We start from the raw sequence: 72,089 nt of genomic DNA, 5'->3' as shown, positions 1-72,089 counted from the left end.
CACACGAGGGACGAGTTCCAAAGTAGGCAAGCTCACATCCTAAAAAAGAATTTCCTCCAGCTATGTTGACACCGGCGCCTGGGCTTGAAATACCTCGTTCGCAATCGGCCGTGTGCGGCGGTGTATCATACGCGTGCAATTTCCCTCCGACGGCGGCTCACCCTCGCGTCTCGGGAAACATATGAAGGTATTAGACTGGCTCTGCTGGACGGGATCTGTTTCATTTCCAATCCTGCCAGTGTGCCAACACGCATTTGTGCTCATCCGATCGGCCAGCGAGCAAACAGCCATGAGAGGGTGTTGCTGAAGGCTGACAAAAAAAAATTGTGACAATATAGGGGGATGCTCCCGCAGCATACCTGTGATGCAGCAATTTCTTAAATGCTGCCATGGCAACAGCAATTCCCCGCCCCTCCCTTCCCACACCCCTCTCTAAACATAAAGAGCAAGTTGAAAAGCAAATGGTCCATTTCACAGCTCACAAACTCAAGTGGCACTCAAGCGGCGCCTTACCTGAGAAGCCGGACGCCGACTTACAGACGGCCAGCAGCGAGGACGCCATGCACCTGGCAGACGCTAGGAAGCCGGTGGCTGGTGGAAGTGGTGGAGGAGAGGAGAAGGGGAGGGGAAGGTTGAGGAGGTGGGCAGCAAATGCTGAATTATAGATGTGAGATGGTGAGAGAGCGCGCGACCTCTTTCCTGATTTTACTCACAACAATGAGAATCACTTTCTGCTTGGATCAAACGCTGCAGAATCGAGGAAAGCCCGCTGCAGCGCCGACCAGACGGGAGGCATCACATCCCCGAGTGAGCGCACGTGCTCAGGTCTCATCATAGGAGCCCCTTTGGAGCGGCCGTCACATCTGTCGCCTGCTCCTGGGAGCGATTGGTTGGGCTTTTAGTGGCCAGACAAATTAGTCGCAGGTGTTTATAGGCTCCCAAGAACCAAACAAACGAGATGTAAACACGATACGGAGCCGGCGAGGCGAATTTGGACCTCGTAAATCGCCCAAAACACACCTGTTGCCTGCCCACTGCGGCCCGAAAGCCAGCAGCGACACCAACGTGAGCTGCATACCAACACGGCTGTTGCTTCCCGTGAACATAGGATGCTGGCAAAATGGAGTCCCGCAGGGAATTTCCTCCAAAAGAGTGTCACCAACATCGTAGCAATCGCTTGACGTGTCTCTGACACGTTCAGGGTGTCTCCTGCGCTCACAAATTTAGTACCGGATCATCCTGGCTCGTTTAGCCGCAATGGGAAATGATACGCCCTTCGGCTGCAAAAGTCCAATAATGAGCCATTCGCCTCCCCGGCAGGAATTGATCCTCAGCAGCTCGGAATCCGCGCAAAGTTCGGTGCAACGAAGCGCAGACCAAGAGCCTTCCTTTAACACGGCCGGATCGATACGTGAGGTTCTCAGTATGCTTCGCCAACAATTTGAGAATGCTCAGTCAGTCCTTCCGTATTGGACGTGGCAAGCCATCCGCACTCGGGGTGTGTTTGGCACCCAATTCCATCCCCGTCTAATTATTAGAATCCGGGGTTCGTTACATTTACGGGGCATCGCGCCGCAAGTATGTTACGGAGCTGGGAAAGGTTAAAGAAGCACAACCTGCGGAAGAACCGACAAGGCGCAAATGGAAAATTGCCAACGTGTGGATGGAACTGGAATGAACACATTTTTTTTTTTTAGTTAAGAACTTTTGTAAACTATAGAGACATTGTATTTTCCAGCACACACTACCCCCTTTTGAAAGCATCCATGTGCGCCACAGAAACAGAAGCAGCAACAAGCAGCATGAGGTTAGACATCAGAGGAACAAGCTCACTTTGGCAAAAACAAGTGCACCAAAAAAAGAGGAGCCCACGGTGTGGTCGGCCCAAGCAAACAAGTCTTGTTGCGACAATTGCCTTTGAGACGGCGGGCAGCGCAAAATAGCCCCCAGACGCCTCGAGAGCGAGTGAGACGTTTTAACACTCGCCTTTGCTGCCGTCCTCAATCGGCGTCTGTTTACCCGACGCCGTCTCCATCCAAAAGGCATTACGGCCTCGTCTTTTTTGCTTGCTGGCCACAACAACGCCATTACTTTCCGCTTCCAAAGCGCAATACATTTGTCCTCGTCGAGATGACAAGGTCTTCTAGGTTTGTCCCGCTCAAAAAATGAAACAGAGTATAACCTGGATGAATCTGGAGTCTCTTCACATTTTTGTAGCGTTCATTCATTTTTTATTTTTCTTTAAAGGAAATTCCGCAAAGATGGCGGCCATTCGTCACGTTGATATGGTCGCATATCAATTGAAGTGTGTCACGCAGAAAACATCCCGGGCGGGAATGCGGGATGCTAACGAGCGACTAAATAACGAGCGTCTCTTGTTTAAATAAAACAACTCTGGCTGATCCCTGTAAGCTGTTGCTATGGAAACAGCGCTAATGGGACAAGGGGGAAGACGCAGCCAATTAGGATTCATGGCGGGAAAACATGATCATTTCAGGCGAGGCTCGGTCTCGACAAAGCGTTGAATAATTACCAACGCAAACAGCATGGAAGTTGAAATTCTTTCAGCACGTCATGACTCTTAAATCACATATATTGCACGGCTAACGCGTGCGCGGATAGATCGCTTGCATTTTTGACCTCATCGATGGCGGAACAACAGCAGCCAGAGAGAGAAAGCGCGCCGGCTCGGTTTTGACATTAACCCTCGTGCGAGTCCACTTGAAATGCAGACATCGTCTGAGTCTGTCTCCACATTCGTATTGATTGATGATGTACATATTTACCGTATCTTGTGAATATGCCGCTAGCGCGTGTTAATGATTCACGAGCGCAGCACAAAAAAAACCACACACAATCTCATCCGCAGAAATGAGCAAACTTTGCCAACTTTGGACATGAAGAGAATTTAAATAAATTACAATTCTCACAAAAGTCTAAAATGTTACAAATGAGTGCATAAGATTATTATTGATGTCGACAACTGAACGAATGGGTCGCGGATGAGTTCTCTTCTAATATGAAAAAGATTGTGATTCCGAAAACATGCAAGAAGATAAACCGAATAAATAGATAAATATTAAGCTCCAGAATATTAGTCTTTCTTCAGAGGATAAAGAATATATGCCTGAGAGCATTGTGGATTGGCAGTCTATTTGTGTTGCTTCAGCGTTGGTGTTCAAATATCCAAATTCCTTCAATCTGAAACATCAGACATGCGTTCTGTGTTGAGATAGATGACTATTTAGTGCCGTTGTGCAATGCTGGGTTTTCCATTTTACGCTCACAAGTCAAAGCAAAGAAAAATTTGCCAGACCACACCTCGTATCTGGAAAAACTTGGGTCACCATATATGGCTTTATTTCTTACTTGACGTTGCTACTGCTTTATTGCACGGCAGGATCTTCCGACATCATCCTGAGAAAGGACCCCGAATATCCATTGATACGAAATTATTGTAGTTTTATTGTCTGACAGGTAACCGATCAGGCCCCGTTTGGGAAATCATGTTCTCGGTTGAAACTCTCACATCTTCATTTTTTTTCTCATTTAAATTGCACCTGAGTAGCTGACAATGCGCTTTTATGGTTTTTCATTTGGATCCCCCCCATCTCCGCTTATTTTGTAGACGGCAAAAGAAGCGAAACAGACGTTTGTTTGCGACTCGTTGCCATCGGGGACCGCCTTTTTGTTTCCCGCCCAAACCGAAAGAGCACATTTGGAACGCCGTGCTCAATGTTTGCGTCTCAATCCCATTTGGAGTTTGCGAGTTTCCGAGCCGCCATCTGTGTCGCGAGGCGACGTCCAAATTGATGCGATATGGCGGAGGATGGCGAGCGCGACAGTTGGCCGACGCTTTCCGACGGCCGCCCTGCGCATGATAGCGAGTCGTAACGGCGGCTTCCAGCTCTCGCTTGGCCGCCGCCGGCTAAATGTGAGTGACAAGCAAAGCAAAGAGTTTCCCGACTGAATGCGGCGCCGACGGTGAAATGGCCAGGTAGTGTTTTGCCCGTGCGGGGGAAACGGCGAAGTGAAGCCAAGAAAATTGATGGATGGCTTCAAGCCGTGCAGCGGGCGCGGCAATTCATAATAAAGAGCACGCAAGCAAAGATGTCACAGCAGAACACTGCATTTGGGGTGGGGGGGTTGAAAAGAAAAAAAATCTAAGCCTCAATGGGTTTTGATTTGCAGCCAGAGCATAGTGCAATCCTGTTTGGAATTCATTTATTCATCCGTAATATACTCAGAAGCGGCTGGAGAGCGAGCCTCGAACGATAGTTTGCGTTGGAAACATAATTGTGAGTAGAGCAACAAAAGAGAAAGAAGAAAGGGGCTGGGTGAGATCACATCTGATCTCGTCCTCCTTGAGCAAGGTGCTCCCATGCATCCAAAGTTCACCACAAGGCCTTCCTTGTGCTTATTCAGCCCAAAATGTTAAAGGCAAGATATTGGCTGGGCTTCCTCTCCACGTTCCCCCCTTATTTGCGGCTTCAATCCGTTTCCTGGCTATGTTATAAAAGAATTTCTCATTGCCACTTCGTCCATCACATATCAAAATATGTCTTTTTTTTTTCTTTTACTGTTTTAATGTGTGAATATAATTGTATGCTTATGTACATTATTTAATGAGGTTCTGTTTTTGTAGCTAGGCGGTAATTTTTGGAACCCATTTTCTTCTTTACTCGCGGCGTGACACTAAGCTGGGGGTCAGAGGTGGCTCGCCTCGCCGCGGATCTCCTTCTCAATAACCTTGGCCTCGTGCTTTAACAAGCCACCCTCCCGGAGCTATGCTAGCAGCCCTTTCCCCGCCGTCCGGCAGAAAAACGCTGAGTCAGCGCCCTCCGAATTCTCCCTTGTATCCGATTTGCATTTCGTGGCCTTCCGCCTGTCTAATCGAATCGCTTGATTTATGAAGCGTGTTTGAGAAGCAGCGACGGGCGCCGGCTTATGTGATGTGAAACGGAAGAGGGGGCAATCACTCGTCTCGCAGATAAAACAAAGAGCAAGACATTTGTTGCATCTCCAAAAACAGTAGTTGTGAAACTCTTCTTTTGTGCCAGGATGAAAATGAAGAAATCACCATGCCTCCGCCTCCCACATAACTTCAGTCCGTGCTGCGATGAATCCTTTTATTTGCAATTATTACTTTTTGACAAATAACAGCACTCCCAATCTAAACTTAAAAAAAGGATGCATGAATCATATTTTTTTCCAGTGTGGGGGGGGGCATATTCCAAATGCTCTGGCTTGTGGACCCTCAATAAAGTGCCTTTAATAAAGGCCGGCTCATTGGCGCAAGTTGCCGTGGTGACATTACGATGAATGGCCTTTATTAGCTCACAACTACAGCCCGAGCCGAGAACACCTTTTTTATTCTTTTTATCGTGCGCAATCATTGATAGTCTGCAGCTGCAGACCCCGGTGTGAAAAAAAAAATATGAAGGAAAAAAGCTCAACCCAATAATAATGCGCTCACTTTGTGCAGCCGTGCACTTTATCGGGCAGCCGGCGGAGCCATGCATCATCTCGTCGGACGAATGCAGAAATAGCTGCGAGGTATTAATCAAGGTCAGATGGCCAAACGAAGACAAAAAAAGGAATGCGGTCGTTCACCAAATGAATTCATCAAAAAGCTTTTCTTGACTTGTTACAAAGAGCTTTTGTTTGCTTTGGCTTTTGTTGCCAAACTGACAAAAACACGGGAATGGTACAATTAAGTTACGATTATTATTTTGGGTTTTTTTGTCCGTATTTAGGAAATGATTAAAAGAGGCTTGCAATCTCTGCACCATGACAAGTGCTCCACACTAAGGACAGTTTGGCCTTGACGGAGGCCTGCCCTGCACTATTGCGCTCGCGTCTCCTCAGCAACGCCATCTCATTCCTCGGCGCAGAAGGGATGTCACGCTCTTGACTTTCTTCCCGGAGGATCGGAAAAGATGGGCGCTCCTCGACAAAATACTCGGCCGTGCGGCGAGGTGAGCGCAAGATGTCAATTTGACACTCGGCTTGAAACAGAACAAACTCGACGCGGCGCTAGCTAGCTCGTCGGAACGCGGTCGGCTTTGACGGCGGCAAGGCGCGCGTGAAGTCGGAGCGGAAAGGACGAAGCGTACAGGACACTACATTAGGTACACTTACCCAATGGCCTACAATAATAATAAACTAAAATTAATATTGCGCCGATTTTTGGGTGGAACTTTTAATAGCTACAAAGCTCACATATTTGCTGTTTTTCTTGGCCGCAGATGATTGCTTTGGTGCCATGGCCTTGTCTAATAGATAAATGTGCTCTACTGCCACCTTGGGGCATCTAGGTGCAACTACAACCTTTTTCTTTTGGCAACCAAAACGCTCGAAGTGAGAGGAAAAGGAAACAAAAATGTGCAAATAGGCAAGTATTTAAACCACAGGTGTCAAACTCAAGGCCCGGGGGCCAAATTCATTAGAATTGCAAATTGTCTTCACTTTTAATATCTTTTTTTTTTAAAATATTTGACCAGTTTTTACTCGTCTGATTTGAAAACAAGTTATTTGTCAGTTTGTTTTGTAGCTTTTATTGTATATAATATGAGGTGCTCATCCATTTATTTGGGTTGACAGTCATAATGGCCCTCCGAAAAAAGCCATGACTACAATGCGGCCCGCGAAAAAAAAGTTTGACACCCCTGATTTAAACTATTCGAACTTCCAACTTGTGGCACTTCTACAAAAGAAAGGTATTTGTAAATGCTTTCTGTTTTTTTGTGGCCATTTGAGCAATTTTACCGGTGGAATAATCACATTTCATCTACTTTGATGTCAACTTTGACCCACTTTGTACAAGAGAATAATCACACAGGATCATCGCGGGAATCCAATTGGGCCCGATGAGGTGTGCACTCCGCTTTAGTGGAAATAATTCCGCCGCCACTCGGAATCCAATTAGGACTCATCCTCCATCCTAGCCAACAAGCGCACATCTAAGAGGTTTATCAGAAATGGTGAGAGAAGTCGACTACTTTTAATCTTTATTTCTTTTATTTGGCGCCAAGGTGCGAGTCATTTGTCGTGTTTAGCCGGCACGCTGCCGGCAGGCCCGAGACATGAATCATTATGAGGAATGTATCGAGCGTGGCTCTCCTCCAATTACCTGCCAGGATGTTTCATGAGTCATAATATGCAAACAGCTGAGGGCTTCATGCGCCTGCTACACACTCGACAAACAGCATAGGTACGTGCGCGCTTTGGAAGCGAGCGCCGCGGAGCAAAATAGTCCATCAGGTGGTCAATTAGATTCTTATGAGGGCCGGCATGTTTTGGCTGGCGGATGCTCTCACGTGTCGGTGTGATTGCACGTGAGCAGGGTGCATCACGTGGGATTGTCGCTTTTTCTGTCAGTCAGTATCAAATATTTTTTACGTGCGACTTCGGCCCGCCATTTTTGTTTCCTTGCCATTGCAATCCCCCCCCCCCCCTGGTCACCCCAACCCTTGACTTAGCGCCGCCACAGGTTTGCTTTTCCTAAAAATGCGAGTTCCAACCAAAAGGTGAAAAAGAAAAAAAAGTTCATACTTGCCACCCGACTATCAAATTAAAGACGAATGATGATACGTAGCAGCCCGCTCTTGTAAATTTCCATTACACCTTGAAATTGAACCCGCCATGGTCATGAGATGGAAATAGGGAGCGATCGCAAACGCCGTTCTCCCTGCAGGACAAATTGAAGTCCGCTGTGATGGACAAAGATCACGTTGAATTTCACTGAGCACATTTTGTCTTGAGAAGAAGGAACACCTTCTGGCCTTTTTTGTCAGGAAGCAGAAAGAACAAGAGGGAAAAAAATCTCATCTTGCATCGATGTCAAGTAGCTTGCATTGTGACATTCTGTCCCCTTGAAGCATTTTTTTATTTTTTAGACCGCTCTGACTCTCCACTGCAGATTTTTCTTGTTCTCGTTCCAGTTTAGAAGATGTTGCCTGGCCTTCTCTTTGGTAATAAAGTGCGTGGCGGGACACAGCCGCCGCGGGGGTTAAGAGCATCCTTGGCAAGCGTCTGTGCCGAGGGATATTTTCATTAGCCGCTAAAGGAGAGCGGCGGCGGGCGCAGATCGAAACCCAATTACCGGACATCTCGCGCCGTCCGCGGTGCCTTGGTTCTCCCCTTGCCCAATTTGATTACAAAACATGTTGGTCCTTCAACAAGTTCTCTTAATGGAACACAAATATGATGGTGGTAATAATTCAGAGGTGCTATATGGAGTGGAGTAAAGACTTTAAAGCGAGTTTATGTGGTCTATACTGTGGACTTCGCAAATTCACAGTATTTTATTTGTTGTTGTAACCAATACCTTTAGATAAAACTACATGAATACAAAATGGAACTTTTCTGTTTGATCATTGACTCCCTCCACAAGATCATGAAGAAAAGAACCGGGGAAATTACAGAACGGAGCATCATTTAAACAAAAGTAGTGCTTTGTCGCCGTCCCGTGGCATTTCGGTGTCGAGGAGGTCCTTGAAGTGAGTCGAAGAGCTTATTTTCGACAAAAGGTAGTGATTTGCCGTTATGCTGTGGCATTTTGGTACTAAAGTGAGCTGAGTAGCTTCATCTCGACAAAAAGTAGTGCTTTGCTGTCATCTTTTGGTTGAGGTGAGTTCAGGAGCTCCATTTACCCACCCGAGTGGTTATAGTACCGTATTTTCCGCACTATAAGGCGCACCGGATTATAAGACGACCTTCAATGAATGGCCCATTTTAAAACTTTGTCCATATACAAGATATTTGGTCCGGGGGCCGGACTTTGGACACACCTGCTGTCGTGGCTCAACATTGGTCCATATATAAGGCGCACCTGAGTATAAGCCGCACTGTCGGCTTTTGAGAAAATTGGAGGTTTTTAGGTGCGCCTTATAGTGCGGAAAATACAGTACTTTCCTTGCCTAGCCACGCTGAGCATCTTTGCAAGCGTCTTGACACTTTCAAGACATTCCCTCCTTGGGGAATTCGGTGAATATTGCGACGCCCTCCTCGGGGTGCTCCGTGGGGGATTACAAAAAGTAAATTGCAGGTTTACGAGGGCACCAGGGGTCACCCCCAACCTTTTCTCGCGCCTTAATTCTCTCCCAACGCTCCCGTCGGCTCGCTTCATCGCTCCTGCGTACAAATGCTTCCTGCCACTGACGCTCTCACCTGGGACCGCCGTGACCTTGCGTGTGGCGTCCAAGGGCTGCACCTGAAGCAACGGCGCCGCATCTGTCCTACATGGCGGGAGAGCCCACGCCGCATGTCCGATTTCAGGCAAGCCAGAAAAAACAAAAAGATTTGCTAGTTTCCACACGACTGGACCATTCGCAATATGTTGTCTCGGGGTGTTTTTGATGCTCGACGAAACAAACAAAAAGATGTGAAATGCAATATTTACCAAATTAAAAGTACATGTGGAAATTATTCACGTGGCCTATCACTCTCCCGTGTCGTTAGCAACTTCATTGAAGTAAAAAAATCCTTTTTTTTTATTTGATCAATGCTGCCTTTCAGCTCAAAGCTTTCTGGCTGCCTTATTTTTAATTATTTGTTGCAGTATAGAAAACAACAAACTATTTTTTTCTCTTTAAAAAATGAGGGCATCGCAAAGGAAAGAAATCACATTGCAGACTCAAAAAAAAAATCCCCTTTAATAGAAGCACCATCGCGGGCGATTTAGGTCAGTGGATTCTTTAGAGAGAAAAGAGAGAAAAAATAAACGAGCTGCTGCATCATTGTGGCACAAGCTTGAAGTGTTGGCGGCTGCACCCGAGAGGAGGAGGGGGGGGGGGGTTGCTGCCGCCCGGGCGTTGAAATGAAACCAACAGCAACGCAAACAAATGCCGGCAAAGTCCCAGCATGCAATGCAACCGCAACAACCAGACAGAATGTCTAAATAAGACGCCGCCGACGTCTCACGCGTATTTGCCGTGATGTCACAGTCAGGTAAAGGTTCAGCCCGAGGCCATTCTGACTCAATAGCAAAGGCGGGAAAACTTTAAAGCATTTGATTTGAATGGCTTTTCACCATATACCGCAAGTACGAATTTCAAAATTTCTTGGTTTTGGTGTAGTACCACCTTGTGCCACAACAAGCTGGGCAGCACTGCGCTCTACTGGAAGAGGTGCAGCAAGAAGAAGAGTGAGGGATGGTCTACATGTGCATGTTGCTGATCCTCGCTAATTTAGGTTAGCCACTCTACAGCGTTTCACTTTATATGTTAGCATTACGCTAGCAGATTTCCGTAAAAATACGATATAAAGCAATAACATATCAAATGTTAAAAATGTTTTGGTGCCATCTGGCGGCATTTTGGGACTAAGCACCTCACGACAAGTCAGTTGTTTGGTTACGCCGTAGCTCGTCTAAAAAAAGAGCTTTGTCGCCATCCATAGACAAATTCAAACCAGTTTGTGTGACTGTCAATTAGTATCAACTAGCAGGCCTGGTTCAAAGCTACAGCAAAAGTGTCAATGATAAAAACGAGGAGGAAGAGGACAGCGTAGCGTGATGTCGCAGTCAATCTGGAGCGCTGGCGTCGAGTAATTTACACGTCTCGCTGATGACGATCTAACACTTTGATCTTCACTAATTACCTCTGCCAAGAAAGTTTGCTTGAGAACAAAGTCTAGTCACGTGTTCTGACTTTGAGCTCAACCTATACTGTGAGGAAGCTAACAATAAAGTCTCGATATGCAATCACTGGGCGGCCATTTTCCTTTCATTTCTCTGCTGATTCAGCTGCTTCAAAGTCAGCTTTTATTGAGTTCATTAAAAGCAGCCTGAAAATCTGCAAATGCTAATATTCATAATATTCCACACACTTGAGTTATTTCCATATGGCTGAGAAAGCGCCAGAGCAACATCCTCCCGCCCGGCGCGTGAAGCTCCATTTAGCAAAAACTTGAATGCGATCCTTAATCATTTGACGCAATTATGGCCTCCCTTCCTTTTGAAGACGATCGTTAAATATTACATACATATGAGCTGTCTCTTCACTCTCTCTTCAAGTGCTCGCTCGTCCAACTTGGCGAGTAATCATCCAGTCCTCGCCTGAGTTTCAAATTGGTTTTGGGAGCTACCGCTAATCATTACGCTACGAGCTAATCGTCTGTTTGTGAGACGCGTACTTTGGAGTTAATGTGTCACTACAGCATGAGTTGGAGCAACAGTATGCAAGTGTCACTAATGAGTGGGACATTGATCCATAGATACACAAGTATTCAGATGGAATGTAAAACATCTAAACAGCAGGAATGGGCAAGTAACCATAGCCGGTATCGGTACTGCAGTATCGGAACTCACGACTGCCGCCTTTACAATCATGTCTTGTCTCGCTATCGGTAACTCAAGAATGAAATCCTCGAATTGAATACTCGGTATTGGCAACATCAAACCACAAATCGGTACCAGAGGAAATAGCAAGCGAGCACGATGGGCTAAGATAGACGCCTTTCCCAGTCAGCGCACTTTGTCAAGTGGTTATTTTGTTGCACGTCTTCTGACTGACTCACCTTAACATGCATCAATCGGAGGACACCCGCTGTACTCGATTTCGATTGGTGGTACTCGGGTAAATAATTAAAAGTCTCCCATTTGCTGGCTTCACCTTTCATTGTTTGCTCTTCGGCTGCGTCAAGCTGTGACACCCAATTAGCTCCTGGTGACAAATGAAATGCTACACTGCTAAATTGCTTTTGTGCAGCGTCACCACCCGCGCCCCCCTTCCCCCCCCCCTTTGTTGCCCAGCGTTGCTTAGTTGGTTTTCATCGATTCACTTAACTTTATTCATTTTTTAAACCGTTTTTTTTTTGTAGTTCAAGTCAATACTGCGTTGAGAATTTTCAGCACATGAAATTTTACGGCCCACAAATATGATATCAAGTACTTTTGTCTGATATCAGTCTACGCTGAGAAGCTTTTTTTCACTCAATGTAATTTTCTTCACAGCTCCTCTGAGGCTAAGTGCAAGGTGACAAGCAAAGAAATAAGACATCAATAAGTTTGAACAATAATTTAAAGAAAGGTTCTAAAGAGAACATTTGCGGAGATGAATGTGAAGTTTGGGGGCATTGGACCACTTTTCTCCCTTTAGATGAATGTGCCATTGACAGACATCATAGATTTGCTTTTGAAGAAATAAAAGACGAATAATTAGGCTGATGGCGTGCCGAGCGCACTCGGGCGGTACGGCGTTGATGCATGGCCAAACGTGACGGATGTGGCAGGCTTTCATCAAAGCTGAATTATTCACCCGCATAAACGGCGCCTCATGAAAAATGGACGTGGCTGGGCGACCACGTGAAACTTGATCGCCTTCTTTGACGGCGACGCTTCCTACATTATTGAAGGTGCTTGAAAGCAACACAACCACGCGGCGGGTTAGCTCGACAAAAAGATTGACACACTGCAAAATAAATGCAATATGGGAAAAAATGATGCCATATGAACCTGCCTGGGTTCCTTTGAAGGAGATCAGTCTGTACAAGGACAAGGCTGCAGGCGAGGACATTAGCATGCTCCGCCGTGGAGACACTTGAGCCCCAAACTACACGGGCTCCTATCCTGCATGCGGCCGGCCGCTCAAGCGTGCTCGCATTTTTTTGGGGAAGATCATTTCTCCATTTTGAAAGACTGAGGTGGCATTTTGCATGCGCATCTTTCATGAAGATAGAAGTAGAGGTCAGCTTTGCTGCCTCAGCCCCTTGCAATTATTCCAGCGGAAAACAAAGTGAATGGAATATTGACGTTTGCTCAGCAAAAGGCCGTCGGCGCTATTTCAATGCCATGAGATGACTTCCACACCGTCATGAGGACACTGAGCAGCCTGGGAGAACGTTTTCCACTTTTAGCTAATTTAGTCATCTGTTGTTTTTTTTTTTTACTACCGTATTTTCCGCACTATAAGGTGCAGCGGATTATAAAGCGCACCTTCAATGAATGGCCAATTTTAAAATTGTATTCATATATAAGGCGCACCGGATTATAAGGCGCACCTTCAATGAACGGAAAATACGGTACATGTGGTACTTTAGCATGTTAGCGAGCATTGTCATGCGGTCCGGCGCAATTTTTTCCATTCCATGCTGCGGACTGAAAGGCATCTGAGCCGTCACTTTCACTTTTCAGAGCATCTCCGCAGCGGTTCGCGGCTTCTGAGAGGCAGCTCCTTTGCTCGTCCTGTCACTTAAGTGGGGCATCAGCCGGCTGAGCCGCTTTGAAGGCGCCGACACAATTCCACGAGACTCCTTAAGGGACACCAAATAGCAGAGCCAATCTCGCCGGGATGTCAGAATGAAGGCGGGAAGTTGACAAACAACAACGTCGGGAAAAACGCTGTGAACGTCGGGTCCGTTAAGAGCGCACGGGCAGAACTTGAGTCGCGGCAAAGCACAGACGATAACGTTCCACATTTGTTGTCGAGGTGACTTGAAATCAGGAAGTGGAATAAAGAAGAGTGAAAGGATGTGCGCACGTATGGCGGTACCTTGAAGGTCAGCGTGTGTTGTTGACATATTCATCAAACAGTTTTGTGTCGGCGAAGAAGATAAGTCCCCCTGCCAGGTGCTGACCTTTCTGTTCAAATCCTGCGAGGGGAGAAAAGAAATGACGCTCTGTGTTCGCGATGAAATCTTATCACCGGTTGTTGCCCAAGCCTGATGAACGTTGGGAGAACCGGATCAATGTTCAATTCTCATCACTGCACTGTGACGCGTTCCTTCCAGCGGTTATTATTTTCAAAGCAAACCAAGAGAAGAGATGATGTCAACCCAAGATGGAGACCTGAACCAGTCATATCGTACTGAAATACAGAAGAGACTTTTCATAGCGCTTCATCTCTTTGCACTTTTGTCCACGCCTTCATTTTTCCATGCAGTCATTCGTGGGAAATAAGTCGAGGGCAGCTTTTGGAATCCCCGGCAGTGATTTCTTTTTTTTTTCCCCGCTACTCCAATCAGAATGTGTGCAGAGGCATTCCGGAACGAAGCGCGCCAAGTCTGGCAGCCGGCGGTGTACGAGCACGCTGATCTTCCTATCTGGTCGCCGCAGACTCTTCCTGCGGGGTCACCTTGTCGCTCGGGCTAATCTGAAGCTTCCGCAGAATTCCGCGCGCGTTTCGGTTTCCGACCCGCGGCCGGCCGATGCTAAGCCCGCCGTGTGCCGACATTGGACAACCCCCAATATTGAGCATTCAAGCGAGCATTTGCGAATGAATTTTTGGAACAAAGTGCCAAAACTACAATCCCAAAACTTCTCAGTAGGGTCACGGGTGAGCCTATTGGTGTTGAAACTGCTAATGTACGAACCAAACCATGTCACATGCAAAAATGAGCCCAAAATTCGGAAAATCACATCTTTCCTCGGGCGCTAACGGTCACGTCGAGAAACCAACTGTCGACAGCGGTTTATCTATTCACTTGCCAATGGCGATCCAAAGCTTTCCCTGAGTTAGCTTGAGAATGTTCCTGCTTGCTCCTCCATCAACTAAAATCCTCCATCGCTTTGCCAAAGCGCCTGGCGATCATTACTAAAGCCTGTCAGTTGGATTAAAAAAGAAAGAAAAAAAAAAGCTCGTAGGCGGCGGTTCGCCGCATAGGTCGGCGTTATTTTCACTTAAGCGCTTGGAGCTTTTTAGTATAATTGTGGACAAGACCTCATTCTGCTTCTCAATCTCGCATTTGATTGCCACGTGAACGCTGAGCCACTTGGGGCGTTTTCCAAGCGCTCCAGATGGTCCAAGCTCCTCAAAACGGACGGCGTGTTGATGGCTAATTATCCTCAACGGACCCCAAGGAACTCTTAGGCATAAACAACGCTGATGAGCTTTCTGATAGGAAGGAATCGCGCACGATTGATAGGCTCTCGGAGGTGCGAGACGATTGTTGGCTGGCATGCGTAACGGCGCGCGTTGGCTGCTTAATGACATTTGCGGGTGAGCGAGCAAAATCGCGTCGGAGGGGGAAATGTCGTCCGCTTGATGACGAGCTACCGTGTGCGGGATTTGATCGACGTCGGCGGCCCAACCGAACCAACCGAGTTCCCCGGGAAGTGTCAAGCGCCGACTTGTTTTTGTAATATCCCCCTGAAGTCAAAATGAAAGTTAGTCCAAAACTTGCGGGAGAGTTTGACAGCCACTCGCTCCAGGGAAGACATTCGTCACATTTTTGAATCCAATTAACAACATCGATCGGGTGTTAAAACGTGCTGCTCTGAAACAATGGAGACTCCAAAGTGTGCATTGCTCTCGTCTGACTTGTCTCCAAAGTGCTTCCTTCCATCATTTTTTTTCTTTTGGCCAGATAAAATGAGACATGTTCAACCTCAACTCTAATCTGGTAGGCCCATTGGAATTGTGAATGAACATTTGGAGGGTTTAGTTTTCAATGATGGAATTAGGAAGTCATTCCTAGGATTAGCAGAACCATGAACGACTATCAGTTCAGCCCAAATCAGCCTTGAAGTTTTTTTGTAACTCAACCGTAAACATCCGTGGCGGAGTTTAACAACAAAGTCAAAGGACTAATATAAAGTGTTTCTTTTGTGCCTTGATGGCTAAGCACGCAGGGCTTCCTGTCTGAAAGCAATGAGCTGCGCTCGCTCCATTTGCCGGCGTTCTAATGACAAAAGTGGCAAAGCGGAAACGTCTGCAGCTTAGCTTAGCGCTGAATAAAGTGGCCAATTTAAGGCCGACTCCATTCCGTCTTTGCGCGGAGCCCCGCGGGCGCATGTTGAGTTGGAGGAGAGCGCGCCTCATCAGTGAACAAAAGTGACAGCGTAATGACTTTGCTCATTTTCTAGTTCTGCTTTTGGCAAAGTCGTTATTAGGTGTCAACCTGTGAATTTAGACAAGTCTGCCAGAGCGCTCGAGCAGTCCGATTGGAGGGTGTAAACAGCCACAAATTGCACATTCAGACTATTTGCCAAATTTGATTTATATAATTATATATATATATATATATATATATATATATATAAAATTACAGGCATCTCTCATCTTGTAAGTGGGAGAACTTGCACAATTACCGTACTTTCCGGACTATAAGGCGCACCGGACTATAAGGCGCACCTTCAATGAATGGCCCATTTTAAAACTTTGTCCTTATATAAGGCGCACTGGACTATAAGGCGCACCCTTAATGCATCATGTCCGATTTTTAATCCAAATGAAATCATTCTCCATTTTATCTTTTTTATTTCAACTTCAGACACAACAAATTACTTTATAATCACAAAATAATGATCCATAGTCTTTTTGATTCATGATTCATAGTCTTCAGCGGGCCACTTATGATTGATTTCATGACACAATGCTTCGGGCCAGTTTAAATTTAGGAATTTGGTCCATATATAAGGCACACTGGACTATAAGGCGCACTGTCGCCTTTTTAGGTGTGCCTTATAGCTAACACACGAAAACGGACTTCTAAAGGAATGTAAACGAACATTTGGAGCATTCCTACATTGTCCTAATGTTTCCTCAATTTAGAAGTTTCATTTTGACTTTTAAATGTTTTTTATAATTCAGAAAAAATATCTGCGATGTAGTGAAGCCGCGATAAACGCAAAGTAGCGGGGGATCACTGTATGTAAAAAAATATATACACTAACTTTACCACTCTGATCGGAAGTAAATGAGCAGGAGTTCCGGCCTCCAGTCGGGAGTGTTAATCGGTAATCGCTTCAATTTCACACATGTGCGCTCACATCAGGACTTTTGGCGGCTCCGTCGGCGGCACGCAGCGCCGCGGTAGGGATGTGCCATTCAATCCAATTTTGCCGAATGTGTGGCTGTTAGCGGGTTCAAATTGGATGCCAAAACATGCCAGGTGGATCAAGGTCCATAAAACAAAATGACACGCATGGCTACTGGCTCATTGTTTTGGCTTTGTTGGTAGCGACAAGCTAATGTTTGTTTGCTGATTCCGACCTACAAGTTTAAACAGCACAAAAGTTGTAAAAAACACATTTAGCAGCATTCCAGCCTGAATGACCTACCTCATGCTCTTGCTTTTCTTGGTTGTTTGCTAGTGGGCGGAGCCTCCTGCGGTACACCTGTTGGCCACCACAATCAGCAAGGTGTAGAGCACGTGTCAAACCCGAGGCCCGGGGGCCAGATACGGCCCGCCACATCATTTCATGTGGCCCGCGAAGACAAATTGTGCATCAAATTCACATGTCAATATTTAAATTACTAATTGTTTTCACTTTTAAAAATAGATCTATTGCTAGCAATTTTTATTACCATTCATATTTTTAAAATATGTTGACAGTTTTTCTTAGTCTCTCTTTGGAAAACTAGTTATTCATCTACTCTTTCACTAGTTTGTTGATAATTTGAGACATTCAGACATTTATTTGGGTTGGCAATTTCAATAGCCCTTCGAAGGAAACCATGACTATGATGCGGCCCACAAATAAAAATATGTTTGACACCCCTGGTGTAGAGGGAAGCTGCTGGTTTTTTTTTTTTGGTTGTTTTTTTTTGCAACACATTGCTTTTTCTCACAGTTGTTCACATTTCCTGTTGTCAAGCCACTTTGTGTTTTCCATGCACGTGACCCCAATTTGATTGTTCGTTAACTTAAGAGAGCAATTTGATGAGTGTGCGCTTACATCAAAAATTAAATTAGCACTGTTCTTTCTATAGTTCCACAGCAACCCTTACGCTAATGTTTACTTTGTTAGCACGACAGCAAAGGGTAGTGACAGTGAATACGTCGCCACATTCCGACTTACAAATTCGGTAATCCTTGATGAGTGTCAACAATGCCACAATAGCTGTGAATAAAGCTTATATTTTGTTGCAAAAGATTGAGACCTGGATTGAATGATGACGAGAAATGGAATATGTGCCAGCATATTCAGAATGGCAGCACAGTCTCGGCGCAAGCTTTACAATCCCTCCCGCTACGAGGCGTAAATATGAACGTAATTAGGTTGCGAGAAGCGTCGGGAAAGGAAGACCGCGAGCAGAAGGCGACCCTGACCAATATTATCCGTCTTATTCGCCGTAATCGCATGCACGTTCTGTTCCTGCAAGGCAGCTCAACGCTTTTTTATTGGATTTAAAAATAGAACCAAGGCTCCCTTGGGCCTGTTCTCCCAGTGTGTGTGTGTGTGTGTGTGTGTGTGCGTGTGTGTGTGTGCGCGTGTGTGTGTGTGTGTGTGTGGTGGTTTCTGTGAATCCAGCGAGCAGCCAACGGGATGACTCCTTAATTCGTACGACGTTTGTAAGCCAGTGTGAATGGCGCACAATGAACTCTGCCTTGGCTGCTTAGCTAACGTGCTAACAAAAATGCACTTTGTGTTGGGATGCTAATTTTGTGATGTTGCAACATTCTTTGAAGTGGTGTTGACAATAAGAAAAGTTTCTTTGAGGCTTAGTTTTGGCATTCATGCACTCCAAAGTCAAATTAATGGATGGATATGTTTTGTTCGCTGATGGATGTTTTCAAGCCCACGTAAATACGGCTGCCAACGTGTGCTTCGACGCGGGCGCGCAATAGGCGTCGCTAATCCTCTACCGGTCTCGCTACAAATGGACTCCGATAACAGAAGTGTACAATGCAAAGCCAACACAAATGTGAACTTGACAGTACGGTGGAGCTGTGACATTTCCAAATGTGTGAAAATTCAATCTTCACTTAGGGGACTTTGTGCGCTGGATCTTTTCTTTGGAGCCGTGGGGACGGCGAGCATTTGAACGGAGCGGCACAAACACACACTTGTTCCCTTTTTTAAGTCTTACTTGGCTCAGCCGAGTGTGTTGACTGGTGTCAGTCCAAACAGCGAGCGAGACGACGAGCATGTCCGTCAAGTCGTCTCATGCGACAACTCCAATTGAACGCTGTCAATACTTTTGTTCGTATCCAAACAATCGGCTGCTTCAGATTTTTTGATGTTTCTGACAATGCCTCCATATTCTCCCGGTCGATGACTAACGCTAATTGTGGCTGTTGACTCGGCGGATAGACTCCCCGAGTAAGAATGAGGCCGGGCGATGGCGTTCAGCAGACGTTTGAAGCGGGTCCAGTATAAACAACATGGCCGCCGCCGGTTTTTAGCAGCCCACGGTGAGGCGTTCCTTCTCACTTGGATGCGTTTTTCTTTTTGAAGACTGTTGTATTTGACAAGGGGCAAATGTTTCACATATTAACTCTTATCTCGGGATCGTAGCGAACTTTTGTGTTTTGGATTCGACACCCCTGCGAAATTGCTCCTGGACCAAATCAAGCTACCGTATTTTCCGGATTATAAGGCGCACCTTCAATGAATGGCCCATTTTAAAACTTTGTCCTTATATAAGGCGCACCATTAATGTATCAGCATCATATCAGATTTTTAATCCAACTCAAATCATTGTCCATTTTATCTTTTTTATTTCAACTTCAGATGGAACAAATTACTTTATAATCACAAAATAATGATCCATAGTCTTTTTGATTCATGATTCATAGTCTTCAGCGGGCTACTTATGATTGATTTCATGACACAATGCTTTGGGCCAGTTTAAATTTAGGAATTTGGTCCATATATAAGGCGTACCGGACTATAAGGCGCACTGTCGGCTTTGGAGAAAATTTTAGGTTTTTAGGTGCGCTTTATAGTCCGGAAAATACGGTAATCACTCTGCCGCTTAGGCGGAAGGCGAACTTTGATGAGCGACACAAACAAGAAGCGATTCATTGCGTTGGCTTCCCGCCAAAGCTTCCATTTTGTAACGAGGATGCTTGTACAACATGGCAGACATGCATTTCTTTCCATCACCGACAATCTCTGTGGGCTAATTGTTGAGTCGACAATAGGGGGGGGGGGGGGGGGGGGGTTGGTTGGGGGGTAAAGCGACTCAGCAGAGGATTTATTTCCCAAGTGAGATACGGCTAAACGTCTTCTTGCGGGATTAGCCTCAAAATGTAACATTGTGTTTATCTGATAGATGACAAGGAGGGTACGAGAGGTGTTAAGAAGGTTAATCGCTTGTTGAAAAAGGTTACAAGTTAAGTTTGAAGAAACTTTTACCTGGCGCCAAAGTTTGTTCAAGTGTGTTTTATTTAAGAAAAATGTGTTTAGAACATGACAGAGGTGCCCATTTTAGCCCTAAAGTCTGTCTCTCTTTTTTTTAATTTTTTTTTATTTAAACAAGTCTAGTTCATGTCTACGGACACAACCCACCCAACTGGAACATCCACTTCATTACAAAAAGCGTTTGCCCCCCCAAAAATAAAAAAATAGTATGAGATAAATAGATAAATACACAAGCAAATCAAAGAGCCAATCAATAAATAGAAGGATAAATAACATTCAAAACATCTTTGGCCTGACGGTGGCCACAGAAGTGACGTCGTCGGTCGTTTCGCTCGCGTGGCGTGAAATCTTCTATTGAGGCACTTTGGAAGATGTTCACGGAAATGACATCATCTCCACGGATACACGTCAACAACATTCAGACTGAACTGACCGCGTCGCTCTACGCTCTCGCCATTTTTTTTTTTTTACAATTATGGGACGGGTCATGAAAACAACGTCAAGGACAGAACGGAAGAAAAAGATGGAAAGATGTTTCAGGACATCCTCAGGGTGTTAGACAGAAGATGAGAAAAGTCTCCCAAACAGAGATGTCAAGTTACGGTGTCGAGATGTCAGACAAAAGTCATCACACGTCAGGAAAAAGATATTTTTGTGGAACCGCACCGCTGACTTGAGGCAAACTGTCAAGTCGAAGCAATTACACCGGCAACGACATGGCAAGCAAACTACACGGACTACAACTGGCGGATTACTGTCCCGCGGCCTCCTTACTAGGGGGAGGGGCTTCGGGAGCACGTCTCGCCCAACTGTTTTCCTGACACTGCGTGACTTTTATGCCGGCGTCCGATACCCGTGACTAGATTCCAAAAAGCTGGGCAGTGTGACTTTTCGATCTCCTCTCTGACTATGTCCTAACGTGTCCAGCGACAAAACAAGGTTTGCTGGCAGCGGCCTCAATGCTCCGTGTTGGTGGAGTCCGAGCGGGCTTCCGAGTGCTCCCCGAATATTCCCGCCAGTGTCTTGAAGCGGGGCCCCCACTCGTTGAGGTAATCGTAGTCCTCCTCAGCGTCGACGGCCAACGATTCGATGGAGCTGAGTGACTCAGCCACCGAGCCGTCGCCCTCGTAGGCGTAAGTGGCGAGCGAGTCGTACGGCGGCGCCGAGCTGTCGCCGTCGTGTTCCTTCAGCCGCTGGCTGATGAAGGCCCGGATGTCGGCGCTGTCCTTGGAGGGGGGCCCCCTGGGTCCCCGCTTGACCTCCGGCTTGACGTCCCGGCGGAACAGGTTGTCTTTGACCACTTTGGGGTTGCGGAGCGTCCCCATGTCGAAGGCGTGCGTGTCCTCCTCGCCGCCGCCTTCGTCGTCGTAGTGGATCACGTTGTCCCGGATGTCCTCCTTGGATGACATCAGCGTCTCCTTCTTCTTCTGCCGCTTCAGGCCCACATAGAGGACCACGATGACTAGGTTGGGGACCAACACAGAAAAATTGGACTCACTGTACGTGCATGTGTCACCAGATCATGTGAAAAGGGCCAACATGATTTTAGGACAATGATGAGCTTCAAAATGCTGTTGCATCATCCGCACAACCCCTCCGACGACAGAGAGGAGTCAAAAAGTAAACAGCTTGCGATGTGTCGCTACGCACAACTGCCATTCTCTTCAGCCTGGCTCAAACCCGCACGTGCGTACATTTGACCCACGCGTTGACCCTCGCTAGGAATTGTACTTGTCTGGCCGCCCCGAGCGCTTCCAAAATAAATAAACAACATTGTGCATTGAGGGCTGCCACTGCACAGAATTCATTTGCAGGTTAAACACGCGAGCCTTGTCACATTGTGTAAGGTTGTGCATGTCGTCTACTTTATACATCAGCTGTTTATTGCTAAAAATGTAGACAAAACCCCCTCCCGCAAAAATATAGATACATAAATAAAAAAATAGAAAATAAAGCGAGAGGTTGGTCTCTTGCAAGCTCACGTCCTTCTGTCTCTCTTTAAAAAGTGTAGTGCGTTAGCACCCCCTCGTGGCCTCTCTGCAGAATATAACAAGCCCTCACTTGTTTCTGAGCCAATTTGGCTCAAGATGCACAATGCAAATGAGAGTTGGCTGATCTGCTTAATATAGCTCATCGTTTGACCTCTTTGGTCGTCTCCGCTAATCCCACTCCTCAATCCGGCCGGCGCAGACGCGCGCTCCGTGGGAACGCCGGCTTCCCGCTAGCACGTGTTGAGTGTAGCCGCGTGTCGGTTGTAGTCAACAATTATTGATCATATGATTCAAAATGAGGAGGAGGAGGAGTTTGTGTTTGAGTAGCTACTCATTTGTTTCCCAGACTGGGCTTACGTATAGTTTTAATAAACCAGGGGGTGCCATGATGCAAAGTAAATAAAGTCATGTTTGAAGGCCTGCCCTTGAATCGCAGCAAGGCATTCACTTCTACGGAGCATCCGACGTTCACGCTTCACAAACCGACGCCATAAAATTCGCCATTATTTCGCCCTCCCTCGTATGTAAATGAGTTTAGACATTAGCGGCCCGGGATGAAGGCGAACAAGCGTGCACGACCTTGCGGGTGATGCGTACAGGGAACTTTGGTTCCGGGTCACAGACTCATCTGACAACCCACCGGGCACCCGCTCCTTCTTCCATCAGTATCATAAATGAGCACTTTGTGTCGTCTAATCAACTTTGAACGCTTTAAAATGGCCAAACATGAATTTAGCGGCGGAAGCACTGTTTGGGAAATGATGTGCATTCCCTCCTTTGAGGCCTTGCGGGTGTTGCCACCTAGTTGCTATGGCAACTGGCTGTCTGAGAAAAGGGCTCGACCACACATGGGCGCACTTCACTATCTGTTGGAAGATTACTACTTTCAAGATGTTCTTATCTGGCAAAACAAAGATATTGAAGACGTCATTATAGAGTCCAAAATGCTTGGCGAGGCAGCATGGAATGGCAATTCGTTAAAATGATCGCACATTTGCATTTTCTTTCATTATTGCGTGCAATATTAAAAATAAATGAAATTGGGGGATCTCCGTCATGGCACATTAGCTACATTAGCTACTTAGCATCTGTATTGTGAGCTGATAGACATTGTCGTGATGATGCACAACTGCGATATCTTGCAGAAAGCATTGGCGGAGTTTTCTTTGGGGGGGGCCGTCGGGTCAGGGGGTCAGCAAAACATTTTTATTTTATTTTTTTTTACAAACCCAAATAATTCTTCAGAAAACACTGATATGGATTGAACAGGGGAAATGGATGAATAAAAATATAAGTTTTTAATAAAAAAAATAAATATATAAGTTTTTTATAGAAAAAAACAGAAAAAAGCCCAAGGTCTAAGCATATTTCAAGGGTGGGGGTGGGTACGACGTCTCAACTGTTGCACAACTTGGACATCACGCGATTCAAACATATCGTACTGACCCAGCAGGATGACGATGCACAGGAGGATGGCGATGAGCGCGCCTGTGCTCAGGCCCACGGGTAGGAAAACAGCCTCGGCGCTACACGTCAGCAGCGATCCGTCGGTTGCGCAGCCGCACACTCGGATGGTCAAGGTTCCTGTGCTGCTCTTGGACGGGTAACCGTTATCCTCGATCACCACAGGCAGGTGGAAGATCTCCTGTGAGCGTCGGCGGAACCCGCCTCGCTTGGTCACGATTCCGCCCGTGTTGTCTACAGGGGAGGAGACATTTTATCAAATGTTTCTAAAGTTAACCGTGCAAAAATTGTGAGTCACGTTTTGAGCTCAGCCCAGAAAAAGAAACACAACAGTGATGACAGACAAGGAAGGAAATTAGCGAGCGGTGACAACGTGTGAAGGCGATGGAGGTCGACGCGGCGCGTAACACCGAGCCAACGTGTTAGATGGATGCGGCCCGCTTCTGTCGGCTCGCGTCGCAGAGGCTGACCCGCTGTCACGGCTGCTTTGCTCCTCGCCACAAGTTCCTTTTGACAGGAGCTCGGCGTTTTCGCGCACCTTACGGCATTCTCTTTCTCGTTCGCCGCACCTCACCGCTGATGTCGACTTCCTGTCCCTGCCCATCACGTCTCGGACGGCACAGCGGGCTCACGGGCCCGCCCGTAAGCCAACTTTCAAAAGGTAAGAGTCGGCCGAGTCGGACGGCGCATGCGTCCGCTCCCCTCGGGCGGAGCTCATCCCGACAAGGCCTCCTTTTCCGTTTCAAAGGCCGTCCGAGGCCCCCACGTAGCTCGTCCGCGCACCTTTGAGATATTTTTCAGTTTGACATCACTGCGGGGGGGCGTTAACGGTTGCTATCGCTACAAGAAGAAGCAATTTTGGGGAGAGGAAAGCTAAGAAGCACTTTCCAAAGAATGGTATGAGCACCTCATATTATATACAGTAAAAGCTACAAAACAAACTTGTTTTCAAATCAGACGAGTAAGAACTGGTCAAATATTTAAAATTATATATATTAAAAGTGAAGACAATTTGCAATTCTAGTAATGACACACGAATTTGATGCACAATGTCTTCGCGGGCCACATAAAATAATGTGGCGGGCCATATCTGGCCCCCGGGCCTTGAGTTTGACGCCTGTGGTTTAAGGGAAAGATGATATTTTTGCTGGTAAAGAGTTAAAAATGCAACTCAAGAAAGTACAGGACTTACTTCCAAAGTCTCTGATGGTGAAATTCCTGTTTCGGACTTCATCTTTTGTTGCTTTGAAGGAGAACCGCTGTCCGGCGTTGGGCAGATCTTGATCCTTTGCGCTGAACAGTTGAATCACCTTTTCAGACGACAAAAATAGTCAGCGGGCCGTCAAGCGAGTCTCAGCCTTGTGATGGAAAGCCAAACGACGGCCGCCCGCCGCATGGCGATGCCAGCTAATGAGCTCGTTTGCAGGCGCGGCTGCTTTCCTGTCCTTATTTATGAGCGCACTTGGATGGGCTGTGCCGAAAATACCGCCCGATTCTCACTGATCTAATATTGCGTCCTTGTCGGAGGTGCTTGAAATTATTTATTATTATTTTAGAAGTTATTTATTTAAATTATTTATTGGTTCAAAAATGATTTTCATTGCAAATATAACTTCCAGATGAGGTTGAAAAAGCAACACTGGGGTTGAATTATGATTAGACAAAATAAATAAATGCAGAAATAATCCTCAAGATTGGAGTTTGCCACGTACCTGTCCCATTTTGGCGTTTTCGCACACAAAACTCTCGTAGGGGCTGGCGAGTTCAGGCGGGAACTCGTTGATGTCCAACACGTGGACGGAGACGGCCACCCGGCTGGTCAGAACCGGACTATCTGCGTGGGCAAGGACAGACATCTTTAGAAATTGCATGAGGATGAGGAGGAGGAGAGAGCATGCAGATAAGGCGGTGGCAGTGACACCGTGTGGAGAGCTGAGGAAATGCAGCCTGGATGGTTGCAAAATCTGACATTCACAGGTTAATGGAAGCACCCCCCCCCCCCTCCCACACACACACACACAGCCTTCCATCAGTGCGCCGAGGAAATGTTCCTTTCATACAAGAGCCCCGGGAAGGTAAACTTTACGGATTTGATGTGGGAATAGGCTTTTCTCCGCTTACTTAGGTGGGGATGGGGAGCCGGCGGGATTGAGGTCGGGGGCTCTCGCAGAATCGTCCCGAAGGGATTTAAGATGCGAGACCTGGGCTCGCTTAGTAACCCGCCTTTGACCTTGATGCCAAAAGCAATCTTCCCGTGCGACAAGCCACTCGGGATTTGTCGGGAAACTGCCGAGGTCCTGCATACTTTGGAGACCTGCAAATCTTCTTTTACCTCTAAAACTGTTTTTTTTTTTTTTTTAATGAATGTTTATATGACTTCAATCCAAGCCAGTAATCCCGTCTGGCACATTCCAACCACCAGGTGGCACAACTGCACCACAATCCTCCGGTGCCCCCCTGAGCCTCATAACACATGCTCTAGTTGATTTTATGAATCAGAACTCCTCAGAGGCCAGTCAAGCTTTTCTATTGCTAATCAGTTAGTTTTAAATTAAACTTGCTTGAATACGGCGCTCCTCAAAGCTTTTGGAGTGCACTGCAAGGATGACAAACTACAAGACAATGTTGACTTGGAGTCAATTAGAGGCATTTTTTGGGGGGGTGACCTCAATTGCTCACACACTTATTGCTCAATGGTAGGAACTCTTTTAAAAATATGTGTAAATATCAGATTTTGCAATATAATGGGGACTTTTATGATATGGCGGGCGAGGTGAACTCCAACTCCTTTCTGTGTATTCTGTTTTGATGGAGCGCCGTCTGATTTTTCAAATATTTTCGGAGTTTGAGAAAGCGTAGTAAGGCAAGAGATGATTTGACGACAACTCAGTCAAGCTCAAAGCAATAAAATCCGGCTGGCAGCATAAAAGATGGATTTGGAAAGAAATAGCGCCAAGCGGATGACACTCGAGCCTCCGAGCGGAACCGTTCCCGTGGGCGAGGCGGTTCTTCCCGGCCGTCAGGATGGCCAGGCTCGTCTCCGGGGCGCCTTCTGCCGCCGTGTCTCTGGAGAGCTGCAGATGGCGCTCTCATTTTGCTGCATGACTGAGGCGGCAGGCGCAGCAAATCTCCCGGGAAGAGCGCCAGAGCGCCTGTCCTTCTTTTGCTCGCTTGTGGCCAGAGAGGCAAAAACGGACGTGATCTACAACGGAGCAATCACAGATGCTTCCCGATGACTTTTTGGCAGTGAAGGGCCACGTTTGGAATAGCTGACAGTTTAATTAACATTCTGCAAACAAGCCTGGAAGTTGCCTCTCCGTGTCACAACACAGTGGGTGGTAAAGCACTACATTTGTCTGAATGAGGTTCCTCAACTGGCTAGCGATTTGGCGACAAAGGATTACTTTTGTCTAAATTAATCTCCTCAACTCAAAAACAGAAAATGTCCGTAGTACCGTTTGAGAAAGAAATTCATTTTGGCCTTTTGCTCTGATGATGATTCACCAATTTGTCAAAGCGCCAAATGTCGTGGGACTTGGTGACCTCCTCGCAGGAAGCTTTTTTTGCGCAGGGCTTGACTCGATTGCGACTTCTAAGAAGCGACAACGCCGCACGGGGAATAACACGACGGCACGGCCGAAAAAAAGAGCATCCATCCGCACTGAGCTCAACCGCCAGTCAAGGTCAAGACCGCATTTCTTCTCCGGAGTCGGACGAGACGCGGCTATCGCTGTCTGTACGTCGCCGTTATTTTCCGTCGGCAGCCTGACCATGTGTCACTCCTGCTCTTAAGAAACAACCGAGGCCGCCGTGCGGAAGCCAGATAAGAGCGCCAGCGAGGTGCAGGTGGGCGAGGATCAAGGAGAAAGGAAACTCGGCGTTCCCTCGAGACGTGACGCTTCGCCTTCAGCGCAGTTGACAGCTAAATTTCAAAGAACTCTTTAAAGAGGGGCCAGGCCAGGATACCACTAAGAACTGAACATGACAAAAACTAGGTTTTGACTGCGTCGTCTTGAAAAAGACCTCAATGATCTTTGGAGATTGAAATGTAAGGTAAGGTTTGAGTCGCTCAGGTCGCGCAAATAGTCCCGCCGTGCATCCCAAGCGCGACCTTGCAACGAAGCGGGCAAAGTCCGTTTCCAAGGCAACGGAAATGACGAGAGGCGAGTGAGCCTTAATGAGTATACGGCGTGGGTAATTTTGATTGAGCGCCGGCCTGCCTCGGGATAATGACTTTGACGCTTCTTAACGGAATGAGGACTTGATGACGATGGATTTGCTTATTTATTTGCAAATTTGACGCACGTCCTTCCATTGAATAATCATTATAAAAAAAACATAATTAGCCTGATGGCGCGTCTTAAATCCGCAGCTCTGCCCGCCATTATTTTGCCGTGAAACTCGCTGAGGCTCCCGTTTGTAATGCGGGTGAGGTGGCCAGGAAAAAAATAATAAAAATTGAAGTCAAGCGAGCCCCAGGAGACGCCATCGCGCTTTATCACGGCCCATAAAGCTTCGCGTGGAAAAAAAAAAAAACACGATTGAATATTGACAGTAGTAAAAGTGTTCAATCTGTAAAGGCCGCAACGGTGTCGCTTGCGGCAAAAATACGGTTTTGTTCATTTTCCCAAATCGCTCGCTGTGCTCTATGAATAAGGAGCACAGACGTCCGTTTGGAAATGGCACTTTGCTGATTCAGCATTTATTGTACTCACTCAGCTTGGTGGCCACGATGGAGATGTTGTGCCAGGCCAGGCTCTCCCTGTCCAGCATCTCGTTGGTGGAGATGGTTCCCTCCACCGGGTCGATGTCAAAATAGCCGTCCGGGTCGCTCCTCCAGTCGATGGAGTATCTGGGACAGCGACAAAGTTAGTTTCTCCTCCCCCGCCGTCTGTCAATGCGGGGAATTCTGTTCTCGTGTTTCTCTTTTTTTATCTATAACTCTGAGGCAATTCAAATATTGATCATAGCCCGCTCATGTTGGACTTTAGCGGCACAGGGGACTACGCTCAGGCGCCTGGCCTATATTTGTTATTTCTCTACAGAGGCCAGGCTGGACATTGTGAGGAGCGCCTCACTATGTCACCATCCTGACTTTGGTTCTTGGCCATTTACTTGATCCCCTCATTCATATTCAGCAGTATATTTTCGTTTCGTCTTCCCCACTGAGTGCCAGAGTGGATGGACGGTGGGGGGAGGGCGAGGAGGAGGGGCGGGGAGGGCTCCCTCGTGTTCACAAGATGAGAGAATGATGACAGAAACACTTCTGGCAAAATGGTTTACCACTTTTGCCCGGATTCAAATTTGTTTCTGTTTGATTTAAGCCTGTTGTTCCTTTTCAAGCTGGGGAAGAATTGAACGGCAGTCGCGACGACTTGCCGGACCGAGTGCTGCATGTGATCAATTATTTTATTATATTCTTTGGGTGGCGAGTGTTTGAAGGCAGAAAAGCTCCTTCGAAGCGGAGCGTCATTCAACATTCATGACGGTCTTTTGTCTCCACGGACACACACACGGCTAAAAGCGCACTCTCCATCGTAGACACAACCCTCCATTGTTCTTTTTTTATTTTATTTTTTACTCCAAGAAGTCCCAGTGAATAATTAAAATGCAGACAAAGTGCATTTTTACTGTACTTTGTTGGAGGTTTTTCATTGGATGACCAAATGTCAGTTCCGGACTTTTGTTTAGTTCAGTCCGATGATCAAATATTCATTGAAAACATCGTTTTTGTCCGTCACGCTCCGAAAGCGCGTCTAGTTGCGAGCGGTCTCGGCAGGTTAATAGACTTGAAAAACAAAAGGCCCCTCATCCATTTTTAAGGGCCGGCGATGGTCGAGGCAAGACTGTGGGGTGAGGCGAAGCGCGAGGGCACGGCGAGTTTAGCGACTTGTGTCACATCCATAACGGGCAGCTGATGTTTAAACGTCTACCCCGGTAATTACCAGGCGGGAGAGCGAGACTCGAGTACAAGACTTGAGCTTCTATTAAGATGCTATCGCGACGGTGGGCAGTGTTTTTTACTCGTAGCGCTGCTTGCCCGTCTCAGGCGCTGTAATCCGTTTTGGGCCTAGAGTTATTTTTATGTCTGGAAAGCCGCAACAAATAACACAGTGTGATTGCGTGAGCAAAAAGCGTCGTCTTCTTGAGTGGAGGGAAGTTGATGTTTTGCCGATATTTTGCCCTTGAGAATTGGACCTGTCATCCTTTTCTTTTTGGCCGCTCAATGTGTTCACTCCATTGTTCGGGCGACGTACGTATAAGTTGTATACAAAAAAATATGTATATATAAATGAATATACCGTATTGGCCCGAATATAAGATGATGTTTTTTGCATTGAAATAAGACTGAAAAATTGGGGGTTGTCTTTTATTCGGGGTCTAGACATTATACCCATTCACAACGCTAGATGGCGCCAGATATCTTTAAAATGTTGACCTTAACCAAAGCAAACCTCTGTCACAAAGAAAAAAAATAAAAATAGCGGTAGCACGGAGAAGAAAAATAAAAAATAGCCTTAAGAAGGAAAAGAGAAGAAAACAAGAGAAGAAATAACATAAAATGGGAAAACCAGAAGTCATTCATTTACAAATGTGATTGCACTTTAGTTTACATATTTAAATGTTCAGATATTAAGATGTGATAGACAGTTTTTGCATGATTTGGATTAGGCAAAATAACAGTTTTTTTTCTCTCGAATATATTGTTGTAATCATTTGTTTATATTCTATATCAATTATTTTCTGTATAAAAATTAAATTTGGTGTTCAACAAGTCTTTTTTCAAACTTGAGTCTTGAAAAAGAGGGGGTCGTCTTATAATCAGGGTCGTCTTATACTCGGGCCAATACGGTACTTTATAGGTTGGAAGGGTCTGGAAAAACTCATCGTGTATGAGAGGAAGGCAAACTGTCGCACGAACGTCGAGGCCCTTTCTTAAAGTCGTCACTCTGACGAGGTTGCGACAAGTTCAGAGCCGATGTGATTGTGATGCCGAGACGACATTGATTGATCGATTGTTCCCGAGTCCTCCGCTGATGAACAAGGGCGGCAGTCATGGCCGAGCAGATGCAAAGACGTAAAGGCTTCAATCAGGCAGCACGGGAAAAAGACACTCGGTCCGGTAAAGAGAAGGCGCATCGTGTTCTCCAATCAGCCGAGTACTTCATTAGGAGGCTCGAGTGCTTTGATTACATTTACTCTGCTAATTGGAAATAATTGAATTTCATTTTCAACTGTTTGTCAATGTTCGTTGTTTGCACAGGCTGGAAAAGTTCTGGCTTATAAAAATCGCCTTTGTGCACAGGCAACGATTAGTCAATGAATCGACGACTCATCGATTATCAAATTAATCGTTAATTGTCTCGATGCGTCTTAATTCCAAAGCATACATTCGCAATTTCAGCTTCTTATCAGTAAATACAAAATATATTAATCGATTATTAAAGTAGTTGCAGCCCTAATTCTTATGTTTCAATTTTTTCTCATGCAAGCTTTTGTTCCTTAATGTACATACCAGTTTCGAGCCCCAATTAGTAAACTCATTCTAAGAGTCCCTTTATTGTTGTATCATTTGTGTTTCTACAATAGCATCCACCGTTTTACTGCTGCAACAATTTCCATTAATGATCTTAAAACAGCAAATTCCTCCCCCGAGCAGTTTGTTCTCATTTGTAACCATGGCAACAATGGCAATCCTTCACGCCATAGCGGGCGTGGGAAAAGGAACTTTTGTTGCAAGTTGAACTTCACCTGACTGGACTGCTGCCGGCATCCAAATCCTGAGCCGTCACAGCTCCGATGATGGTGCCCGCCGGTGTGTCCTCGTACACGTCCATCACGTAGGCGGCCTTATTGAACACCGGGGGCTCGTCCACATCCAGGACATTAATCTTCACCGTCGCCGTGTCTTTGAAGGCCCCGAAGGTTTGGAATCTGGGGTCCAGATGAGCGTTGGAGGCGTCCACCTTGAAGGTGTACGCCTTCTTGCTCTCATAGTCCAGTGGCTGAAAAGAAGCAAAAGAAGTTGAGGAGCATTTCTCGTCTTTGTCCTTGCAGGAGCTTCTAAGACGTCAACTCGGGGTCAATTAGTCAAAGGCGAGCGGACGAGCGCGCACACTTGACATCGTGGGCAACGTCTTGACAGCGGTGACACGTCGGTTCTCACCCGCGCCCGTCTGCTGCCCTCTCATGTGAGACCGCCCACGCCGGGCCGAGGCTTGCCGCCGTCACGCTCCGCCGGCCCCGCAGCCGCACGAGACACGTTGACGCCGCCTGTACTTCAAATGAACTAACGAGGAGGGCGGCACCTTGGCAGCGAGCGGCGTGTCCCCGGATGACGGATTTCTCTTTCTGGCAGCTTGTTTGGAAAAAGGTCCAAAGAGCTTTTCAATTGAGAAACCTTTTTGCGCGACCTCCTACACAAACTAGCTCGGAGAAGAGATTTCAAACACATCTGTCATCTTACTTTTTAACAGAGCAGGACAACCAAACTACATTTTAAGTCACGAGTTTTTTTTTCTTGAGCTCAGAAAAACCAAATTGTGACGAAAATTCTGCTTCGCCAAGACACACTGATTTGATCTTAGAAAAACATTTTTAAAATGAGATTTTAAAAATAAGCTAAATTACATTTCCTGGAGGTGAAAGCCTGAAGATGCTGGCATGTTCTCTCAGTCATCTGTCTTGTTGATTTTACAGGGGTCTTCTGTTCTGCCGGAGCAGGTGTCCATTAAAGGACTGGAGGAGAAGGTGGGTGGACTGCGATTGGGGAAAAGACACAGCGAAGCCTGCCAATCTAAAAGCAATCACTGACCATCAGCTAGCTTGATTGGTATGATTACAGCGCAGCAGGTGCAAGTGCTGCGGGCTCTTGCAGTCGCACTGGGGAAATGCATCAGGAAGTAAACTCTGTCCTTCTCCGCCGACAGCCTCGCTTGTCACTTCACAGTTCGCGGACGCCATTTAAAGCGCCGGCTAGAAGGCCTCAAACGGCCGGACGTGCAACCGCGTCGCGTAGCTGAAATCAGCTAGAAGAGATTGAACATTTGGTCCGGCCGCGTCGGGGATCTGTTTCTAGGCGGGTCAAAGTGCTACTTCGATCAAAGCGAGCCGAGGTACAACGCCCCCGAGTCGACCAAATGTGCTCCTTGAGTGCTTTTTGTGCTGATGATTTGACTGGCTGCTCATTAAAAAGCAAGAGCAAGCACGTGCTGCGTGGTTACGAGGGTTCACGACGCTAGCGCTGTAGCTCGACGGAAATAGGAAAGGAAGACTTGCATGCAGCGAGGGCAAAATAAAATCACACACATTTTGAAATTCTCCAGAGATTGGAAATGTCTCGTTTGATGATTTATTGGACGTGTTAATTATACTAACATCTACACAAGCATTATTATCTGATTTGAAAAAGGAGAAATGGCATATTGCCGTATTTTCCGGACTATAAGGCGCACCGGGCTATAAGGCGCAACTTGAATGAATGGCCCATTTTAAAACTTTGTCCTTATATAAGGCGCACCGGACTATAAGGCGCACCATTAATGCATCATGTCAGATTTTTAATCCAAATCAAATCATTCTCCATTTTATCTTTTTTATTTCAACTTCAAACGCAACAAATTACTTTATAATCACAAAACAATGATCCATAGTCTTTTTGATTGATGATTCATCGTCTTCAGTGGGCCACTTATGATTAATTTCATGACACAATGCTTCGGGCCTGTTTAAATTTAGGAATTTGGTCCATATATAAGGTGCACCGGACTATAAGGCGCACTGTCGGCTTTTGAGAAAATTTTAGGTTTCCTTATAGTCCGGAAAATACAGTACACACATTTTGAAATTCGCCAGAAATTGTAAATGTCTCGTTTGATTATTTATTTGACGTGTTAATTATATTAGCATCTACATAAGCATTATTATCTGATTAAAAAAAAAGGAGAAACGGCATCTTAGGTATTTTTAAAGAGAGAACGTTTTTTTAACACTTTACATTAGTTAATAATTCTTAAAAAAAAAAAAAAGGGCCACGAGAGAACTGAGCATTACTATCAATATGGGAAAGTTATTTTTCCTCTCGAGCAAGGCGCTCCATTTTCTTGGGAGTCCATGACTGACTGATACTGCGATCAAGCACATGCGAAGGTAGATGAGGGGCGGCGGCGCCGGGTGGTCGGCCAGCGGGGGGCTGCGCACTCGGCCTCATTAGGCATCTCGTGATACATGGGCGTCATTAGCCAAAGGAGAGAAAAAACTTCTCAGTGTGAAGCTCCTCTTTGCACGTGAAGATCAGCGCTACCTTTGCCTTCTGCTCGCTAATCGCCAAAGAAACTGTAGCAAGCCATCTGGACAAAGAACGTTTCAGGCTGAGTTCGATTGAAAAGTGTTCTGTGCTACATTTAGTAGGAGTAACACACACACCCAGTAGGGGGCGACACTGAGCCTCAAATTAACAAGAAGAGCTAACTCTTCAAAGCATCGCGTAGATACCAAGGTCATGAGGGAAATATCCCATGAAGCCATTCTCTGACTTTTTTTTTTTTCCAGGAGGTTGACCTACTTTTACGTGATTGGCCGCAAGGCAGCGGAGGCGCACCTGCGCTCGCCTTTCCAAGCCTCTCGTTACGGTACGAGGAAGCGCGTCCTTTCGTTTTGCTCGTGTGTCGGGTGGCAACAGAAGTCGCTTGAAATTCCAGACATGTTCCCCACACCCTTTGATATGCAAATGTGCACCTTCAGTGCACCGCCACCGATACCGAATGGAGCATCCTGGTGCGCCACAATTGAAAGCCACCGTGGACCGTGAGCTAGTCAAGGCCTTTGCAGCGCCAAAACAACGGTCAAGAATCGGAGTGCAAATCAGAACCGAGTCCGGAATGGGCTTTGATTGTGACTGGAGTGCCGTAAAAGCGAATTCTACGACATCCACGCGAGCGTAAAAGAGGAATTTGCTTCAGAATATTGAATGTTCTCCTCGCACCTACGCTAGTCACTATAATAAGTGTGTGTGTGGGGGGGGGGGCAATAGGGGATGATGCCAGGCCCGTAGGGGGGGAGTCGGCATCGTTCCGAATCACAAGCAGGCTGATTCCATTTGTTTGCAATGCCGCACTAAAGGTGTTACGCCAGGAGATTAAAGAGTGGCAGAAAAACAGCGGAAAATATTGAATCTGTCAGCCGTGCGGCGCCGGCGTTAAATCTGCTTAGGCTCACTGTTATGTATTTACAAAGACACTCTGAAATCATTAACAACACGGGAGCTTGCCATTGGCTCAAAGCTAAGATAACAAACTAATTGAATGACGACGGTGCTGACAAAACATCTCGGCGGATTTCACGTGATGGAGGCGCTTGTGGTCCCGCTGATAACGGGAGCTCTTATCAAGGACCAGAAGATTTGTCAGTGCTACGCTACACTCAGCAAAACGCCCAGGTAAATTTCAAGTTTTAGATGGACGAGGTCGGCAGCTGTCCGACGAGGAGCCAGATTTGCTCTACTTTTCTCGGTACGACCAGATTCGCCCAAATTAAAGTCTTAGCAAAGGATGACCGTGGCTTTAGCGTAGCATTCGCGATCGTCTTCTTGCATAACTATCGCCAGAAGGGATTTGTTCGGTCTCTGAAATGCCAGCTTTTAAATTCCGACTCTTCGATGCCTGTGAAATAATGCAGCCTCCAAATAGTAATAAATAGTACAGTACATTTGTGGAGTGCAGTTCTTTGTCAGAGCGGAACAAATGATTCCCGTGTGGAAGAGCAAAAACCAACCGTTTGCATTTTTAAGACCGGTGACTCACCAGTGCAGTCAGTCGGCGCTATTTAAGTCGGTAAACCATGACAGGTGATCCCGCCGATGAGTCGGGAGCTGATCTTTTGAAGAGTGCCAAAACTAGAACAGAGCCCAAAGTGTGCCAGTATGACCTCGGGCCTTTACAAGCTCTTGCAACGCAAGATTTTCATGTTTCAAACGGTGAGTGGTACGTGACAAAAAATAAAAACACAAAAGCCGTGATGGAGGAGCTTGAAAATGGAAAGACTGAGAGGCCATAAAGAACATCAGATGTCATTTCCGCAGTGGAAAACAGCAGTCGCTAGCGTCAAAGTAAATGGAGAGTGTTTTCGACGAGTCAAGTCGCAGCAGAGATTTCTTTTGGGCCGAGTGCGCCGTCGGCAGAGGGCTGCGTTCAATAAGCTCGTCAACAGGAGAGAAAAGATTACATGGCCCAAAGAGACAAAGGGGAGGGGGGGGGTGCTTACTTTATTGTGCTGCCATCAATCACATCGCTTTGTGTCCTCACTTGCCTTCATCGCTCCGCTCCGGACCATTCTGAGCGCTTGCCAGTGGCCACCGTTTTTTTTTGGAGCAACTTCTGACTCACTCCTGATACCGCCGCTCATGATTTTGCACAGCTTTCTGGGAGGAAGCCATTTTAGAATAAGACGCAGAAACAACAATAACAAGTGGACTCCCATGACACCCCGATATAAAGTCCTCAGGACCAGATAAATGTCTTTTGGGTTTTGCGTTTGAAAGTGAATCCATCCATTCATATGCGGTGGTAACAAAGATTTGCCAATTTAGCATCACAAGTACAGCCTGCTCAGATTTGGTAGGAGTCCAAGAAACTTTTACCAGGAAGTGGCCACGATATGCCGAAAGGCTTTAAACACAAAACTTTCCAGGCTCCTTGGGAATTTTTACTCATGATAGACATACATGCCAAATGTGATGCTTCCAAGAGAAACTGTCTCCCGGGGGTTTTCAAATTGGTTTGAAATACCCAAATTTCTCTCACCTTGTACCCAAAAGGCAGACTTACTTCATGCCATTTTTGTGGGCTTACTCATGACAGACATGTCTACCAAATTCCGCAACTGTTACTTCCCCAATGGTAGATTCCGTTCTGCGAAGACAAAGGGGGGGCATCAATGTACATTTTCAGCAACACAATTCAGAACTACCGTCGGGAATCCCTTGAACAAAAATTCCAAACACTTCCTCCGCGCTCACCTGGTGAGACGTTATATTTATCATTATTTTTTTTCCAAACTGGCTACCGCCCGGAGGCATTTCCTCTCAGTGCTAGCCAGCCTCGCTGCCCACTGAAGTCTTCAGCGCTGCAATCAATGGATTAATTCCCAGCCGGGTGTGTGGGCGAGCCGCCGGCGCTCGCTTGCCAGCGGATCAGCTTCGTCCGCTATCGGGTGTCACTAACTGGCAGCAGTCGAGCACTTCCCAACTTGTGCCGCGTTTGAACTCACGGTGGCCTTGCTTCACTTTGTATATTTCGGGCATTACGGCCCGATTGATTTTTAGGGACCCAGCTGAGATGTGAGCAAGCTACGTTTTATCCGCCCGTATCAATTTTGAACATCGCCATGCTGTCCAAGAATATTTTTCTGTTAGTGCGCTATTGATTTTCAATGTGCAATATCCTTCCTGCATAAATGATCTGGATCCTCCTTATCAGATTTGTGCAGTTTCCTTTCCGACGCTCAGCCCAATGGAAATGTCAAATTTTGTCGGGGTTACGGTTCCATCTCGGACCGTATTGATTTTGAATGATGGTATCTAAGTGGCTTGACGCAGTTGAGGTCGCGGATTGGTTTTATTAGCACTTCGGCGGGCGGCCTCAATTCCCAGTACTGGATCATTTCATGACAGAAAGTGAAAGGCAGCTTCGTTTCGCTCCCGTCTTCAATCACATTTATGATGGAGGAAGTGGACCAAGCTGACGAGATGCTTTAGTAAAATGAAGTCCTTAATTAATGGCAGGGAGGATGAAAAGGCTTCTTGCCTCAATCCTGTCGATTGCTTTGACTGGAGAAGCTTAAACGGAGCTCATCCGAGATCAATAGCCGTCGGGCCCACGAACATCTGTGCATGTGTACGAGCAGAGCAAACGACGAGAAACAACTCGTAATATCCGTCATTTTGTTCCCAATCCATCCATCCGTGGGACATTGCTGGTTTTTATGCACTAAAGTGCCGACATCAGACGATTTGCCGTTTTCCAGCAGAATGTTGACAACACACTTCTATTTTTGCAAGCATTTTGAGCGGGAAGGCTAAAGTTTCAGCGGCGTCCTGAAATCCGAACGCAGGCTACCATGTTCTCACTCCAACGAGGGGGAAGCACTCCTCACGTTTTGTCCTTCAAATGCTCAAATGATCTTCAAGTGGTATGATTCTGCATCACAAGACTTTCCCCATAAAGACGTATTTTCAGTCCAGTGAGTCCTGCTTTTTCTCATCGGTGAGGATTTGGCCCCAATTGGTCGGTGGGAGATTAAGGCGAATTTACTCCTCTCAATTTTATTAGTTTTGTACTTTCCCTTTTTATTGGTTTAGGATTTGGGACATCCCAAAAAGCATTTGGACAAATGAAACATTTAGCAAGCGATACTAGCGCTTTCTGTGTCGGGACATTAGACAGATTTGCTTTGGGCTTAGCTTCATTCCATTTGAAAGCTTTCAAACCACCTTTCGATTCGTTGCGATAATCTCGATGGAGACTTTCTTTGCACTGGCAAGAGATTGCATAGGCGACTTCCACGTAGCCGAGTCGACCAGTTCGGAATACATAAACGGATTCTTGCTTTGGGGAGCCATTTTATGCACGCTGCTCAGATAATTACAGGCTAGATTTCAGTGCAGGTGGGCTGACATATGAGAAACCCCAAAATAGAACCCCCGCTCAACATCAGCATTAACATCAGCATCACCATGGCAACACTAACACTGCTTCACACCCTTCCTTATGGAAAAAACAAACAAACTATGCATAGGTGTTTTTGGTTTTGTCCAAAACCATATCGCCCGGACTCGACCTACTTCTGACACCCGTTCCGAGAGAACCGCACGGGACTCTGCGCTGTTCAAACGCGGCAGCCAAATATGATGCCACACATGGCGTCTTCAAACAATTCAGGTTCAGCCCCCGAGGCTGGCTCTAGCAGATTTGCATGGCGCTCGCTTTCCTCCGTCTGCCGGGAGAAGGTAAATAAACAAGCAGAGGCACAAACGCCACGTTTAATCGGAGAGGAAGCCATTTTCGGCGAGGCGACCCGAGGCTCTTGTTTGTCAACGTGTCCTTCGTCGTACCACGTGTGATCGGTCCGCACGCCTGCCCGGGAATTCTTTGGCGGATTTACCTATTGTCTCACGTAATCTTATGTTTAGCAGATGGAATGCAGCGAGGCCCCTTCACGCCTGTTCTTTTTTTTTTGTTTTTTTGTCCCTCGCCAGTCTGGGAAAGCAATGATCATCCTTTGAACCCATTACTCAGCCTGATCCTCTTATCATAGCCAACCTTCCTCACTCTCTAATTTGGCTTCTGCCAAACTCGGCTGTGTACAATGAGGTTGCCTGCGCATGTGTGTGTGTGCGGAAAGTCAAACGAGGGAGGAAAGGAGAGCAGTAGAAGGATTGCTCTCTGGGGAGATTGCAGCAATCCCGAATAAGACAATGGAGTGGGCGGGTCAGAACACAGCAAGTAGCTCATGAAGGCTTTATCCTCAGCTTCCTCACACCTTCATCCATTGTCTTCATCACTCCTCACCCGCCTTTTGTGCATTTTGATGGAGGCTGTCGCTTACTCTAACTTACTATGTGTGAGTGCAGCGGTTGCCTCTTTGGCAGGCTGCCGGCCTCTGCCATGCTTTGTCATTTTTTGCAGCAGGAGGCAGATGCCTCCGACGCGTCCTCCTCACTTCCCTTGTTCAAATTGACTTAGCTGCACACTTTGAAGCTGCCGACAACAATAACATCACGCGGCGTACGACTGTCAATTACTGCCTGTGCGAATCTTGTGGCGGGGATCAAAAAGGATCGGGACCACCTTTTGTGCTAAAAATAGAGCGATGGCGTTCCACTCAACGCCAGGCACATTTAACTTTCTTACATGAACAATCATCCCCCTCGAGATACGCAAAGGCTGCAAATTGCATAGTTGAAAGTGAAAGTTCTATGTCCCCCAAAAAATCGGAGTTGTTAGCCATTGTAAAAGTTGAATCAAAATTGTATCTGAATCTTTTGAGGATCATTAAACGGAAGTACAGTGATCCCTCGTTTATCGCGGATAATCGGTTCCAAAAAACACCCGCGATAAGTGAAATCCACGAAGTACGGTCACCACCAAGTAGTACTGGGCAAGCTAACGAGTTGGCGGAAAGATGCTAATTCGCGATCGTGTTAACACGCGAAAACGGACTTCTAAAGGAATGTAAACGAATATTTGGAGCAATACTACATTGTACTAAAGGTTAGACACATGTTTCTTCAATTTATAAGTTTTATTTTGACTTTTAAAAGTTTTTTTAATTTAGAAAAAAAATCTGTGACGTAGTGAAGCCGCGATAAACAAAACACGAAGTAGCGAGGGATCACTGCAAATGTATGTTAGTGAAATGTATGTTGAGAATCCCCGCTATAAAACGGCAATGTTCATAAGAAATCGAGATTAGGAGATTTTCCCTGAGCTAATGCTAAGCAAGCGAGTGTCACGTTTATGCAAACTGGAAGTGCAGCTTCTATTTAAATGAACCATTCAACAATCAACCAAGAGATTTGTGCTCATCCTTTAATTCAAAATTAAAGCCTCGTCTTTTCTCTTTTTTATTTTCCAAGGCAACAATATTAACATTTTATTAACAATCTGCATAAATATGTTCCCAAAAGGGTCCCCTTCCCTGCCTGACAAAAGCGAGTTTAGCGGCTGCTGCTATTAGGTGTGATGAATGTGACACCTTTCGTCCTTTCATTTCTATTCAAGCTCGATGTGAGTTCCAACAAATTGAATTTGGACTGCCCAAAGAGGTGCGCAGGCGTGTGGGTGGAGTGGCGGGGTAAGCAAGCATTTTTAGTAAGCGAGCACGCAGGTGCAGGGCGAGCAGTTCTGTATGTGTGAGTAGAACGGAGAATAGTAGCACTTGTGTAAAACACACACACACAGGGGGTGTGAGGGGGTGCGCGTGGGCCCAAAGTACCCACGCATTCATTTGGACTGTCGTCTGGCGAAGGCGAAATCAATTGCTTAGCATTGTACGTGCAACATTAGCAAGGCAGGCTAACGATATTGATATTCTGCTTGTAGAACATGATTGCATCAACTACCACAATAGTAACAGTGGAGATTCTTCAAAATAGGCATTTTTCTATTTGCTTAAAAGCAACAAAGTGGCGCTCATGAAACGACCTCCCACCCCCGCATCCAAGGAGAAATAACACGGAACCCGCGGGAAGCGGCGCCGCGTTATTTGACTTGAGTGAATTCGGACATGATGGATGGTGCGCTAATGTTCACAAGTCAGGGAATACCGTTGATGCGTTTTATGGCCACAAGGGGGCTCCAAATCGCATCAAGAAATACGTCGCACCCGTTGACTATTTTAAGTTTTGGCTCACAATGTTAGGTGAGCTCATTTGAAGCTTCCCGAATCATATAGGCCAAAGTTAATAACTCACGTCTTATCGTGTTTTAATATATGCCGAGCGGCTGCTCCATTTTGCTCCCTAATTTTAGTGCGGGCCTGTAACGTCTTCTTTTGTTCAAACGAGAGATGATAGACCTCGGAGGCTTTATCCCGACGTAATTAATTCCTCTAACGTTTTGCTACAAAGTTGGCCGAGCAAAATGGCGTCCCCGCTGATGCCGTGGGTTCATGTCGGAAATAAATTGCAGTGCGGATCAAAGCCGACCTCTGGGAGTCTTAAACAACTTAGCCGGCAGAACATATGGCCCACCGGATGAGCCGCTACACGCCGAGCGCTCACCGGCGCACTAGGGACGCCGACACGCAGGGTCGCAAGCTGAGGTTCAGGGGTCATCGAGGAACCTCGCTGGGGTGTCCCCTCGCACCCGCCCTTACTTCCATCCAAGAAGCGTGTATTCATTTTAGGGCGGCTTTCTACCACTAAGATTATGTTGTTGTTTTTTTACTAGAGTGGCAGCTGAAGTTCAAGTCGACCCTCCATGAAACCCAAAAACACAAATCGTTTTTGTGGGCGGGCCACTCACCCGCTTGAGAATGATGACGCCATCTTGATTGTGCGCATTGGTGGTGATGTCAAACATGGCGCCCCCATCGCCCGGCACGATGGTGTACTCCACTTCGGCGTTCCTGCCCACGTCCAAGTCGTGGGCCTTGATTCTGCCCACCGCCGAGCCCACCGCCGAAGATTCGGGAACGCGCAAGTGGAAAAAACCTGCAAAGGAACAAAGACAGCGAAGACATTTTGAGAAGATCGCAATATAGGTGGAAAAGGTGTAGTTTTCTTCGCTTCAAGAAACGTTTGCTGCAAGAAGCCATCATCTCAAGGCAAAAGTAGAACTCTCTCTCGGGCTAAGCTGTCATCAGCTCTTGTGAGGACTTGAAACATCTTCAGCCGAGTACAGAAGCATCGGCACGTGGCGCCAACCTTTGTGCCGTGACAGAATTATGGAAATATCTACTTTTGCTTTCCGCAACTCGGCTCTATTTACATTCTAGGGCTCGCTACGGAGCCTTGCCGCTGCCGTCGGCCACAGCACAAAAATCGCACGTCAGTAACTTTCCAGAAAATGATTTCTTTTCATTGTCAACCCACCCTGACCTGCTGATTGAGAGAGGCAAATTCATAAAAGTTCCACCCTCGTGCTGAAATGTGTGAGTCAGCCCCCTCAGCGCAAGCTGCAATCTAAATATAGAAGGATGTTCCATGAGCAAAAACAACGGCTGGCCGACGAGCTTTATTTACCGGACCTTGTCGACGCGGCCATGCGAGAACAAGTCGACCTTTTGTGCGCCATCGTGACAAACTGTGCAATCACGAATGGCGCCACGGTGGTGGAAATGTCTGGAAATGTCCAAGCTAACATGTTTTTGAGCATCTGCTCGGCGGTTGCGTCCAGTCCGGGTTTGGACGGGGTGTCGATTCCTGATGCGTGTATGTAACTACAATAGCGGCGACATCATCAGCGTGAAAGCATACATTAGTTGTAACCTCTGTTAGCTTAATGCTAACAAATAGCATCGGTGTCTCTGCGTTACAAATATTTGGATAACGCTAGGTGTATTTTCTTCATCCTCTGCCAAGAATAACTCATTACTGCCCAGCCACATGTATGACTTATTCTGCCCCCTGGTGGTCACACCACACGTAGGAATTATTTACATTGTATTCCACTTAGGTTTTTTTTCATAAAGTACAATATTAAAGAGGGCAATTATTTAGAAATTAAACTTTACACAAACAATTATTAGTGATTTCGTTGAACTTTGTATGTTGTGTTTTGTGCTGTCACTTCATTGATTTGTCATGTGTCGTGCGATAGATTGCTTCCCTTAAACATTGCATCAGGAAACGTATCTGGCATAAAATCGCAGCCATGCAAACACATTTTATGAGACTGACTGATTGATGAAGCGACTCCCAAAACGCAATGAAGTCAATGTTTGAATGACGACAGAGTGCTCCATCTGCTTCAAATGACACGTTTCCGATGACTTTGACTTGAATCCACTGCTCCAAATCTTTGCTTATTTGTAGACACCTTGGTCCACCCACCCAAAACAATGTATACCGTATTTTCCGGACTATAAGGCGCACCTAAAAACCTAAAATGTTTTCAAAAGCCGACAGTGCGCCTTATAGTCCGGTGCGCCTTAGATATGGACCAAATTCCTAAATTTAAACAGGCCCGAAGCATTGTGTCATGAAATCAATCATAAGTGGCCCGCTGAAGACTATGAATCATGAATCAAAAAGACTATGGATCATTATTTTGTGATTATAAAGTAATTTGTTGCGTCTGAAGTTGGGAATAAAAAAAATAAAATGGAGAATGATTTGATTTTAATTAAAAATGTGACATGATGCATTAATGGCACGCCTTATAGTTTTATAGACAAAGTTTTAAAATGGGCTCTTCATTGAAGGTGCGCCTTATAGTCCGGTGCGCCTTATAGTCCGGAAAATACGGTACATCATTTGGACCAACGTTGAAAAAAACAACTCCAATGTGTCAAATTCGCATTGATTTGAAGCGATTGGAGTGAAATGAAGCAAAGAAGTTTGAAATGGAAAGCACCTACTTTTGGAGAACCTGGGCGGGTTGTCGTTGACGTCGCTGAGGGAGATATTGACCACGGTGGTCCCGGCCAGCCCTCCCAGTTGGCCCCCCATGTCCTTGGCCTGGATTAGCACCTGGTACTGCTCCTTCACCTCTCGGTCCATGTTGGGCAAGGCCGTCTTGATCACGCCTGTGGCATAGCGCAAACGGCCAGCGGGCACAAATGTCAACGTGGGCGGACAACAGCAGGAAGCCACGAGCGTGCATTTTGTCTGCACTCGAGGAACAGCGATGGCGATCGCTTGACACATTTTTTAATTTGCCGTGATTCGCTTTTAAGATCACGCGGCCTTTGTGCTGCACGTTTTCGCATGCAGCAGAAGAGCCAAATGCTGCTTCACCATGTTTGCTTTGAACTCTGGGCTCCACTCATTGATGACAGTCAGGCTTGCGGGGCTTTATTTATTCTTGGTGATATTTTAGTTTTCTTTTACAAAGTCCAATTTTCCAAATATGTTTTTCAAGCCCTTTGTAAGGCGTAATGGTGATTTTTGTTCGCACCGTTCACACCGTTGGGCTCCCCTCCCGCGTGTCGATTGTTTGTTTGCTGATTTTTTAGGAGTGTTTGCGCAGATAGACGGACGCCCAGCTGGGGGAACATTTATTCTCGCAGCGTGATTTGTGTTTGGAGTTGCCGCTGTTTTGTCATCCCGTCTCAGCAGGTCCTCGACGATGAGTGGCGACACCTTCCACCTGTCGTCCGCCGTGGTGATATGCATGAAAGGATGTGATTACGCATTGTCCCGCTTGTCCCGCTGTCGGCAAAAGTGTCCTTTCAAAGACTGTTGACATCTTATGACTTTTTAATAGCGTGTATACAAGTCATAGTGTGTCTGGAGTGCGTGCATACCCATGAAGTGTGAAATTAAATAACATTAAATCTGCCATTTCTGGGGAAAATGTGATCTATTGTGAATTTTGCTGAGTGTTGCTGTCACAATTGGGTTCATTTACATATTGGGCTCTATTTTTGCAGATGGCGTCAATCCTGCGCAAAGAAAGATTGAAGATCATTTGTGCGGGAAGCCGCTCGCCTAGTTGCAACACCCTAGCACTGCCCCCATGGAAACATTGCGAAATTTCAAGAGGTTTCAAAAGTGAACGTTAAATGTGCTACAATTCTTTGAGTATTTTGAAGTGTGGTTGACAGAAATGATTTTAAATAGTAAGTGGAAAAAAAATCTAATTCCCCCTTAAATTTAGGGAAAAAAAAAAACATCCCCCCCTTTGCTGCTAGTGCAGAAGGTTTTACCATCGTTCTGCTGCATTGACTTCGGTGGAGCATGAGCATAAACAACAAAATAAACAACAGCGCTAATGTTTCAGCATGCATAATTATGTTTGGTCATTTTCAAATGTCGGCCGTAAACAGTTATTAGCTAGTCAGCAACCAGCCGGCAAAAATCACGAGACGTTGAATGGAAACATCCGGATGCTGCCAGGGCGCTGACACGTGCCTCTACACCAGTAATTAGGGAGGTGACATTGCACTTGTATTCAGTCCCTTAGCAGTATTCATGAGCTTGAGGTGTCAAACTCAAGGCCCGGGGGCCAGATACGGCCCACCACATCATTTTATGTGGCCCACGAAGACAATCGAGTTTATGTGTCAGTACTAAATGAAGAATTTAGTCCACTTTCAAAAAATAGAGATATTAATAGCGATTTTTATTACCATTAATTTACTACCATTCATTTTTTTAAATATTTCAACAGTTAAGCCAGATACGGCCCACCATATCATTTTTATGTGGCCCACGAAGGTAAATTGTGCATCGACTTTATGTGTCGATACTAATAAAAAAATTAAGTCCACTTTTAAAAAATAGAGATTTTTATTCCCATTTATTTTTAAATATTTCAACATTTAGTACTACTCTCTGATTTCAAAACTAGTTATTGATCAGTTTGTTGTGCAGCCAATATTGTAAACAATATAAGGCGATGACGGCCCACTGAAGGAAACTATGACTACGATTCAACTCCCAAACAAAAATGAGTTTGACAGCCTTGCTCTACTACTTGCATCAAATTTAGTTTCAACACAATAACAAAATATATTGAGCAAAGCCCTTTTTTATGAAGCCGATGTGTTGAAGTGCCGCTTTATAGCGCCAACTACTGCTCCTATTTTTTAGTTTTATCAGGGGCTGTTTCAGGGAGCCTCCACGATCCCTCAATACCAGTGTGTCAGAATTACCAGTTTTGGGGTCCACTGAAAAGTAGGGCTGTCCATGCAGGATGCTGTACACCACCCTGGCGCTGTTACCGTATGTCGGGTCATCCGCGTCGGTGGCTGTCACCTGCGTCACGTACGTCCCTACGCAAACAAACACACAACCGTGACATTATTGGTTTACCTGGAGAAAATAGAAAAGAACAAACTCGCCAAATATCAAACACAGAGAGCCGTTCAAGCCCCCTAGTTTATTAAATAAGAGGACGAAAAATAGAGAGCCACGCTTGCCAATGTTGTTAGCATGGCAGTCGTCCAAGCAGCGTAATTATGTCGGATCCACCTTGCCTAACAGCATTAGTCATTATGTAGCATGGCTTTTCAATTAAAAATAAGCAATGTTTTAATTCTTTTATCATAGCAAACACATGGATGCTGCCAAATTGATCGTTGCGTTGCGTGCTGGAAAATTACAACGCAATCAGTTAACACAATTGAGAAATACTCTTGTACTTTTGTGACGGGTCGTATAGCGGCTTTAAAACGTTGAGGCCAAAAAAGATACCGTTGTGCGTCTCATCGTGCAGAGACATGAAAACGCGAGCAGAGGACGTCCAAAGTCCTCAGCGGTTCCCATGTTTGCACATCTTTAAATAGAACGGATCCGCCGGAGGCCGCCAAAGGTCCCGAGCGAGGTGAGAGAGCACGGATAAAAATGACGAACAGTATGCGCTATGCAGTAGACCAGAAAAGTATGGGGAGGTTAAAACTGGTAACGGTAAAAAAAAAAAAAAGCGACACAAACACGTGGACGGCGTCGTCTCATTTAAATGTCACACTTAAGCGGCAATTGGGGTTGATGCGACGGTCCACTCCGACACCCGCCCACGTGTCGGCCACCAGTGACAGACGAGTTTAATAGCACAGCGTGATGCAGTGTTACCGTGGCAACCGCAATGACCGACTCTTAATGTCCAAGTGACACGCAGATTGCTTTGTGTTTTTCTATACGTGGATCCTGAATTGAATCTTCATCAAAGACAAAAAAAACAAACATTTAATGAGCATCCTATAACGAGCTGATCATTTAACGACTCATCGTTTCTTGCCAACTCCAGCCGAGCGTGGAAAAACTCCCCAGAGTTTTAAATGTCTTTCGTAAATCAATCAATTCAATTATCAAATCTTGTTGATAACAGGAAGGCAAAATCCATCAGACATGTTTGCTGGGAAAATCAGTTTCTGCTAATTAGCCATCTGTCGATCATATTGTTATCCAGAGCGCTGTTGCCACGGCGACAACACTTGCGGCATGTGTTGTTCTCATTTTATTTATTTATTTGAATTGTTCCCGCTCTGAGGGCGTCAATGCCATTCTGGCAGAGTGGAAGTCTTCTTCCGGCGAGTTACCTCGATGGACTCTCGGGGATTGGCCGCGAATAGCCGCCTCTCCCGCTTTCTCTCAAATGTCAGGAGTCCGCAGGGCCAGTGAGGTGGCGGCTTGGAGCTCACCTGCCACTTTCTGGACCAACTCAATGTCGTTACCTTTATCTGAAAGCTTTGCCCTGGTTTGAAACCCGTTTTCCAGACCGTCTCATCTCTATGACATCCATCTTTGTAAGTGTACATTAGTGTCTGTCTTGTTATCGCTACAGGGAACTCCAGCGACATCATAAATCCACTCAACTTTTCTGCTGACTCTGCAGATGTGTCATGTTTAGCATGCATTGACTTTGTCAAAGATTCGGCGGCCCCTCGGGACGGCGGAACTCGGAAAGGAATACGACAGCTCTGGGTCGGTACGGACTGACTCAGCAGAAGTCAACAGGTAGAAAGCGGACTTCTCGAGGTTGTTTTGAATCTTCTCGAGGTTACGTTTTCCTTCAAAACAAGAAAATGATTTATTTAGAGTCCCTGCGATCTCGCCCTCCCTGGGGGCTTCGGCGACCTTGGGGACGATTTCACTTGTACAATTACAAACGGGAATCCACATCAGCCGTGAAGGTGAACGGCGGCTCTGCTTAAATTGGACTCGGTAAACTCAGAATGAAGAGAGGGAAATAACCTGCGTGTTCTTTCTGAAAGCTATCAACAAGTACGTGGCATTTATAGCTCATCAACACCATGCAGCTCACTGATGTTGCACTAATTGCGCACGCTCGTCACTTCTTCTCGCGCAACAATTCTGTCTCCTTGTTTTGTGTTAAGTCGAGTCTGCATCAGGTAGCCTCGGCGAACATGACACATTCTGATCCTTTGTGAAAGCTACAACTTGAAATGTATGAGACAACATGTCACCTTGACATCTGCCTTGAAAGCTTTTATGGAAATGATTTCTAACTTTGTGACCTCAGAGCTTCTTCTTTAGTTTAGTGTCAAGACACTGCAAACAGGCCATAAAACAAAGCGTGCACTTTGGTGCTGTGTGCAGCCTTACCCACGGGTGACATCTCGGGAACCGTGGCCCGATACGGCCCCTCCAAGAACTTGGGTTCGTTGTCGTTGATGTCCTGCACCTTGATCACAAACTCGGACTCGGGCTCCAGAGGCTTGTTGCTGTTGAGGTCGACGGCCTGTGCCCGTAGCGTGTAGTAAGGCTTCTCTTCACGGTCCAGACTCCGTAAGGCGTGAATGTCTCCCGTGGTTTGGTCGATGGTAAAAATGGAGCCGGCCCCTTCGCCTGAGAGCGTGTACTTAACCACGCTCTCGCCCTGATCCAGGTCCGTGTGAAGCTGCGAGACAAAAAAAGACGAGAAGGCTGGCTGAGCGCAGACACTGACACGGATGCGATGAGAACTCGGGGCGGGGAAGAGCTGTCAGCGGATGCGACTGGTCTGGGACAGCGGAGAGAAACTCAAAGACACAAGCCGTCAAGAGAAAAGCCAAATGATTTCACTGTCACAATGTTCCCTTGACTAATGAGGATGAATCGCTCCTAAATAATACACGCCGACTGTCGAGATTAAGACCTGATTCTATTCAGGAATTGGTGCAAAGCACGTTTTGTCGCTAACGGAACGACTTTGCAGCTAACGGACTGCGGTAACGAACACCTCGCTGGCTGATTTTTGCGCTGCCTCATATCAAAGTTTGCAGTCCCCGTTGGGCATTTTTCTGCCATCAAGTTTTAGAGTGTCTTTGCTTCCGGGTGCTCTCCTGAAAACTAGCAGGTTTTGTATGTTTTGAATAAAACACGTCGTTGGTTGCAGGGCACTGAGCAGATTGTGGAGACGTACCCGCGAGGGAGTTTACAAATTTGCCAAGCTGTTGTCGCTTCATTTAGCATCCCCACTTATTGTTTGGTGTTTCTTGGCTCGGACTCGGCCGCCGCAGATGCTAATAGTTACATGAAAGCACTTTGCCCGCGGCGTGTTGCAAATCCCACAGACGGACTGTTGCAAACGTGCTAATTTACGTTCTCTCAGTGAGTTTACAATCATACTAAGAAAAAGAGCAAACATCTGCTCAGTCTTGTGCAATTTGGCGGGAGAGGACACAAGAGTGAAAAATCCCGTAAAAAGGAAAGATAAATATCACACTGGTAAGACTTTGTGGACAGCATTGAGGCCGCTAATGATTTTTATAAATAAAAACAGGATGTGCACAAGTATAAGCAGCCAGCATTGTCAAAATGCCGATCAGGAGCACGAAACAAAAATGGGAAATCTCAGCGATGAGTTGTGGGACGAAGCAAAGAGGTGATGTGTTTTTCTACACAATTGAGAAAAACTTGAGAAACAAAGCCATCATGTGAATGAAAGCCACACGGACACGGACGGATGGACACACATGCACGCACACACACACACACACACTGTTGATTTGTCTAAGCGGGACAAATTATAGCCAACACCGAATAGACTTTTTTTTTCCCCCTGCAGAATAAAAATAAAATCAATATTTCTTTTTGTATTCGTCTTCAATTATGTTTCTCTGCTGTGTGCCAATTAACAAATTATTTCATACACTTGATTTTGATTGTTTAAATTAAAGGCATTTCCCCCCTTTCGCGTTCATGCCAAGCTTTACCATTTTGTGTGAACAAATTTAATGAGGTGACAAGCGCTTCATTTATTTTATTTCATCATTTGCATACTGATTCAGGTTTGCATTGCACAAACAAATAAAAAGTACGACTTGTCAAAACACAATCTTTATTTGATCCTATTTTTGGGATAATCTTTTCATGATTCAACATTCAACAGGTCCCAATGGGCTTTTGTAATCATGACGACAGGGGTGGTGGTATTAGGACATGATGACGCCACGACAGCCGGGTGTCTGAAGAGAAATGTGTCAACAACAAAACCACCGACAAAAAGTGTGTGTGGATCTGTGCATGTGGTGCATGCAGCGGACACATCAATAAACGCGCCCGTTAACAGTGGAGCTAATTTACATCCCGTATTTTCCGCACTATAAGGCGCACCGGATTATAAACCGCACCTTCAATGAATGGCCCATTTTAAAATTTATAAGGCGCACCGGATTATAAGGCGCATAAAATAAATAACTCAATGTTGCTCAAACGTTAATGCAATCACAATATAGTAACACTCAAAATAGTGAAAACAATAACAATATATCAATAACTCAACGTTGCTCAAACGTTAATATCACACAACACACAAAATAAACACGTAATGCTTACTTTAATAAATTAGTCCTCATCCATGAATCCATATTGGCTTTTGAGAAAATTGGAGGTTTTGAGGTGCGCCTTATAGTGCGGAAAATACGGTATGTAAATTAGCTCCACTGTTAATTCAGAATGCTTTGCTCTCTAATGTATTTCAAGAAATAGTCGGAAAGGTGTATGCCCACCATTTATACGCACATTTCCCGCGATACATCCTGTATGGAAAAACTTTTCTGCCATCACTTGCATGCACAAAATACTCAGAACTTTCCATGCTCCAGCAATATGAATTTGAAGCGTGATATCCATATTAATGGAGTTCCCGATCGTAGTGTGCCGAGCTACACTCGGATGATGTGCACCAAGCGGCGCCTCTCATCTGCGATGCACAAAGGTTGCATATTGATTAATTTGACTGATTTGGGTGCAGAACGTGAGCAGGCCTTGTTGAAAATGCAGTAATTGGATTTCTGCAACTGGGGTTATACGGCGTACCTTGAAGGAAAGCGCTTGGGAACCTTGACCAATCAGCTTTCCTTCCACATGGTCTGAAAGGCCCTACGTTTTAACTCTGTGGAATCAAATGTTCATCTTAAGAAATGTGATCAGGGAAAACATGGAATCCATTTGATTTGTGTTGTTTTGCGAAGTGGGAATTTGCCACAACAAGCTGCTGTATGTGTTTCGGTAATAATCTCTTTGTGAGACAGCGTGTGCTCACTACCCGAGGTTCTTTGCGTACGCCGTGTTCCAAGCAAGCGGCATATGGACAGGCGATTTGCGTTTCTGCTTGACACTTTGGAACTCTGCAGCTCAAATCTTGCCAATGGTTTTCCATAAATATACATGCATTGAAAACTAAATTGTACTGTTTATATGCAAATAACCATAGACTGTAATACATCATGTTATACCGTAGATCCAATTAACTTGCGTGAATTAAATCGATTGAGATAAAGCTACACCCGATATGCTTGTTTGTTTATCTTTCGACGCTAGCTAGCTGCGACAAAGCAGCAAATGCGCAACTATGAGGCGGCGAGAAAGCTCAGGCATCACAAACGGTGCAGCGAGGTTATTAAAGCTGATCGATATCAGCGTGGGGGCCATTTCTCGGCGAATGACACCTCGCTATCTGTGGCTGCTTTACGCCTGCGCGGCTTGGCTTTGAGCAACACGCTGCAGCAAACCAAGTCCAAACCAAGTCTGGTATGAAACGTGCATGGTATCTACTCGTAAGTGAAGCCATAAAATTGAATTGATTGACAGATAAGACAAGGCTGTGTTAGCTCAGTGCCAAGCAAACTTTTGGAAGTGAGTCAGTGTTGACTTGTGCCTTGACCAAAATTACCGTATTTTCCGGACTATAAAGCGCACCGGACTATAAGGCGCACCTTCAATGAATGGCCCATTTTAAAACGTTGTCCTTATATACGGCGCACCGGACTATAAGGCGCACCATTAAAGCATCATGTCAGTCTTTTTGATCCATGATTCATAGTCTTCAGCGGGACACTTATGATTGATTTCATGACACAATGCTTCGGGCCAGTTTAATTTTAGGAATTTGGTCCATATATAAGGCGCGCCGGACTATAAGGCGCACTGTCGGCTTTTGAGAACATTTTAGGTTTTCAGGTGCGCCTTATAGTCCGGAAAATACGGTAAAGGACTTAAGACTCCACCTGGACTTGGGACGACTTGACTTGAGTGACCGTATAAGTGACCAAAAAAATAATAGAAGGAATGGTTGGATCTCTGGGTTTTCCAATTGATCTGGTAATGGCAGAGGGATGTTGGCTAGCTTGACTTTTAGCATTGGGTCTTAATTCTTTAATTAGGACTCAATGCAATGCTTGCTATTTGTGTAAGGTTAAGGCCACAGAGGTCAAGCATCCAAACGGCTCTAGTAGTCTTATCATGTCGGTCTCATACGACATTAGTAAGAGATATTGATCGGGTTGATGCCTTTTCTCATACCACAGTTGGTTAAGCAAGGTAGGCCTTTGGGTTTTTTTTTTTTCTACTCCGATGTGAAACGTGAATGTCACCGTGCAGACAAGATGGACGCGGATGTAAGTGATACTAATGGCGATCATATCTCCATGGAAATATGAGGCTGGATGTTTGAGGAGAAAAGTAGATGAAGCAGGAAAAACATACAGTGTACCTTTTTTGACAGAACAGACAAATGGTCATCATTAGCTTTGGTTTGAGCTTTTCATCCAGCCGCATTCATCATCAACTTGCGACTGTTATTGGCCTCTTATCGAGAAGCAGACTCCATTATGGCCATCGATGAAATCAAAGCCATGGCTATCCTTCATCAATAGAAAGATTTTTTTTTTTTTTCTGAAAATTATTTCCAAAATCAGTCAGTCCAGAAGAGTGGGTGTCCTATTTCCGCTACAACAGCTAACAAATATTATCCGGTTTGAAAAGGTGACTAGGTTGTAGCCACATTTCCTGCGAAATAACCCATCTTCCTTAAAGATCTTCAAATGGCTGAGAAGTGGTGTCACCACATTAGCCACGCCTCGAGCTGGATGCCACTCACAGATAAACCAGATGATTATCAGACTTGTGGTGTCCTCACCAGGCTGGAGGTCAGCGACGAGCGCTCCGGCAGCCGTCTGTTCGTCTGTTTCCGATTAATTACTTACCGTCTTACTTAAGGGCTTTGCGGAATGCAGCTTCTGCCATCCGCCCACTGTAAACACAGTTCAGCTTCAGCTCTTGGAGCGTTTTACAACAAAATTGCAAAGCACATTTAATGGGGCATGGTGGAAAAGGTGCTCCACATCCTCCCTTATGACTCCACTGAGGAAGTTTAGATTCGGAATAAATCTCAGGCGAGGCGGGAATGGTCATTCCTTGGCCAGCGGAAAAGGATGCAGCGCTGCCCTTTTGTTGTAAGTCTTTGATTGACTTTTATGTAAATGGATGACCTTCTGTCTTCCAGCGTCAGAAGCGTTGCCGCGTCACACCGCAGTGAACGTTTTGGACATTTACAAGGGCATTCGTGCAGAAATTTCAGAATACCATATTTTACGGACTATAAGGTGCACCGAAAAACCTAAAATTTTCTCAAAAGCTGACAGTGCGCCTTATAGTCAGGCGTGCCTTATACTATATGGACCAAATTGTGGAAGCATTGTGTCATAAAATCAATCAAAAGTGGCCCGCTGAAGACTATGAATCATGAATCAAAAAGACTATGGATCATTATTTGGTGATTATAAAGTAATTTGTTGCGTCTGAAGTTGAAATAAAAAAGATAAAATGGAGAATGATTTGATTAGTCCGGAAAATACGATAATTCAAAATTGTATCCAAAGTCCTGAAATTAGGATGTACCTTTGTTCTTTTACATTCCCTGCTGAGGTTATTTTTAACCCAACTCCATCTCAATTTTTCAATGTAAACACATCCCTGCCTCTCTTTTTCTAGGTCTCCTCCTTGCTGTGCACAGCTGCTATTCCAGATGTTCCTGGTCACTTATCCCCAAAAGGTCACATCCACAGGTGCTCTTCAGAAATCCACATCTACACGGAAAAAGCTTCAAGTTTTGTTTAATATTTCCTCGATATTTTAACTATTAGAGCGTGACTAACCCCAAATGAATCAAATGAATGTTACAATACAAGCCGACATGACTCCCATTCCAATCAATCAGGAGAAAATGCGAGGGACTAATGGCTGCGCCCACTCAGCCGAAGCGCTCGGACCGCTAACGGGTGACGTTAGCTCGCACATCAACGGCGTTGCGCGTGAGCTAATTGGCAGATTAACCCCCCTGACGTCCTCACCGCTTGAACCGCTAATGTGCAATGATGTGGAGGACGTGCACCCCAGGATGTGCACAAATTGATTCATCTTGAAAAAAAAAAAGAGGGTCTTGTTGCAGAACATTTTTGTCCTCGATTCCTCGATTATCTTTTCGCATTTGTATTTTCTTATTATTATGCACGTGTATCGTGCATGATAAATGAAAACAATTCCTATGTGTCTTTGTGTCATAATACCCCAGGAACTTTCTGCGATTGCAGTTTGGGTTACATTTAAACCAAGGATTATCAACCGGTGGCCCTCTAGCGGTTTGTGGTGGTATTGCAGGTGGTCCGCAAAATTAGACGTGGAAAATAATTGTAACATTTTTAAAAATAAAATGTATTTATTATTTAGACTTGATTTACTTTCGAGCTATTTTTTGTGAATCATTTATCAAATTATGTCAAATGTATCTGAGATTCCCAAAATAGATAAACAGATGCAAATAAATAGCCTGTCTATCCTCCTTTGGTGCAAAATAAAATAATAGTCTGCCAAAGCAGTGGTCCCCGAGTTACTTCTTGGTTATAATGGTGGTCCCTTCAACAAAACCAGTTGAAAACCGCTGATTTCAACAATTAGTAGGCAATTTAAAAAAAAATTAGGGGCAAACTCTAACTACTCACATTCCTTCCCTTTTTGAAGCAGAGTTTATCGTAATTTTTGGACTATAAGCCGCACCGGACTATAAACAGCACCAGCTAAAACTTGTGATTCAGGGTTCAAAATTTGCAAAAAAAAGTCGCGGCTTATAGTCCGAAAATTACGGTAGTCCCTTTCCATGCACAAACTCAATTTTTCATAACTTTTCCCAAGACTTAACATGGTGGCAAAGCCTCTCTGGATGCGGTGAGATGAGGCCACATGTAAAACATGCATGATGACTTTAATAAGACAGTGTGTGTTGCCAGTAAAGACGACACCGGCGGCAGCGGACCTTTATTTGCACCTTGGTGAGCGGCGAGGACAATTAGCAGCATCTGCGGCTTGTTTGCCTTCCCGTTTAGTGGCGGCTGTTCTCGTTGCAAACATATTAGTAATTATTAATGTGCTAAATTAAGATGAAAACGGCACTTGGCTTGTTGCCACTTGAGTGTAAATACATTCACGAGGAGAGCGGCGGTTTTCCTCACGCTCGTCCATTCAAAGGCGAACAGCATTTGGCGGTTTCTCTTATTATCCGTACACTCCACACAGGGGGCAAAGGGCACGGAAGTATCCGCTGGTAGCATCGCGTCGACACAATGTTCCTCAATCCTACCAGGTAATCTGCCACTTTGATGCCCCTGTGAAAATTGCGACGTTTTCCCACCTCAAAGGTTTCTGAGCAGGTTTGAAAGAGTTTCCTGTTCTGGCGAAATAGTGGTCAACACAAAAGATAATGGCGTCATCTTTTCACAGTTCTACCTGGAGACGATTGAGAAACTGCACTACTCAAAAGAGCCTTTTACAGTTTAAGTTCTACCTCAAGTAAATCAATATTTACAATGTTCGGTTGGCTCTGCTCGCATGCCTGTGTGTGTGTGTGTGTTTGCACGCGCACTGACCAAGCAGAAAATAATGTCAGCGGGGAACAAAATGGAATTTAACTCGGCCGCACGTCCACTCCGCGACGCAAATCGTTGACTTTTATGGAGCAACCCAAAGGGTACGTAAACTGTAAATTAATACAAGACGACTGAGGAGACTGCGACTGCTGCTGAAGCGCGTGCCAGGTGCTCAGCGGGCTGACATGGTAAATATCCCTCACATATACACACACACACAGCTGGAGATGCTATACTTATGCATCTTAATGGCTGACGAGCTAAAAACAAAGCAGTGCAATAACAACGGCAGCAGAAGATGGAGACCAGATCAGTGCATCCCATTAAACATGCATCATGGCCATGCTTCAACATAAAGGCACACCCGGATTCCACAAAACATAGTAATTCCAGAGTTGGATCAGGATTCCGTCATTGTCAAGTCACTGCGAATCGGTTGTGTAGCAAACGCGGCCGCAGAGGTCAATTTCCATCGTTGATGCGAAAATCTATAAATGCTAAATGCTAATCAAACAACAGCAGGGAAAGACGACGAGCCCCCGCGACACCATTACTGTGGTTTAAGTACGTAATCGTTAGAAAGCTCATTGGCGAGGGAAAATGTGCTGCTTTGTCTCCATCAAATTAGCAGGCAGCTAGAAATGATGATGCCAATTAGCTTGCTAATTGTTTCTTCGTTTGCTCCTTCTTTCCCAAACACACACAAACACACACAAAGGAACACTTTCGAGTTTGTTGAGTGGATATCGCACTTTTCAGCCTGAACTCAGAATACCTTCTAATAGCTACTTTAATGCTGGCGGCTCAGCCGGTGGTCCACTTGGGTTCATTTATGTTCTTTTGAAAGTAGTTCTGTGATTTTTTCTGCCCTTTCAAGTAAAGTTGATAACTGTATCTAAGATGGTGTCACCGTCACCCTGCCCTCACCCTTGTCGGGTTTCATCTCTGCGGCTTTTATCCTTCTAGCTTGCGCTACCATCAACGTCGTTAAGGCCCACTCTCGTCTCAGCTTGCTTTTCATAGAGCAGACGGTGATCGTCAAGCAAAAGTGAAGTCCGCGTGAGTGCCTTATGACGGTTCGCCATTAGTGATCTACTTTTATGCTTGATGGGATCAAGGTTAGGGTATCTCAAGTTCTGCAACACCAGTTTGAAAGAGGACTGGATGTACTGAATTGTGAGGTAACTGAGCGATTTTAAGACCAATCAGTCGGATCAATAAATCCTGATCCGTTTTGGGTGTGACATGATAGCCACAAATTAAACAACATGGCAAAATATTCCAAATGTTTTGGTTTTAAACTTACCTTGCCCACGTACTGCGGGTCAGAGCCCATGTACTCCTCCAGCACAAAGAACTGGTTCCACACCCAGCCCCTCTTAACTCGTTGGAACCCTGCCGGGCCGTTCCTGACGGAGCCCAGCGAGCTCCTGGTGCGCACCCTCCCCGCCATCCTGCCGGGTCTCGATGGCGAGGAGGGCGGCCCTATGGTGGGTGGCGGCGAGGCCGAGCCTTCCTGAAGGTGATACCAAAGGAACAGCAGCAGGCAGTTCCTTGCTAGCATTGGCGGTCTTTGAGGGTCAGCTCTCAAAGTTGAAGTGGCACGGAGGCGAGAGCTGAGCCACGGTGAAAACACTTTGGCGAGGACAGAGTTGGGACGGCGGTAGCCAACGGGCGGAGCCAGGAAGGGCGCTCAGGAATCGGCGCTCTTCAGAACGTCATCACCTGAAAAGCAGAAGTTAGATGTCATTCAATCTCATGCAGACATGGTAAGCAGAGCTGTATGTAGTTTGTGACCCTAGAAAAACCTCTGCGGTTATGCTTCATGAGCATGTCGTGGTCTTATGAAATCATCTGGTTTTGTTGTTGTTCGTCTCCTAATCAGGAGTACAAGAGGGCGAGCCAGTAATTTCATGAGCGGAGCCCTCGTTGACTTGATTGTCTTTGATTAATTATGCCGACCGCAACATCGACTTCGGCAGCAGGATTTTTAGCTTAGCTCACCCACTCGCCCCCACCGATTCATCTTCACACTGCATTATCGAAAAAGTCAAGAATGAGCACCAGAAGTTTTACCGACGAGGTCTTGCTCGACTCGGGTCAGACGAGGCTCTCCCGCAGGTCCTTCCTCATTTTGTTCAGCCATAATTTAAAATGACTGTTCCGGCAACCCCTGCAAAACGCGAGCGCCCCGTGAGAGCTCGGTGCTTATTTGATGGGCTAAGTTCATTAGCATGTGTCGGGGTGGCGGTCGAGCGCTCTGACCCGTCGCTGACGACGTATCATCGTTGTCGGTCTCGCACGTCGCTTTCAATTCATGGTGGATAACGTGGATCGTTGGGAAACGCCGCAGAACTTTGCATTTCATTCTGCTCGCCAAGAACGTGACATTTATTCAAACCTCACTGTTCACAGAATTTAAAAGGTCATTTAAAATGTATAGTTGATAAAGCTTGTGACTACATTCAATATTGCGTTTCTCGATGTTTTTCTTGTCGTGTTTTAAATCTCGCCTTTTCTAAAAACGCTTCAAACAATGCGGCACGACAAGAGAGCAAAAGATGCAGTGGGTGCAGCACCGAAGCCTAAGAAGACTTTAATATCAGTGAGGCCTTGAGGGGAAAGAGTGGGAGGGAAGCAGCAAGGTAGAAGCGAGCTAATGAAAAGCAGCGACGTTAGCACAACATCTTGGCTTCGACTGACGGCCGACGTGTCGTAGCGTTAGCGATTCGTGCGTGTTGCCCGGCGGGTGGTGGAAAGCAATACAAACATGAATTTCATAACATGAGTCATCTTGATGTTGTGGGAAGATGCCAGACTCAACTATCCTTCTGAGCCTCATCTATCCACCAGACTGAGTTTGTGTCTTCTGATCTGCTGCCTTGTCATCTCATTTCTAGTTCACCAGTGTTTGACGGGTTTGTGCTTCCATGGCACCTTGATTCAGGATCATAAAAGAAAGAGCCATCATCATCCAAGTCTTAGACGATTATTTCAAGTCATGTCTGAGGATACTCCTCAGAATAAATGGAAACAGTCCAGCTTAGTCAAGCGGAGGCCAGAACTTTGAAAGACCTGGAACGTCCTCATCTTTTCATAAGGTTCATTATGAGAGTGAGCCAACACACACACTCCAATGGACACATGGCAGCCGGCGTCTCCTGCCAAGAGTGTTTATGCTAGGAGGACGCCGCTGCGGTCACGACATGCTAACACAATCATGAAAGTTTAAATCTGACTCTCAACATCCAATTATCCGTTACTTTGCGCTTACGCCGTTCAGGGTCACGGGTGAGTTGGCAAAAGAAGCCGGGTGCGATCCCGAATAACAGATTTGAGACCAGTTCGGCTGGACTAGGCTAAAGCTAGCGCTTCGGATAAGTGTGATAGAAAATGGATAGATGGGTTTGCTGTGGCAACCAGGGAAACACACTGAGCTTTCAACACTTCAGTAGCAATCTTGCTAATTGGCAGATAGAATATGTTCTTTTGAAAAGATGGAGTTATTATCACATTGTGTTCCTGTCTCAACACGATTGTGTCAACAATTCAGTGTAAGGGCAACAAAAATAGATCATTTCAATCCTCAAGAACATGGAAAAATCTGAAGGGGAATTCATAACATGTTTCTGGAAAATGTATTTTTCCTTATGCCACTTAAATACGGCAGCGGTACATTTATCCGATCTTCACTCTCTCGGCATATTGAATGGATCGCAACTGCACTGCTCTCCACTTCTTTAAAGTCGTGCATGCTGTGTGAATATCTTTGATTTGCATCATGCATGCTCTCATACACGAGAAGGGTTACATACACAGCAGCAGCAGTAGCAGCGTGTGGTTGTGACCCTCGCGGAGACATCGATGTAATGGACTGATAATGGGTGAAGGTGCCGGCCGGCTCACGCTGTTCTCCACCGATCCTGCCCGAGTGAATGTGCATTCAATAAAAGCTTGCCAGCTTGACTCGCCAACCCCTGAGGCGGCAGGGACCCCGCCGCTCGGGTTTGAGCAAAGGAAAGATACCCGTGGCTGGAATTTGCTTGCTGCGTGTCATTAAAGTGACGGAAAGGATGGTGAGCGCTTGTAACTTGGCAGATAGCGGCTGACATTTGCAACAATGGCAAATGCAAAGTTTAAAGCCACAAAAATAGTCTCGGTGTAAAAGTCAAATGGCATCGGCGCAGTTTTATTTTTTGTATTTGCCGCGACAGGCAAACCTGAGGTGAGTTCATGATGAAACGTTTGAGAACCGTCGTCAACTTCCTGTGCTGTAGTTAGCGTACTCGATCAATTCGACAGCGTGACCTTGAAAACATTTATTAGCAAACTGTTGATGTTGCATCGTCCCTTTAATCACATCAACCGTTACGACTGTTGTCATCCTCTCATTAGCTCCATTGAATAATAACACACACACTCGCACACACACGCAGAAGATGGCGACTATTATGACCGCCATTACCGCCGCATCGCTGCTTCCACGTTTTCTCTTAATTAGACGTTGCTAAATGTTAGCAGATAAAACGTTGGTGAGAGAGTCAGTCGGCGCCTGGATTTACAGCCCGGTTGAGCAGATGGCGATAAATTAGAGATGGAGGGGGGTGCTCGGGTCCAAATGATACATCCCAAATCTCGTTTCGCGGCGGAAGAAAATCAAGCCGGCGCGGTGACGAGGCGTCACAATTCATTTCAATCAGACGTCGACGAGCTACAATGACTTGGTTTCCCTTCTACGTGCGTAAATTAAAACCTTGTAAATAATTAAACACGCACTCTAACTTTCACTCATAAAAAAAATCCAGAAATTTGGAAATCACCAATATCTTTTCTTAGGAGAGGTTAGTCAACGCACGTGTTGCTCTCATCCCGTTTCACTCCAGAGTGTTTAATTCTGCATTTTTCTTCCCAATACAAGCACATTAGCTTGTCTCGGGCACAAGATTCATCACTGTGCTTTTTCTATTACCGCCCTCATCTAAATGCAAATGGCAAGTGTCCCTTTTCTCCAGCAGGAGAAAGCTCCCGGCACCACGCAGGAACGGTTGCGCAATTGAGACGTGTTCCTCGGCCTCTCTCGTTTTCCCCCTCTCTTTCGGATATGCGAGCCAAAGAATGCGCGTCGTGTTGTCTTAGCGGTGAGAGAAAGGATGCGTTGATTAAACATGAGTGCAAGACGACTTCTTTGCACTGGAGCTTGTAGAGATACTCCGCAAAGACAAAGTTTACTAGTTTTTCATTCTGCAAAGAAGAAAAACAACAATGGCAAGGAAATTAAGTCTACTCTATGATTTGCGCATAGGCAGAAAAAAAAAGTTGTTGTCCTGTTGGAAGCTGTTTCAGCATAAATCCATGGTGCCATCAAAAAATAAAAAAACTAAGTGTATGTTATTCATCAAAATGTTTAAAAATGAACCTGAGACAAAAATCAAGGACCATCCATCTGCCTCAAATCTGTCAAATGGCCTAGGCGACAAATTTTGCGACAATAATAATGTAAAAAAAAATAAAAATACCGTATTTTCCGCACTATAAGGCCCACCTAAAAACCTCAAATTTTGTCAAAAGTGCGCCTTATAATCAGGTGCGCCTTATATAAGGACCAATACTGAGCCACTACAGCAGGCGTGTCCAAAGTCCGGCCCGCGGGCCAAATGTATAGTTCTTATATATACAAAGTTTTAAAATGGGCCATTCATTGAAGGTGCACCTTATAATCCGGTGCGCCTTATATACGGACAAAGTTTTAAAATGGGCCACTCATTGAAGGTGCGCCTTATAGTGCGGAACATACGGTACTTTTCCTCTTCTCAACAGACTTATTTTTTTAGTCATTATTTCATCGCCAAGTGTTTTGGTCACGGTCGAGACAGCGCGCCGTTTTTTATTGCCGCCAAGCGTCTTCCGTTGGCTTTGCTTAGCAGCCTTTTTCATCTCCTCTGCGCATCAGCGCCGCCTCAAGTAGCCGATAAGAGACTGACAACCGGTGCTAGTTTTTTTTCCCCCCATTTTTTTTCTCGCATTTTCACCACTGGAGGCTAATTAAATATATTTCCCGCAACATAAAGGAAGATTTAATGGCGCAATTATGGCTTGAGGAGGTGTCGGGCCTACGTAGATCTCAAGCGCACATCAGGTGGCTGTGTAATACGCCAAATATTCACGTTTCAGAATGATTTTACCATATCGTGTGTGCATTGTTGATAGTGATGATGCTGGAGAGCTGCTCGCTGTGGTCCAATAAGCATTGAGAATTAATCATGTGAATCAGTGCCTTGCCCAGAGCTCTGCTTAATTATTTAAAGCCTCAAATGGCTTCAGTAGTGGACATGAAAAGGAGAATATTCAAGCGCTTTCACAATCACAAATTCACTCGTATTCCATTTTTGATAAGTAGAATAAATGTGCAGCCCTTATTTATTTATTCTTTTGGAATAATCATCATTCCTGGAGAGCAAAGCTTGAAATGATGAAGAATGGACTCGTTTCATGAATTTGTTTGGCTTCTTCACAAGTGGGTCACAATAGGAGCTGTTCTATGACAATTGGAAGTTTGGAATGGAATCCAACAGCCATGACGTGGCGTCACATGCGCCCCGTTTATCGCTCACAGTTATTGTGTTTTGATCGCATCCGCCGAAGCGCCGAGGGAGTCGCGAGCCGGCGACGTCGTTAAGGGCTCAACCGGGCCACGATAATTCCGTTTCCCGCCGAGTGATTGAGCGATGTTGTACGCTCTTAAATTCTCATCGATTTCACATTAAGTGCACAGGCTGCACCGTGAATAGTTCCTTCGAGTCAATGTATACGCGCAATTCTTACAGAACGCCATTGCAAAAAAAGTCAGCCAGCAAAAGCACCAAGCCTAAATTTAACCCCTAGAGCAACCCCGATCCTAAAACTAAAAACCCAAAGCATAAATCAAACAGATAGATAAACAAATGTGCAAAGTCACAGGGCAGCTGCAATTCTCAAAGTGCAAATGAGAAAAGTGTATTCATCGGCCTTAGAAACATTTGAAGCTTCCTGACCAAGCGCTTTAGAAATCACTTCATTAAACAGCTTTTGCAGCGTCAGTGAGGAAAAAAAAAAAAAAAAAAATGCAATCCGTAGAAAAAAGAAAGGAAAGGAGGTTCGTATGGGGTGAATGCACCTGGCACCGTTCTCCCGCTGCTTTAAATATTATATTTTGCAGTTAGTTTTTTGAGGGGGGGTGCACATTATTGCACGTGGGGGAGTCCAAAAGATTCTGCAGCTATGTTCACCACATAAGGCTACAGTAATGTCTGCCAGCCACGTGCATTTTAGTGTAATAACACGCTAATAACTGAATACACTCGCCCCGAGGCCGGTCACGCCACGCTCAGCCGCCGCCGCCGCCACGCAACATCTTCTGCGTCTTCTCAGCTGCCTCAAAATTCAACAGCAAGTTGGGATGAGGCAAATGTCGGAATTGGCTTTCCTTGTAAGTTGTCAGATGTTTTCTTATCTGCCGACGCTCCCCACCGAGAGAGCTCGGCCTGACTGCTGCTTTTGCCGACGTGGGGCCGCCCACGCCGCACGTGACTCATTCGGGTTTCCTCCCGACACGCTCTCACATAAACAACAAGCTGCCGTCGTAGTATGGAAGATGATGGCCTAATGTTCGATTGTCGCTTTTACATTTTTATTGTATTTTCTTCCTCCTGCCCTCAACTTTAACCAAATGTGGTCCAACCCGCCAGCAGTTTCCTTTCTGGTCCATTTCATTTAGCATTTTTATACGATTTTTGTTTTTTCAGAAAATTTGGACGACAGTCAGCAGTTTAACAATACAACACAATACTGTATAATCAAATATATATGCATACCATGCCAACAACAACATGCTAACCAATCTGCCACTGTGCCAAATTGATTGGTTATTCATTAAATTGACAGTTGAAAATTTTGTTTTAATGATTGTGTTGTCATCGTTAGCCTGGTTGTATTATATTTACTCATAACTTGCCCCTACATGGCAGTTGACAAACCAATAAGCTTTTATGGATATTTGAACAGTTTTTCTTTTTAAAACAATAACAAGTGTTGAATTTCCATATCGGTGCACTTGGGCCGAATTAATTATCGGCACCTATTGATTAATATTGGAGGATGCCGATGGCGTCACCAAAGGGCAAGCAAGCAGGTCGCCGCTTCGCCGTTATTAGCCCGGAAAGGCGGCGTGGCCATCAGTCAGCCGGCTAATATTAAAAGGTACGCTCTTTCGGGCTCCCCGGCGACATAACTGCCCTAATCAAGCAGTTATCGCGCCAGAGGCCAGAGGGAGGCAGAGTAATGAGAAAGCAATATCCAAGATTAAGAATTAGTCTTTTCTGTAATGGCTCTGTCTCGCTGGGTCGATAGTGCGCCGTGCCGCCGCATGCACAAGTGGGGCCCCCGCTCAGGTGGAGGAGCGCTCCGAGCAAAACAACATCATCATCGGCTCGGCATGTCGGCTCGATCAATGAGCGCCTTTCTGCACATTAGCGCTGACTTATTTCCACGCGCACAAAAACACGTATGTCCGCTTCACGGTCATTTAGATTATTTAGAGGGGGTTCATCAATCTACTCGTAATGCCGCCGAGCTGAGCAACCAAAATGGAAATTTTAAAACCTTCCATTAGCTGGTTGGAGGGCGAAAAAAGTATGTCACTTGATTGTGAGTCACTGTTATGTCATACTTATGAAATATTTATTAGCTGGCCGTTTCTAAAAGAACATTGATGGCCACTTCGTATTGATCGTTTCATTTGTTACAGATGTCTTTTCAAGACACGGCCATTCTAGCATCCAGTGGACAATAAGGACAATAAGGAGGTGTAAAAAAAAAAAAAAAAGTAAATAAAATTAGAGAGAAGATGCTGTGAGGCAAATGCGACATGAGGCATCAACAACATGCCTGGATTTCCACCCAGGCGTGTTTAGGATGAAAACTAACATACACGTGATGTAAACATGTCTGACGCCTCTTCCTCTCCGATTAGCAAAGATGATGGGCACGTTAAGCGAGCTCCCGCTTTGCCGCCGACAGACGCCGTCGGCCGTCTCACTTTGCCCGCCGCTAATCAACTTTAATTTAGTGACAGGTGAAAATTAAACACGTCTGCCGCTACTTGCTTATTGTTGTGCTGTCGCTCAGCTTGAGTTATGGAAACAGGGTGGCAACAGAATTTTTTTTTTAATAGTTTTCTGTTGTTACTTGAGATTGCAGATGGAGAATCACATGCCTCTACACAATAATTTGATTATTGAAATAGTTGTCGATTCATTTGATCATTGATTAGCTGTCAAGTAATTGACTAAATTTGACACCGCTACCTCCAATTATATACATAATCTGTATTAGTGATGAAAACTAAGGCCAACTTCATGGTTGTGCGTCATTTCACGAATGAGAAGCTTCTCATTTATCAAAGAGGCAGTGAAATAAAAATAAAAAATCTTCAGAAGAACCAAATTATTTCATTAAATCAAAGAAATCAACAGTGAATTGAATAGTGTAGTGTATCACCAACAACTTTATAATTACAAATAATGTACTGCTGTTCTCACTGCTCCTCTTAACACACACAAATATGATATGGTGTTAAAATGGAGAGGATTCATCCAAAGGTAAAACTGGAGAGTCTGAAGTTGGAGTCTTATCACTCTCACCTCAACAGAAACCTCACCGCACGACTGAGCGCCAACCTATAGCATCCCCACCTTGACGGCCAAATGCCAATTAGCCTTCCGTCTATTCAGTCGGCTCAAACGTCTTGTCAGAAAGCGTGAGGAGGCTGATAAATAACTCCGCACCACCGTAGCGATCAAACGTTTCCTGCAGGAATTCAAAAGAAATTTCACAGCGCTTTCAAATAAAAGGAAACGAGCCGACCTCGGTCATAAGCGTTTTTTTAACGACTGGAGGAACGCTTTGTAGTAGATTAGCGCTTCAATGAGAAATAATTGTCATTTTCCTCTTTAGAAGAATATTTTAGCTAATCACAAACTGCACGCAAGCCATTGCTTGCAAAGCCACAACAACAAAACTGTAGTTTTTAGTGAGCTAAAAGCTAAGCAACAACTCATTGCATAGGATGCGCAAGTGTTAGTCGGCCATTTATGGAAATAACGGTCAACGTCTCTTGAAGTGCTGCAAATGATTAAGACTCAATGAGCCGCCACCATGAGACGTTGTCACGTTCCCGCCGACGCTGATTTCCCCCGAGTGCGTGTTGATTATGAAATTCATACTCATATCCAGATAACGCGGCGTGTCACTTATTTGTGTCCTTTCTTCTCTTTTTGCTATCACACGCCGTTTGCACATCAGGGTGTCCAATGGGGAACAACTACTCAGTTTTTGGTATCAATCGATACTCGTCGCCGATACTTAAGTTGCTTGTCCGTCTAAATAACATGTTTTGAGTTCAGATTCAACTTTCTTAACTATGCCATAACGCCCCAGGCCTTTATAACAAAATAATGAGCTAGAAAATGAATGATTGAAAAAAAAAGAACGAGTACCCCAGAGCTGTTAATGATGATAATAATAATGAAAACAAAGAGGCGAGCGATGTGTTGTTTTCAGCCTGAAGTGAGAGCAGAAGGACAAAGAGACACTCGCCTCAGTCTTCACTCAAGCTTATCTTGCAACAACAAATGCCTCACATAAAATGTCATGGTCGGGGGCTGCGGGGTAGTGGGCTGTCGGAAGGGGGGTACGGGGGCGGCCATCATCTGTTTCTCCTTTTTGCACATAATGTAGACCCTCGCCGGCAGTGTTGACGACAAGAAAAGCAGAGGAAGTGATAAAGCATGGCGTTGCTTCTGTTAAATAGACTAAGAAATCATCTTGACACAAGGCCAAGGCGAGGCGTCTTCCTCAAGGTCAAGTGTACGCTTTCGCCATCAGCGTTGTGATGAATGGGTGGGACCCGTGCGAGACTCGTCCGGGCGCTAATGCATCGTCTTTACCGCTTTGCTTGCTGAGATTATGAAGGGTTTGGTGCCCGCGGCAAAAAAAACAAAGAAAATCCAACAGGTGGGGGAAAAGTCAGCTTGAAAATAACTTGGAGTTCAAATGAAAGTCGACTGTTACAATTTAACTGATCGCCACTTTTGTGCCACTTTTGTGCCAAGCGTCAACATAAAAAAATTGGAGGACATGATATCTATTTGCTTTTCTGATTACTCTTAGTGGTTGAATCTCGGCAGATATTTGTGAAGTTCTCACTGTGAGCAAAAAGATTACGGGATTAAAATGACAGCCCTAAAACAAGCTTTTAAATGACTTGAGCAAATAAAAACAGCATTGTTTTCTTCACAGTGTCTGTTTCACTTCCCTCACTGCTCACCCCTCCCTTCTTAATTGGAGGATTTCAAAGAAGCTCCTTGATTAATCACCCAATCAGATTGTGCCCCTTCCAAAAAAAACAACACATCACCGGTGACAGCCATCATTAATTGTTATTGTTCATAATTAATTGCGTTAAGTTGCTGCAGCAGGGGTGTCAAACTTATTTTTGTCGTGGGCCGCATCATAGTCTGCTTCAAAGGACCATTAAAATAGTCAATAGACTAGTTTTCAAAACAGAGACTAAATATAACCTGTTCAAATATTGAAAAATGAAATCAAATATTTGAAAATAAAAAATATTTAAAAAAAAAAATCACTGCTAATAAAAAATGGCTAACAATATCTCTATTTTTAAAAGGGAAAACAATTAGAAATTCTGGAATTGAATTTGATGCGCAATTTGTCTTCGCGGGCCACCTAAAATTATGTGGCGGGCCGTATCTGGCCCCCGGGCCTTGACTTTGAGAGCCATGCTGTAAAGGGACCGTGCACCGCATTGACCCGCAGGTTCCAGTGTACCGCTCGCTCCGCCGCTAATGAAATCTAATGAATGCCCCGTCATCGGAGACGACCAGCTGGCCGCCTGGACTAGAAGTCCTTCACGTGGGTGACAGCAAATCTTTGACACGGAGGGAAGCGGGGGGCCGCAAGTGTTGACTGCAGTGTGGCTGACTCGTTAAAGGAGAAGATGGAGCCTCCTCACAACTTCATTAGTGGCTGAGAAGAAAATCCAGATGAAGAATCTCTTGCGCGGCCTGTGCTGGAGAATTGTAGCAGAATTCTCACAAGGGACGCCGAGCAAAATACTCTCTTTGGGCTTTTATCCCCCAAATAACGACTTTGTTGGGCCTGTTAGAGAAGACGGAAAAAAAAAAATTCTATATAAAGCAAGTCAACAAACGCTGCCTTTGAAGCGTCCGCATTGCCAAAGTCATTTCAAGCCAATAAAAGCTGAATGAATTGGCCAAACGTGTGACGCCTCTTCTGAAAATTGATCTTCAAGCGGCAAACAAGCAGCTCGTCCTCAGCCCGAGTCTTTTGCGGCGTTGGGGAAAAAGGGCGCGTCTCCAGGTAACTGCATCCTTCCCACGTTTCTTTCCAAAGCGCAGCACGGCCGCCGCGGGGGGGCTTCCGCACACCGCCTCGGCGGGATGAGGGGGTTGTGAAAGTAAACCGAGCGGGAATGACAATCCGTCGACTCTAAGCTGCTCCGGTGAAAATGAAACACAAACGTGAATTGGGAGCCAAGCAACAACCTTCAGTCAGGGCCAGTAAAAGGACATCGGATGGCCCCGAGCGGGGACATCTTGTGAGGGTCCTCTTTTCACGTGTGTTGAATTGTGTTTTTAATATCCAAAATAGAAGAAAAATATTTGCTGCACGGTCAGATTTGCCGCATGTTTGGCTCAGCTGGAGATGTCACTGGAAAGCGCTTCACCTTGCAGATAGACAATAACCGACCTCGAGGCACGCTATGAAAGCAATCAAAGGCGTTTGAAGGCGAAGGAGGGAGGGAATGGAACTTGTTGAGGACAAAAGTGAAATAAAGGCCTCCAAGTTGGCACGTTAGCTTCCAGGTAATAACAACAGCAAGGAACTGAAAGGTACTAAAGAACCGATGCCCCGTTGAGCTTTTATTGCAGCACATTGAATTGAATTCCTGCAGAAGTGTTTGCTGAACAACAAAAGCTAATGTTGCTACTGCAGCGACTTGGAAAGTTAGCAAACTTGCGCAAAACAACAAAGCAGCGAGCGCTAGCGCGGTCCAGGTTCTTCGGCGGTATTCGGGGGCAAGATGACTCGCAGAAGCGAAGGCCAAGGAGACCCTCTGTACTATCGATTCCACGTAAGCCTCCCGACGGGGAACGTGGATATTTTTTGAGAGTAAAGAAGCCCCTCGCGATCGATTAAGCGAGGAGGCTTAGCAAAGCGGAGATCACACGAAACTTGCAACCAATGAAGGGTTGGCACAAACTTGCTCATCTTTTCTGTCTTTGACATTTCACTAAAATCTTTCAGAAATTGATTTCAAAGTATGGCCCTGATTCTTTATGATGTAAAATAAAAGTGATTTAAAATGAGACTTAAGTCAAATAATATAGTAGAACTGCTTGATGCATGAAGATATTTTGCATGAAGATGTTTTTTTAAAAAAAAAAAAAAGTGTGTCAAAAATAGAAGAGTTTTATAACCTAGCTTCAAACAGAATTCTCCAAAGTCATTTGAATGTACGTTTTTTTTTTTTTTTGCAACGTCAGATCGGTTTTACGTTTGAAAAATGCTTTGCGCACAGTGGCCTCACTGTGCATCCCCCCCCCCCCCCCCCCCACACACACACACCCAGCAGGTGTTTGCTGCGGAATGCCAGCAAGACTTTCAAGTGACTTGCATCCCATCTCGCAACGAGCGCAACTTGGCATCCATTAGACGGGAACTGGAAGGAGGACGTCAAGATCGAGCTGCAAAGTGCACATAGTGATGGAGCAGTCAAATGGACAAAAGTCCAGTCAATGTGGCTCTGGGAATTCTGACCCATTGAAATAAGCATCTGCTTTCTGCAGAAGGGAGAGGAGAGAGGTCAGAGTGGGCACGCGGGGGGGGGGGGGGGGGGGGAGTAGTTTGCATGTGTGATCCCTTGTTTCTCTGCAAATCAGATTCGGTCAAGCCGCTCGGATTGTTGCCTCTAATCCCAGTCCGCTCGGCAGCGGGCGAGGAGAGGAGCACTCGCTGCAGATCGTTAGGATGCGGCGTGTGTGCTTTTTAGAAGCTCAGCAACTGACTGCACTGACTGAGCTCTCTCGCGCACTCAGACGCACACGCACTCGGGTATTTGGGATCAAAGTGCCAAAAACACTTGCATCACTCCTGCTACAAACGGGGTCAAGCCAATCAGCTCAATTAATCGGAAGCAGGTGGACGGACCAGGGAGCAACCCCCCCATTTCAAGCCTGGAAGCTTATCTTCCGTCAGAGGGGACAACGGCACACTTGACTTACCCCCCCCCCGATGAGCACCTAAATTCCAAAGAGCCCGGCTTGGTCCTGCAAAGTCTTCTCCAAAAGCTGGCCGATGAGGTTTTTTTCCTCCCCCTCCTTCTCGTCTCCTTCTTCTTGTTTAATTCCCAACCTGGTCGTCCTGCCGCTCCGCTCTCACGCTCTCTCCTCCGGGGGGACTTTCCGCGCGCAGTGGACGCGACCGCCACTGTCACAACGCGTGGCTGCGTGTTGGAGAGCCGTGATCAGATTTAAGTGGCGTGCTGCACCCGCGCTCTGCAGACCGACGACTGAGCCGGAGAGCGTGCATGTGGGGGAGAGAGAAAGAGAGAGAGGGGGAGAGAGCGAGAAAAGAAGATGCACACACCTCCAATGCAGCTTAGTGGTCCACGCGCGCGCGCGCACACACCCCCACCCCAGTGACTTGCAAGTGGTCCTTTAGGCGATTAGCTTTTGTCTGCACACAGAGGCAATTAGGTTCAAATGTAAGCCAATATAGTGATACTACGTATATTACTATCGATTTGGCAATATAGTACAATAAAAAAAAAAAAGTGCACATGATGGTTCAGCAGTATAACACAATATTGATGTTTTGCAATGAAGCTGAGTCAATGACAAGTCAAACTTCGCCAAAGTCCCAAAAGGACCCAACCAGGACATCATCGATACTTCATCATAATCAATCATTTGCTGTCTAAAGAAGGCCAAACTTTAAAAAAAAAAAAAAGGACCATTTGGACATAATGCACGTGAGTCAGCGGAAAAGGTTACTCGGCCATTAGCGTTTTCGTTCTCTTATTTGAGGCGTCAAAAAGATGTCGAATTCCATTTTGTGACACGGAAAAGGAAGAAAGCACTCACCGTGAGGTGTCATTTGATAACCTTTTACTTGATGTTATTTTACAACCCGTTTATTTATATTTCTGTTGGCAAAAGCCAGCGAAAGAACTGATTGTGGTGGCCTAATGGCGTCAGTACTATTTACTCGTACACATCCTTTACATTCAGTCGCAAACGTACGATTATGCAATGAACAAGCAAAACAAATAAACCAACGCTCTAATAACATCGCAAAAAGCCGCAGCTTTTTTCATCGGAGGTCTGCGCTCCGCCGAACGCCATCCGGCGTCGTCCCGGATGGCGAATAAGAGCACAGATGAGGGCGCTTTGCCCTCGTTATGCTATTTCCACCTCGCAGCCCGGCCGGCAGAGCGCCGACACAATTACAAACAAAATAAATACAAACGTGGCCGCGTCTGGCGCCGAGCGCTCGTAAAGGGCCGCCGCTCGGCCGATCCAAAAAGGGCGCCGAAAGCTGTATTTAAATGTGGCCGTGCGATGGCGGGATCAGGCTCGGCCAGATGGCTGAGAGGAGAGGACTCCTGCTTTTAATCCTCTTGGCAACGGCCGGGCTAAGCCAGAGGTGGAACTGACGCTTGTCGTCAGGCGTCAGTCCGGCCAGGCCGTTGCGGAATAAATAAATGTGAAATAGCGTGTTGGTGTGCGTCCACGCTGGAGATCGACTGACATTTCATTGAAGGTCATCAAACACGGTGGAGAAAACAGGAAAGAAAAAGTATGACAAAGAACCCGACGCTAAAATTAAGTCAATAATTCGGCTTCATGGACACAACATTAGGTACACACGACGCTAATCCATCCATCCATCCATCCATCCATCCATCCATCCATCCATCCATCCATCCATCCATCCATCCATCCATCCATCCATCCATTCGCAATACCAACAGAATTTTGAATCTCGAAAGTCAACGATTGATGCTTTCCTTTGTCCTCTGAAATAAACATCGGATGGATGGGTGGGGTGGGGGGGGGGAGTGTGATGGGGGCTTGAGGTGGGGCTTTTCAGTGTTTTTGAGAGGGGCTCAGGTGCAGCTCCAATTTGGCCGCAGGGTGCTAATGCGATCGGCA

General features: G+C 45.7%; 1 protein-coding gene across 1 annotated transcript; it reads right to left on the bottom strand.

Annotated features, from left to right (window-relative positions):
• Positions 1-20,055: 20,055 nt before the first annotated feature.
• Positions 20,056-57,515, bottom strand: LOC133143960 (cadherin-12-like). The gene is made up of 11 exons (XM_061266258.1): positions 57,104-57,515; positions 48,218-48,512; positions 45,805-45,924; positions 43,567-43,734; positions 41,511-41,698; positions 31,240-31,493; positions 28,203-28,339; positions 25,200-25,321; positions 24,680-24,797; positions 23,470-23,721; positions 20,056-21,494 (listed from the first exon to the last, which is right to left on the bottom strand). Exons 1-11 carry the CDS (start codon positions 57,359-57,361, stop codon positions 20,989-20,991), a joined length of 2,418 nt encoding a protein of 805 aa, XP_061122242.1. The 5' UTR covers positions 57,362-57,515; the 3' UTR covers positions 20,056-20,988.
• Positions 57,516-72,089: the final 14,574 nt, after the last annotated feature.

This window comes from Syngnathus typhle, linkage group LG19 (assembly GCF_033458585.1).
Source record: "Syngnathus typhle isolate RoL2023-S1 ecotype Sweden linkage group LG19, RoL_Styp_1.0, whole genome shotgun sequence".
Lineage (NCBI taxonomy): Eukaryota > Metazoa > Chordata > Actinopteri > Syngnathiformes > Syngnathidae > Syngnathus > Syngnathus typhle.
This window is presented reverse-complemented; position numbering and strand designations above follow the sequence as displayed.

Bases quoted from the DNA above. Each gene is read 5' to 3' on its own strand.
- LOC133143960 (XM_061266258.1), bottom strand. From the start codon at position 57,361: ATGCTAGCAAGGAACTGCCTGCTGCTGTTCCTTTGGTATCACCTTCAG. The intron at 25,322-28,202 runs GTGAGTACAATA...TTGCCCACGCAG, and splicing joins CATCGTGGCCACCAAGCTGA to ATAGTCCGGTTCTGACCAGC. The intron at 23,722-24,679 runs GTAAGTCCTGTA...CCTCCCCTGTAG, and splicing joins CACCATCAGAGACTTTGGAA to ACAACACGGGCGGAATCGTG.